Source organism: Panthera pardus, unplaced genomic scaffold (genome assembly GCF_024362965.1).
Source record: "Panthera pardus isolate Hobbes unplaced genomic scaffold, ASM2436296v1 HiC_scaffold_1, whole genome shotgun sequence".
NCBI lineage: Eukaryota > Metazoa > Chordata > Mammalia > Carnivora > Felidae > Panthera > Panthera pardus.
This window is the reverse complement of record NW_026526654.1, coordinates 14673007-14744885: the sequence shown is the minus strand read 5'-3', so window position 1 is coordinate 14744885 and position 71879 is coordinate 14673007. Positions and strand designations below refer to the sequence as shown.

General features: G+C 46.3%; 1 protein-coding gene across 2 annotated transcripts; it reads right to left on the bottom strand.

Annotated features, from left to right (window-relative positions):
- Positions 1-21866: 21866 nt before the first annotated feature.
- Positions 21867-67495, bottom strand: EFNB2 (ephrin B2). 2 transcript variants are annotated; one of them, XM_019443923.2, is made up of 5 exons: positions 66764-67494; positions 44575-44858; positions 27747-27839; positions 26890-27003; positions 21867-25548 (listed from the first exon to the last, which is right to left on the bottom strand). In XM_019443923.2, the coding sequence occupies exons 1-5, from the start codon at positions 66883-66885 to the stop codon at positions 25160-25162; spliced, it is 1002 nt and encodes a 333-aa protein (XP_019299468.1). In that variant the 5' UTR covers positions 66886-67494; the 3' UTR covers positions 21867-25159. The 2 variants fall into 2 exon arrangements, with proteins under 2 accessions (XP_019299468.1, XP_019299469.1); XM_019443924.2 differs by lacking the exon at positions 27747-27839 and having other exon boundaries at positions 66764-67495.
- Between the last annotated feature and the right edge of the window lie 4384 nt (positions 67496-71879).

Genomic DNA, 71879 nt, shown 5'->3' with positions numbered 1-71879 from the left:
ACTGAGGAGGGATCACTTTGATAATAATTACCGATCCCATGTCAGGGCGGAAGCCGGTCCTAGAATAATATACGGAGAAACTCATGTTTTTCTGACTTGGGGCAAACGGGGCTTTTGAAGCCCAGCATTCAGCTCTCAAGGTGATACCTTCTACAGGCTGCCTGCAGAGACAGAGCCCTGGGGAAGGTAGAGGGATCCGTCCCGTGATGGGCCGCCATGAGCGTGAAGAAGACGCTGGGCACGGGGTGGGCCTTGCACGGATCAAAGCCATGCATGAGTATTCAGGTCTTCATTTTGCCAACAGACTGAAGAATTTAAGGGGCACCTGGGTGGCTCAGTCGATTGAGTGTCCCACTTCAGCTCAGGTCATGATCTTGCAGTTTGTGAGTTCGAGCCCCGCGTCAGGTTCCGTGCTTCAGTAAATAAACATTAAAGAAAATTTTAAAAGAACTGAAGAATTCAAAGGTGGAAAGCAGAAAGTTCAAGAGTAGTAGCGCTTAAGTTTAAGACGGGCGAGCGCTCCGCGTATTTGAGTAAAGGCCAGATTTTCCCTCCAGGTTCTACATACAAACACGGATTTCATGTTTTCCTTCAGAAACCCCCAACATGCAGAAAGTAAGTCTCTGTTTGATTGATTGGCTTTGAGGTTTGTTTTTATTCTTTGGAAGAGGACAGTAGCATGAGCCTTGCTGGGGTTTACTGGGCGGTCAGGTGGGGGTGCGGGATAGGTGGGGGGCAGAGGAGCCCAGACAAGCCGGGGAGACAGAACCAGGGCCCCCAGCTGAACGGGGAAAGGCAGGAACAGCTTGCCAAGTTTTTAGGACGTCAGACTTGCTAGAACATAGGAAATATCTGAACAAAGGGAAAAATCAAGGAAGAATGTTTTCACTTATTATATGACATTTCGTACATATGCAAAGGTAGAATAGTGCAAGGAGCCCCCAGAGTCATCAGAGTTCACTAATTATCAAGATTTTGTCATATTTGCTTTGTCTGTACTTTTTTTTTTTCTGTGCTCATGTATTTTATACGAAATCCCGAAGAGCACATTGCCGTACTTTTGAGTCTGACAGGCACGCCGATGCCTTATGGGACAACAATGCCATTATGACACCCCACAAAATAAACAACAGCCTCTTTCGTCATCGACTGCCTCCCTTGTCCATAAACCAGTTTCCCCAACTGTCCCCAAAATGTCCTTTTACAGTGGGGTGGTTCAAATCAAGACCCAAACAAGGTCACTGCATTACATTTGGCTGTTAGGACTCGTCATCATGGGGTTTTTTGTTTGTGTGCCTGCTTTCTTCAAATTCTTGACTCGTGTGGAAATCCCATCACTTTGCCTGTAGAAGGTCCCACATTTCGGACGCATGTTTGCTTCCCGGTGCTGGTTTTTTTATTACAGCTTTGAGCCTGGATGATTATAAGAATTTTAAAACCACGGGCAGAAATAAGGAAATTTCAAGGAGAATGTTGCAGGACAAAACAGAAGTTCTATTTTGTTTTGTGCTTTAGAAATTTTTTTTTTAAGTAGTTTTGGGGCACCTGAGTGGCTCAGTCTGTTAAGCGTGTGACTCTTGATTTCGGCTCAGGTCATGATCTCGTGGTTTGTAGGTTCGAGCCCCGCATCGGGCTGTGTGGCGACAGCGAGGAACCTGCTTGGGAAACTCTTCCTCTCTCTCCGCCCCTCCCCTACTGACGGTGTCTCTGTCTTCCCTCTCTGTCTCTCTCTCTCTCAAAATCAATCAATCAAAATCAATAAATAAATATTTTTTTAAAAAGTAGTTTTAGTTTCAGAGCAAATTTGAGGGCAAGGTGGAGGGACTTCTACAGCCCGGATAACAGTCCATTAGGAGATGTGTCTTTTGCAAAGGTTTGCTCCCAGTCTGTGCCCTGCCTGTTCACGCTCCTGACACTGTCCTTCACATAGCAGAACTTTTCCATTTTAGTGTCATCCCCCTTGTCAGTTCTTTCTGTTATGAATTGTACCCTTGGTTCTGTATCTAAAACATCCTGGACAAACCCAAGGTCGTCCAGGTTTCCTCCTGTTATCTCTTAGCAGTTCATACTTTTGCATTTTACATTGATGTCTGTGACCCATTCCAAGTCATTTTTTTTTTAAAAAGGCGTAAGGTCTGTGTCTAGATTTGTAGTCGTGCATGTGAGTGTCCAGCTGTTCCCGTGTTCTTTGGGGAAAGCCTGTCAATTCTCCACCATATTGTCTTTGCTCTGTCAGCGTGCAGTCGGCTGTACTGTATGGGCTGTGTATTCTGTCCCACTGGCCGTTTTGTCTACTCTTTCCCTGACATTCGAGCCTCGATTACTGTGGCTCATAGGGAGCCCTAAAGCCGGGTAGGCTCAGCCCCCCAACTTTGTTCTTGATTACAGCAATGAACACAGACAAATAAACAATAAGGATCCCGCCGCATCTCACCCTATCTTAACGCTGTTGCTGTTCTCAGATGGCTCAGCCCCATGAATATCAGAAAGCAAGAGCTGAACAGGGCAGGCGCCCCCCCCACCCCGCCCCTTCCAGTTCATTCCCCACTGTTTGTGCCCAACTTCTAAACATTTTATGAATTGTTTTGAGGAAAGTCCAACGAAAACACTCTTGCTTTGAATATATTAACGTGAATTTAACAAGAAATGGTTAACGCATTATCTTCACAAGCCTCCTTTTTGCCCCCTTCCCCAGAGCAAACCTTTTCATTGAAAAATAAAATTTCTCCAATTTCCAGGGATGCCCATAGCCACGCGGTTTCCGCTGTGCCCTGCGTTGTTGCACTCCGTGCCCAAGTGTTTCTGTGCGCTCCCAGGATCCGGGGCCACGCCGGCCCCCTTGGGTCTCTGACATTTACTGGGCATCCTTCCTGAAACTCTCTGTGTCCTAAAGGCCCCTGATGCATGCCGATGTCCTCATTACGAATACTCTGACACGGTTGTTCAGTGCATTTCCGTAGGGCTACCACAGAGGAGTTCAGGAGCACGTGACAACCCCCTTCCTTCCAGTCTTGCTCATGTCAGCTCAGTTACCTGCATACAGACAGAGCAGTAAGACCAGATGGGCCTGTAGCATGTGCTCAGTCCTGTGCCCGGTGCCTCGAGGCGTGGCCTCGAGCTCTCCGCCGAAGTCTCGCAGGGGTCTGCTACGACAAGAGCAGAAACTGAGGCTGGTGGGCGGGGAGGGGCTCACCTCTGGTCACAGGGAGCGGTGGTCGAGCCGGGATCCCCGCAGCCAGTCTGACGGCAAAGCCCCTACGCGTCACCAAACGACGCATCCAGGCCACGCTGTCATATTGCCACCCCGTGACTTTCCTCCTCATAGTTTCTGACTCGGGGACTGGACTGTTGGCCTCTGCTACGTCCATTAGCGGCATCAGTGAAACCTCCCCCCGAAAGCATCATACTACCTTGGGAAAAGCAGGCAAACCCATCGTCTCTCTAGAAGAATGTGTGTCCAGTATTCAGATGACCGTATTTCACGATACTTGGTTTCCCTTGATAACTCAGTTTCAGTATAATTGGTTTGTTTTTTTTTTTTTTTTGGTGTCGGGCGTATTTTATTTTATTTTTAATCGTAAGATATTAACTTATTCTATAATTTTACATCATCCTGTTATTTTCAGGTGTACGTCGTGGTGATTCGATATTTTTGTCCTCCGTGTATTTTATGTCATGGGTTTTAAAATACTGTTGTGGGTCAGGCTCCTCAGGCTTCACCGATTGCTGACGGAGTTCTCGGCTCAAAAATTGCTTAGGAATCCCTCCTTCACTGCCTGTCCTGGGCCCAGAACTCATGCCTCCTGGGCTATGAAGCAATCTTCTTGAACACGGGGAACCTAGCTTCCCCCTCATGAAGGCGAGTGCCTGTCACAGAGATGAGGCATGGCTTTGCGGCTGGCAATCAGTCGGGTGTCACCTGGGAAGGCGCCCCGCCCGGCCTGAGTCACTGCGCCCAAGGCCGTGGGAACTGACCAGGTAGGGGCACCCACATCCTTTTACAAAGCCCAGACTCCTGGTGCACTTCTCATTCTGACTTCCGGTTCCCAGACTCCACTGGACTCCCTGGCCTTTGTCCCCATTTCTTATTCTCGACTTTCCTTCCTGCTTTGACTCCTCTCCTGGAGCCTGACTCCTGGCCACCAGAACTCCTGTTACCTGCTCCTTGATGAAGCCATCTCTCTAGAATGCACCTGTCTGACCAAGCCCACCCAATCTGACAAAGAGGGGCGCTAGAATAAAGGCATCGGCAACCGAAATTTGCATGTGATAATGAGAATGCTTCTATTCACAATGGAAGGAAATGCTAAGTTTCTTTTTTTTTTTTTACTTGACCCCTTTTACCCATTTCTCCCACCCCCACCCACGGCCTCTGGCAACCCACCAATCTACCCTTTGTATCTATGAACTTGTTTTGTTCTTGCTTTATTTCCCATGTAACAGAGATCAGGTGGTATTTGCCTTTCTTTGACTTATTTCAGGAAATGTAAGTTTCAATTAGACGTTAGTGAAAATAAAGATATAGTTTTTGTTTGGTTTTGTTTTCTTTTTAGGCTCAGGGATCCCCAGGTAATATCCATAAAACCACCCATGGGCCCAGGTGTCGAACTCCAGCCGTGGACGATGAGAAAGATAACTCATGTTTCTGGGATCACTAATCTAGGGCAAACAGGTTCCCCGCTCTGCTCACGACTCCGTATTTCTCTAGCATGACTACCTCCCTCTCCAGCTTCTTTAAACCCCCTGAGTGAGTGTAGAAGTTCTCTAGGATGGTGTGATGTGCATTTAACAAATTCCTCCAGACGACCAGGAGATAGTCACCATTCCCTTCCTTTGCTTCAGCCAATTGTAAGACAGGTTCCCGCTGCTGCTGAGTGACCCAGAGTCCAGCGAGGTCCCCGCCTTGTGACTGTCTTCCCAGGGTGGGGCCTCTGTGGCTGCTGTCTGGGGTGGGCCCGCTGGTGCTATTGGCCCCCAGCACGGAAGGTTCTACCGCTGGTCCCGGTGGCCATCACAGCAGGTGCCAAAGCTGGGAGAGCCTCACGTGGGACCTGAATTGGAGTGAGGCCTTGTGCTCTCATCAGGCAACAGAGATTTCGGTAAAATTGCTCTTCTAATTTGTACATTGCTTTGATTTTCGTTCCTTGTCCAGGCAGGACTCTGATGGGAGCATGTGAACGCTAGGCCAGGGGACTCCCTGGGGGCAGAGCGCTCTGGCCTGAATCACCCCTCCCTGGCACCTTGGCACATAGCCTGAATCAAATTGGGGAGCCCTGTGTCTTTCTGGTTTTCCGGAGATCCTTTCCCAGGGACTCCTCAGCTCCTCACAGACGCAAGCCTCGGGCAGGCCAGCGCCCAGGTCCAGCCCCGTTCTGCTCCCGACCTTTCTGTGCTGCCACCTTCCATCGGCAGCCGTGACCGTGCTTGTGTGTTTAGTTCTGTGTCTAAACGGACTGTTGCTGGGGCCTCTGCGTCCCACCTGGTGCCCCCTCTCCTTCTCCCCTGTCCCGGCCACCCATGGAAGCACCGTCTGGAGTGCATCCTGGGGGGTGGAGTCTGGACACAGGCCTACATCCTACCCCACGCAAGAGCGACAAAGAGCCACCCTGAAACTGAGCTTCTAGCTGTCTTCGAGAGAACAGCATTGACTGAGTCTGTGGGGGAGGTCTTCGTAACAGAGGGGGATCTTGCGGTTTCTACAAAATAAACAAAGCCTTGTCGGTGTTCTCTTCATTGGCTTGTTGTGCTAATAATAGATTAGTCGGAAATGGGGTCAGTTGTAAGTAACCAGTAAAGATTATGAAGACAAACCCTGTGGGGGCTGCTAATTTTCTCTTATGCATTATAATTGCAATTTTTAATGGCTGCCCTAAAATGGCTGAGACTTTTAGTCTCATGTACGGTTTTTAAGAAAGTAAATTCTCGTTGAAAAAACTGGTGTGGGGGCGCCTTTGTGGCTCAGTCAGTTAAGGAAGCGTCCGACTTGGGCTCAGGTCATGATCTTACGGTTCGTGGGTTCGAGCCCCCGGTCGGGCTCCGGGCTGACAGCTGGGGGCCTGGAGCCTGCTTTGGATTCTGTGTCTCCCTCTCTCTCTGCCCCTCCCCCACTTGTTCTCTCTCTCTCTCTCTTTCTCTCTGAAAAATAAATAAACTTGAAAAAAACTGTTTTGCAATATGTGCAAATGTGGAATCATGACGTTAGATACCCGAAACTGGTTACATGTTACGTGTCAGTCATACCCCAATTAAAATAAATAAAAACTGTACCTTTACGAACATACAAGCTAACGGTCTTGCCACAGACAGTATTGTTTTATGCGCTTTATTAGCCCTTCGAACCATCACAACGACTCTATGAGATTTTCACTATTAGGTTCCTCGCTTTTACAGATAGGGAAACTGAGGCCAAGACCGTTAGAAAGCTGTACTCATCGCGAGGCAAGATTTAAAGAAGTATCACCACATAGATCCAAGAACATTCTCGCATTGTTAACTGCTTCAAGACCTTAACTTGATGCCCATATGACCTTGAACTCCTTTGGGGAATCATAAACCTCCTCTTTCAGTGACTTTCAGATTGTGGGCTTTGACCCCTAGGAAGTTGGGGGAAAACTGTGAAATAAATGTAATGAGTTAGTTTGTTTCTTTTTTTTTTTTGAAGTATCCAAAATACCAGAAGACATTGCATACCATGGTGGTAAATGTTGTTTCAGGAATCTCTTGTATCAGTCGCATGGTGGGGGGGCGGTGGGGGAGGGTGTGCTAGGTCACAGTGTGGCACAAAACCGGGTTACATTCAAGAGAACTTGACCAACGGCGTCTCCAGGGTTTGAGCTCTTGCTGCCTTACCTGGACCCTGAAAACTCTCAACAACGTCCTCATCCAGGTCTGAGCTAAGGTGTCCTGTCCCCTTGCCTTTGAAGCACGGTGACAGCTACCTTTCGTGGTGAGAACAAAGGACGTATTATCTTCACGGCATGAGTCAAACACAGACCCCAAGACGTGGAGCCGCAGACACCGTGGGATCCACTTAGGAGGATAATCACAGGGCAGCTATGGCAACATGGCCACCTGGCCCTCCTCCCTCGATGGTTCTTCCCAAGCAGATCTGCACGGGCGTTCCGCCCAGAGTAACCTTGACTCTCCTGGCCGTGAGACAGCGGCTGTGTGCGAGCCTCGGTAGGAGTCACTCACCGAGCAACAGCCCTAACAGGGTCCCCACTCTACACCCTGCCTTGGGCACCCAAGCAAGCCCACCAAGAAGTTTGAAAGGCTCTTGGTGATTGGCCGAACCACCTGTATCCTGTATCCCTCCTGCTCCTGTATCCCTCCTGCTCCTGTATCCCTCCTGCTCCTGGCTTAGTCGTCGGCACAGTTGCAGATCATTGCCTGCTTGCTGAATTTGCTTTTGGTGTGTGCAGACCTTTTTTGGAAACCCAATTTGAACAGAATCATTTAAAAAATAAAATTAAGAATTGCTTCCAAGAGATGCATGCAAAGTGTGTAGGTCTTACCCAGCGTGCTTTGGGACTTGATGCGGAGATCCTAGCTGAGAAATACAGAGCGACCCTCAAGAAGACAAAACTTCTGGCCTCATGAGCTCTATTGTTTCAGCCTGATGTGGTAATCTGACCCTCAGGCTCATTCTGGACTCAGCAGTTTCCCCAGCTGTGCTGGGTGTGCAGAAGATGGCCTGTCCCCATACCCAACACTTGGCGACAATGGCTTCATGACGGGGCGTTTTTGTTTCCAAGTTAGCATAAAATTCGCAAGTATGAATCATTGGCAGAAAATCTGCAAGGAAATTCCCGGCTCTTATCAGGTTGGGAGATGTGAAAATGTTGGACCTCTGGCCATGGCATCACTTTTCTGCTCAACAGCCCTCTCTAGACACGAGATGCTGTTACCCAGACACATTCCGGGGGAGGGCAAAGCCTTTCCTCGCTTTGTCACATACGCCCGCAAACTCTGTGTGTCTTCATTCTTGTCTCTGTAATAATGACTGCCTGCATTTACTTAGCTAACGTGTGGGTTAATCATGCCCTTAGAAAGCTGCAAATCTCGGGGTGCCAGGGTGGCTCAGTTGGTTGAGCGACCGACTTCAGCTCAGGTCATGATCTCACGCTCGTGAGTTCAAGCCCCGCGTCGGGCTCTGTGCTGACAGCTCAGAGCCTGGAGCCTGCTTCAGCTTCTGTGTCTCCCTCTCTCTCTCTCTCTCTCTCTGCCCCTCTCCCACTCACCCTGTCTCTCTCTCAAAAATAAATTAAAAAAAAAGAAAGTAAGATGCAAATCTTTCGTTGGCATTTCGTTTGATTCCTCTCACACCTCCTGTGGGTACTACCATCATGCCCATTTTCTGGTGGGGAAACTTAGGACTGCAGAGCTCATGGGACACGCCCGAGGTTGACCAACAGTGAAGGTTTCATCTGTCGTGATGGTGGAGTTCTGTTGAGTTCCAGCCGCTTGTGCTAAGCTCTGCGTCACTTTGGCTGCCCCGTTCCCGCACAGCACCCATCAACCCAAGACAAAGGAACGGTCTGCTCCATCAGAACTGTATTACTCCCTGCCTCATACGCTTGGGCTTCTCCGTGTTTCTGTAGGACAACATCGTCAGTGTCTTAATCTGCCTGGATAACGTAATCCCCTCCCCCAGACTTAAAGCACCATTTTCTCAAAATAGGTTGAATCATGACTCTGATTATATGAAATCGGATGAAAATGGACACGCATTAAAGATTGTACTCAAGGGGCACCGGGGTGGCTCAGTCGGTTAAGCGTCCAACTCTTGATTTCGGCTCAGGTCATGATCTCACGGTTCGTGAATTTGAGCCCTGAGTCGGGCTCTGTGCTGACAACATGGAGCCTGCTTGGGATTCTCAGTCTCTCTCAGTAAATAAATAAATACACTTAAAAAAAAAAAAAAGAGTGTACTTCTCACTAATAAGGGAACTGGTAGGATGCACAAGATCATACAAAGGACAGACACAGTTTTACATCAGGAACATAACACATGTGCCGACTCCGGCAAAGCCAGCCTCTTCCGCAGCCTAGGAGGAAATTGCACTGAGCCCCTACCTCTACCAGGCAGAATTTATTTCCACATCCTCAGACGAGCTTGCAATGGCGTCAGTCGTCTACACCTTACAGAGTTGCACACCAGTCAGAGGCATGGAGAGGCCGGAACGGGCTAAGCTGAACGATGTGCTCTCCTCCAGGATTCTGCAGACCCCAGTCATGCCTGCTTCTGTAAAGTTTACTGGGAGGGAGCCTCTCCCGTTCATTACTTGCGGCCCACAGCCACCTTCATGGTACATCGTGAAGAGAGCAGAGAGCTCATGGCCAACAAAGCCGTCATGTTACCTGTCCGGCCCTTCACGGAACACGGCTGCCAGCCCCTGGCCGACACCGTGCCTGGTTTCCTGCTGAAGCGTCTCCCTCCCTCATACTGGCTGAAGTTCACCGCTTGGGATGTTATAGGAAGCAGGTGACGAGCAGTCTAGGAATGTCTTTCAGACCAATAACTAATGGCAGGAGATATTTGGTGTGTTAGTTGGCGAGTGCTGACGTAACAAAATACCAGAGACGGGGCAGCTAAACAACAGATATGTATTTTCTCACCGTTCCGGAGGCTAGAAGACTGAGGTGAAGGTGTTGGTGAGAGTTGGCTCCTTTCTGAGGACTGAGAGGGAAGGGTTTGTTCTCGGCCTCTGTCCCTGACCTGCAGACGGCTCTCTTTTCTCCGCGTCTTCACGTTGTCTTCCCTGCGTGCACGTCTGTGTCCAGATTCCCTCTTCTTATAAGGACCAGTCGTGTTGGATGCAGGCCCGTGCTAATGGCTCCACTTGAAACCGGTCACCTCTGTGAGGACCCTGACTCCAAGTATGGTCACATTCTGTGGTCCTGGGGGTTAGGACTCAACATCCGAATTTGGGCGGGAACACAATTCAGCTGATAGCGTTTAGTTAGAGGGGAATTTGTGCCCTCAGGAAGTATACCGCGGGGACGGTCAGGTCATCTATCTACCAATGTGCGAGAATCACACTCCTGGGGTTGCGTCCGGAAGCCGTCACCAGCCCACTCATTCTGGGACTCGGTGACTGTTCGTGAACACCTCCCCTCACCCCTCACTCCCTTCTCTGGCTGCCCCTCCAAATGTAGAATACTAGCGTATGAGCGGGAACCTCAGCAATGATACATTCGATGCACACCTTTATATTATTATATTTTGACTTAGTGTACAAACCAAGAAGAACAAGATCTTACTTTTGGGTCCGATTCAGTAGCACCTTAATATGAAGCAGATGTTGGCTTAAATAACAGGCATAACCGTGAGGGGCAAAGAAAGTTTGTTCTTTCTTTACTCTGGAAAAACTTTCTAATGGGTTTCCCTGTGTTTAAGAGACATCTAACGATACTGTATGTATAACGTAACGTTAATATTAACGCTTCACGTGTCCGGTAGGGGGTAAAGATTTTTAAAAAATCAGCAACCCAGAAGGGTGCCTGGGTGGCTCAGTCGGTTAAGCGTCTGACTTCAGCTCAGGTCATGATCTCACGGTTTGTGGGTTCGAGCCCCATGTCGGGCTCTGTGCTGACAGCTCGGAGCCTGGAGCCTGCTTTGGATTCTGTGTGTGTCTCTCTCTCTGCACCCCTCTCTCTCTCTCAAAAATAAATAAACATTAAAAAAATTTTTTTTAAATCAGCACCCCAGGATCAAGCGTGGCCATAGTGAAATGTATCACAAAGCCAAGACTTCAGATCAGCTACTTAAAGTACAAAAGCACCATTCAAAGATCATTATTGAGCGCCTATTATCTTTCAGGACTATTTACGCAGGCTATTTCCACGAAGCTTCACAACAGCTCTTCAAGGTGGGTGTTAATAGACCTCTTTTCATTGATGAAGAAGCAGAGGTTCCAGGAGGTTAATTGGCTTTCTCAAGAACCTGTAGTGAGTAAGCATCAGGAGTGGATTCCCACCACCACCCGTCGCCAACGCAAATGCACAGTGTCCGCTATCTCTCGTGAAAGCCGTGACGTGATAGCACTGCGTTTTTGAAGGACCCCCTTTACGCATCAAACCCTGCGCGCTTTGGATGGAACACGAGGGCCACCGCTTGTAGATTTTGCACAGGGAGCAGGACAGATGTGCTGAGCAACATGGCAGGGAGGTGTGTCCCATTAGATTCCCAACTCAGGGTGGGGATAGCTGGGGCCGGCCAAGCCTGCTCTTCTTGCAATGGGATCTTTCCTAACGTGTTTTGATAATGCTCGGGGGAAACCTTTTGTGGCTCAGATCCGCGGAACACAAGCCCCGTGAGCTATTTCCCTGCATGTGGCAATTGGCCAACAAGAAAGGGAAAGAGCCTAACAGGAAACAAGTGGACTCCATCTTCTCTCTTCATGGTCGTCAACCGTTAGCTGTCGATTGTGTCCTTTTGCTGAAATAATTAAAAGCCTCGTCCAGTTTCTCAGTGCCCGTGAGGCGAAAAAAATGAAAGTATTCACGGCGTGAAAAAGAAGAAGGAAGAAAAGAGAAGCCAATCATGTTTGTCCTTACTGCTCCAGAAAACGACAGCCAAAGCCTGTTCTACATCTGGACAGGGAAGGCATAGGTTGAATGTTACAGAGAAGTTTTTATTGCCAAAAAAAATAGTTTTGCATTGACTTGCTATAAGCTGACATTTTATTGGGGAAAACAAGAAAAATGGGCAGTGTCTTCAGGAGGCACGAGTTAAATAAACCAGATGTTTCCTGAGCAAAGCCCTCTAACCTCTAGAACCTGTTCGTCAGATGAGACCGTTGAAATTTGGGGTCTACTAACCAGGAAGCCTGCAGCGGGTGCAGTTCATGCCAGTGGGATGGGATGTAGGGGACCAGCCGGGAGAATGTAAGCTCGGGGGGACCCGGGACACGTGGCCTGGAGGGCTGGGAGGGAGGAAGAAGCAGAGGTGCCCAAAACCCACTCAAAAAACAGCTTTTCTTAAGGGCTCAGACATTCGCCAGCCCCTCTGTGCAACGCCCCTGATCTGTTGGCTGAATCTCTATTTCTTAACCCTCCGTAATATGTGCGGACAAGTGAGGGTCAGATGGGCATCGTGGAGGCTGAGAGAGCGGGTGTCCATCCATAAATGGAGACTTTCTGAGCCCCATCCAAGACCAGGTGGGAAACCATACGTGCTGCCTGACGTAGGGAGTCCCAGCCCCAAGTTCTAGTCCCGGCTGTCAGTGTTCTAAATACTTGTCCCAGAAAAACAATGTACTAGAGGCATGTTTCCTCATACCCGTTGCTCCCTGTTATCTGATACATGGAATTATGTTTGAGCGTTTACCTCCTTTAACTGAAGAGACTGAGCCCGTAAGAGAGAAGATGTCAAGCTCCTATCAGCCATGTACTTGTCAGCAATCTTGCGTGCGTGCTGGGAAAAAGGGATTCTTGGGTCACTGTCCAGTCCTCATGAGATCTGGACCTCTGGCTTTGGGTACAGGAAGTGTTATTTTAAAATGGAGAATCAGGTGCTTGGGTGGCTCAGTTGGTTAAGCATCCGACTCTTGAGTTCAGTCACATGGTGATCTCACAGTTCATGAGTTTGAGCCCCGTATCGAGCTCTGTGCTGACAGTGTGTAATCTGCTTGGGATTCTCTCTCTCTCTCTCTCTCTCTCTCTCTCTTTCTCTCTCTCTCAATGAATAAATAAACATTAAAATGGAGAATCAACATTTATGGAACGGCTTTAGTAGGCAGTCGTAATTCTTAGAACACTTCTTTACCTTCCCCCCAATTTTGTTTTTCTTAAGAAAACAACATTTATTTTCCTAAAAAGAATATGCTCCTTTGGAAAACTAAGATTAAAGTCCCAGGCTGTGGTTGCTACACCAATAGAAGCTTTTTATCTTTGCTGCTTCTCCTTTTCTCCTTCCAAGCTTCCAGCACATTTTAGGCAAAATGAGGAGTCATTCGAGGGAGTCGGTCCCTCAGTACCCAAAGCCCATCCCTGGCAATTTTTCCATAGAACGATTAACGCCACCTCTGGCTGTTTCCACGTGCACATAGTAAAAACAAAGACAGGTCACAGAGCACACCAAATTCACGAGGGAATTACTGCCCAAATCTTACTAGTTGAAAGTGATATTAGGGGCGCCTGGGTGGCGCAGTCGGTTAAGCGTCCGACTTCAGCCAGGTCACGATCTCGCGGTCCGTGAGTTCGAGCCCCGCGTCGGGCTCTGGGCTGATGGCTCGGAGCCTGGAGCCTGTTTCCGACTCTGTGTCTCCCTCTCTCTCTGCCCCTCCCCCGTTCATGCTCTGTCTCTCTCTGTCCCAAAAATAAATAAAAAACAAAACAAAACAAAAAAGAAAGTGATATTAGATCCTGGATACTCAGTACAGTTTGCAAGATAACTGCTAGCAAGTAGCTTATACCACGGTCTGTTCTCTATTGGAAGCAAAATGTAAGTCTGCATCGTGATCTCAGCTCAAGACCATGAGTCTGAATGCATGCACACCCTGGGCCCCGAATTAGTTTCGAATACACTAATGAGCACTGATGTATATATATACACCATCTCTCCTCCCCTCCCCCTCTCTCTATCTCTATCTCTATCTCTCTTTCTGACATTTTTAATTCCCAAAGCCTGGCACCAAAGCAATATAGTGGCTTAACAATTGTTACTTAAAGAGATGGTATTTTCTTAAAAAAATTTTTTAAAAATATTTATTTATTCTTGAGAGAGAGCAGGGGAGGGGCAGAGAGGGAGAGAGACTAAGAATCTGAAGCAGTCTCCAGACTCTACACTATCAGCACAGAGCCCGACGTGGGGCTCGAACTCATGAACCGCGAGATCATGACCTGAGCCGAAGTCAGACACTCAACCGGAAGAGGTGGTACTAACCTTTTTCATCGCATTTGCCTCTTGTAGGTTTTAAAGGACATCACAGAGTAAAAAACGCAAACAAACTGGAGAAGAGAGGCCGTGGAGTGGAGCGGTTATATATTTAAACCAGACAAAAATTTAAAAAGGGGGAGAGAGAAAATTGGAAGGTAGTCCAGGTGTACCTATCAAAACTCCAGATGTGCAATCTCTTTTATACAGCAGCTCCACCACTAAAAATGTTCCTTTCTGGGGAAAATACCATAAGATGTTAAGCACATATAAAGTAGGGTCGTAGGCACGTGCTGGGGCAACAGACGAGCCTGCAAATCTCCTGTCATAACGTGTGAATTTCCGTTCTCTCGCTAGAGCCCAGAAAGTAGCACAGATCAGTGGGGGCCTCTGCTCCCCTCAGTCATTCTGGACCCAGGCTGACCGAGCTCCCACCGTGTTTGAGCTCTGTCCTCTGGAATTTAACCACAAGTGAGGCTGGGGAAAATAGGAGAGCGCGTAAATTATCTGATGAGCTCCACTGTAAATACTCAAGATGTATTGCGTGTAGGAGCCTAAAAACCAAACTTGGCTAGCGGGTGATGATTTAAATGAACTGTGGTATATTATATGTTTTTTTTTTTTAAAGTAAATTCGAATGTGCCAATGAGGAAAGATTTCCAAGATGTATTATTTATTTTTATTAAAAAAATTTTTTTAATGCTTTTTATTTTTGAGAGAAAGAGAAAGAGAGAGAAAGAGAGTGAGCGGGAAGGGAAAGAGAGAGAAGGAATCACAGAATCCAAAGCAGGCTCCAGGCTCTGAGCTGTCAGCACAGAGCCCGACTCGAACCCACGGACCGCGGGATCACGACCTGAGGTGAAGTTGGATGCTTAACCGACTGAGCCACCCAGGCGCCCCAAAGATGTATTATTTATTTTAAAGGCATGATGGAGACTAATGTGTATAGTGTAATCTCTATAGAGATAATTTTTTAAAAACATGCATTTATATGCAAGTACATGCAAACAATGGTTTTCTGAACAGATAGACAAGATTCTGTTTATGACGGTCACTTTGAGGAGTGGAGAAGGGGCTGGGAAAGGAAATAACCTTTTTCAATTTTTACTTTATTATTTTTTTCTAGGACATATACTTTTTACCAGATGCAAGTACAGTACTGTTTTCATCCAAAATAAAAAAAAGCTAAAAAAGATACAGGTAACAGACTAGCTGATTATATGATGAAATTCTTGTTAATTGCCCCAAGATCGATAATGGCATTATGGTTCCTTGAGGCGGATTCCTTTATCTCAGATGCTAAGATGAGGGAAGGAGGTGTCATGGGGTCTGTGACTCCCTTCAAATGCCTCAGCTAAAGAACCGCGTGTGTCAGGGAGTGTGTGCATGAGTCTATGTGTCCACAGAGCATGCCCGCATGTGCAAAACACTGACCGTCGAAACTCCATGGTAGATAAACGGGAGTTGGCTGTTCCGGTCTGTCAACTTTTCCGTGTAGCTTTTCCCAAGTAAAAAGCGAAGGAAAATAAAATGAAGGAAAGCGATAAAAAACATCCCGCCTAAGAACAGGGAGCTTCACAGATCTCTCGTCTTCCTACCTTAGGGCTGATATAGATGAAGTCCAGAGGTACTCACATTAAAATGTCAGAAATCAGACATCAAAAATCTGAAGTCAAGACACATGACAGAGAACAGCGGTGACAATGGTCTGTCAGAGAACAGGTTCTTGAAAAGGATTTCTGTTCGGGCCTATAAAAAGCTGGGCGACCTTATTAAGCATAACCAGACTCTTTAAACTGCTTAATGACTGTCGTAATCACGGTACCTGCCTGGCTGGCTTAAAAAATTCCGCTGCCACATTTGAAACACTTTTCCAAACTCTGTTCTCCAAGTTAGCATAAGTGAGGCTCTTAAAAACAATGCACAGGGGGATGCAAAGCCATCTGACTTTAATCCATTCTCTTGCGAGCCTGTGAGGTGGTGGTGACTCAGGGAGAAAGTATGTCCCTACAGGTCATTCTTCAGGAGGTGAGGTACGCTGCCATTTCGGTGGACGGCCGCCTCTCCCTGTGTCGTTAATGGTCACCGCACACAGAGGTTTATGAGTCCTGCTCCCTGCATTATACACAGCCTCCGATCCGTTTCCCACGCTCTGGCAACTGTCTGCAACCAGACCCCAGTCCCCACAGGGGGGGTCAGGGCGCTGGAGAGAAAGGGCCCATCGAGGTGTATTTTCCATTGTGGGACCAGGTAGGTCATAGCTTCTTTGGAAACGGGGAAGGGTGCCTCGGCCACGTCCAGGAGATGCCTTTAACAGACCCGTGTCTGTCTGCGACATACACGGCGAACCTCGGACACACACATTCTCGGCGAATGGCGTGTTCTAGTCTTTTCCTGACCCTTAGGCCACAGTGTGGAGGAATGCCTTGGGTGCGGTGAAGGCGAGACTAGCACCGTCCTTATTTTTCTCAGAAATATTGAAGGGAGCCGGCGGGAGCTTATCTGTCCTCTTCCCTTCGCAAGGGGGACCCTTGAAAGGCAGAGACCCGGGTTCCTGTAGGAGCAGCCCCACGTCTGCGTGTCTGAACCGCGTATGTTCCATGTACCTTCTAGGTCACTCTGGCAAACATCCCAGATGCTCAGACTTCATTTTTTCCCCCTGCTGCTTCCGCGCTCCGTGCTAACTACCGTTAGCAGACATAAAGCTCCCTGCGATTCTTTCCTCAGAACGAGCTAGAGGAAAACTACCAATTATAGCCAAGAAGCAGTCCTTCAAACACACGTACACATTGCATTGTGGGCTGGAAACCAATTGGAAATGTTTTGATTTGCCCTTTAAGGCCAGAGGCAGGCACTTAAGGCAAACTCCTGAGATGTTTGGAGGAACAGTTATACTAAATTTAGCATCCTAACCAGCCAGTTGGCATAGATGTAATGAAAGATTTAAAAGGAAAGAAATTTAACCCGCGGGAACATAAAGAAATTTAAGCCGCAGGTGATGAAAATAAGTCTACTAACAGACTAATACTTTTTTTTTTTTTTTTTAAGAAGATGCTCCAGGAATACAACCTCCAGGGGTTGTAACTGTCACTCCTTCCCTTCGGATGGCGTGTGAGATTCCTAATTGTTATTCGCGGAAGATTTGGGTTGCCGACTGGGCTCTGAGCTCCCCATTGGGAGGGATTTTCTCTTTCATGTTGCCCCTCCTTACGTGAAGTGCTATGTAGATGCGTGTGGGATAAGCAAACAAATTGTGTGTGCGTGTCTGTTCACTGGACAGAAGCTTCTAGAGTAGATGAGCGTGAGTCTGCTTGCCCACGTGGGCTCCCGGGTAGTGTCTTGGGCCAGTCTGATGAAAGGTTGGTCCCACTGAGGCTGGTGGCCCCGGTGCTCTTTCTGTCCCTCCGTCATCATTCTCTCCCAACCTGTGGGTGTTCGTTGCTGATGCGCTCCAGGGATACTGTTTCTTGACCTGTTGTGTTTTATAAGCTGCACTCCCAAACCAGGCACGTATAATTGAGCTGAAGCATGGGCAGTCCCCAACGGCATCCAGAGGAACCCACATCCCGACGGTCGTCCTCGGTGGAGGAAAGGCTGTGCCTGGGTTCCCGCAGGGAGTCAGGAGTTCCAGACAGAGGCGTCCCAGCGGACACGGCTTTGGGGTCCCATGGCACTTCAGCCAAAGGGTATAACGCAATCCAAACTGCATTTAAACTACACACGGAAGACACAGAAATCGGGAGTTACGTTTACGGAAACCTGTCGCATCTTCCTTAGCGGCTTGAGTAACACACAGACTCACCAGATGGGGAAGAACCGGGAGACCAGATACTTACCCAAGTGGAGGGCGTGGGAAGCCACGACCAGCTCCTTCTGTAGCGTTTTGTTGGCTTTTGTTTCATTTTAGTTTTCTCCCCTTGGTGGATCTTAGAGCCAGACGTTAATTTCCACCACTCTCTTGGGTCTCCCTTTCAGGCTGCATTATTGACGCCCTTGTATACAAATAAATGATATACCTGAAGGGCAGTCTTGTTGGGTTTTGCTTAAGATTTCAGTTGATTTTGGGGCGCCTGGGTGGCTCAGTCGGTTAAGCATCCGACTTCGGCTCAGGTCATGATCTTGCACTCCGTGAGTTCTAGCCCTGCGTCGGGCTCTGTGCTGACAGCTCAGAGCCTGGAGCCTGCTTCATATTCTGTGTCTCCCTCTCTCTGACCCTCCCCTGTTCATGCTCTGTCTCTCCCTGTCTCCAAAATAAATAAACGTTAAAAAAATTTTTTTTTAAAAAAGATTTCAGTTGATTTCAAGCGATTGTCTTTGATGACATTTATCACCCTCTACTGTCCTTGGACTTTTTAAGATAGAGTCCCCATGGCTCTGAAAACAAAACACACACATAGAAAACTCTTGTCATGTATGAAGTACCAATGGTGCTTGGGAAAGAATGGCTCTATTATCAACTAAAAGATGTTTCTTCAGTCATACAATTCTTTGCCTTAGATAACAGAAGCAGACGTATAAACAATAGAGGAGGTATACCTAACAGGGATGTGTTCCAGATACCAGCATGGAAAGAATCAAATAGCAAGCGAGTGAGTCTGAAGTCTACAAGGAAATGGAGCAAAGCTGGTGGAAGAGACTGCCACCAACACTGCTGCTTGGCCTGAGGTGGGTCCCCACGAAGTATGCACGTATGTACTTGAAAGTTTATTTATTTTGAGAGAGTGTGCGCACATGCGCGTGAGCGGGGGAGGGGCAGAGAGAGAGAGAGGATCCCAAGCAGGCTCCACACTCAGCGCAGAGCCCGATGTGGGTCTCCATCCCGTGAAGCGTGAGATCACGACCGGAGCGGAAATCAAGAGTGGACGCTCAACCGACTGAGCTGCCCAGGCGCCCCTCCCACGAAGTATTTAAATAGAAGCTGGGGGGGCCTGCTTGCAGTGACCTGAAAACGTGTGTAAATGAAGAAAAAGAGATCTAGTTAACAATTATGAATAAAAGGCTGCAAACCCAGGAGCATAGCGCCCAGTGTTTACCAGCGTGCATCCACTGCCAGTTAGTGTCTCTATTTGAATTTTCCTTCCTCGCCAGGAAGGGGCAGGGGACAGCAGGGCCCTGAGCCCCGTGTGGGATCCTGTTGGAGGGGGTGGGAGGATGGTCAAGGGCAGCCCAAAGTGGGTGGGGTGCGACTGTGAACCCCCGTAGTTCTTCAGAGCTTTGCCCCAGGGATGCCGGGAGAAGGAGCAGTTTACATCAAGGCACTTTTGTTCAGCTGAAAGGCGGGCGGCTTTACTGCAAATCGTGCAAAAGTTACAAGTGACCTTCAGTGCGTGGGAGTCCCACCCTCTCCCTTTGCAGGTGAGGCGGCTGCGCACAGAACGTGTTGGGACGCTCTGGAAGACCGAGGAAGCATCAGTGGCAGAAACACAGCCGCAAGCGAGGTCTCCCCTTTCCCGCATTTAATGCATGTATCGACCATCTATGATGATTGCTCATAAACTGTGTTGGTATTATTATTTCCCTCATACTGTGTACGTCTATAGATGGGCATTCTTCTCATGAGGGTGTTGGCTGTTTTTTAAAATGTAATTAATGTCAAGAATTGTTTTGAAGAGATTTTGTTAATGTATCACAGCATAATGAAGCACGCATCCTTTGCTTCTGGGGTGCGGTTTAATCACTCAAAACTTGATTCCTCCTCCTGGTATGCTATGTTTTATTACAAATAAATACAGTATTTCAATATCCTCCCCATCACTGATGAATACTTCTCTACCTAGAAAAATCAGTAGGATAGGCAAGACTCTGCCATTACAATGCTGAAAATTTGCCTTCAAGGGGCGCCTAGGTGGCTCAATCGGTTAAGCATCCAAATTCGGTTCAGGTCATGACCTCGCGGTCTGTGGGTTCGAGCCCCGCGTTGGGCTCTGTGCTGACAGCTCAGAGCCTGGAGGCTGCTTCAGATTCTGTGTCTCCCTCTTTCTCTGCCCCTCCCCCACTCACGCTCCGTCTCTCTCTCAAACATAAAAAAAAATCGCCTTCAAGTACATCTAGAGCATAAATACCACAAACATTATCTGAAACCAACTGGAAACCAAAACCAGCGGAATACACAGGTTAATGTCCTTTGCACAACAGCAGCAATTATGTTTCCTTTTGAGCCATCTGAAGACACATTTGCTACCCAAGGAAAGAGTAGGGTGATCATCCTTTTATTACACACTTTAGAGAAGTGACTTTTACTTCTCTGGGCTGTTTTTTAACTTTCACTGATTCTTCTCTGGGTTAGGATCAGAGACTGACAGCAAGGTGCACAGCAGTTACCTGGCGACTGATAGTTAGATTTTTTTCTGATTTCCACCAGGCACCTTTATCACAGTGTTCGAAGGGGCAACTGCTGTGCCAAAAAGGAACCTGACAATTGAAGAGTGGGATGGAAAAGTGGCGGGTGTGGAGAGCGCAGGGACTTTACAGCAGCCTGCTTACCTTTCAGACAGAACTAAGAGCACCTGACTGTGACAACCTCCGGGAGAAGTTTCTGTAAGTGTCCTTCCCGCCAGTTAGAAAGAATACAAGTGGGTGCATTTCACTTCTTAGTGGAGTTCGGCTTGCCCAATTTGGGACACACAGTTTCGAAAAGAGGGTGGAAACAATGAGGTGGGGTGTTTGGTAATTTAAACTGTAATCCCGCAAAGGCCACGATGTAAGTTGCAAACGCAGTACTTACTTGGCTGTTGTTCTTTCATTTTACCCAGACCGCTCATTAGTGATACTGGTATGTAGGGTGGAACTTTGTGCTTAGTCACTTGGCTGTAAGTTGTGCCCTGGAACTTGGGTTTGCCGTGAAGGGGCAGGTAGGCGCCATGGAGGAAAATGACGGAGTGGATGGAACTATTATTCCAGCGCCACCTGAAATCGTGGGCTCCTGGAGAAGCCCGGGGCGGGGAGGAGGGGGAAGGAAAGCATTTATACCACAAACATTTCTTTAGTACAGGTACGCTAGGAAGATGCTGCTCAGATCGCTGCCTCTAAAACCAGCCTTTCGTGAGGCGTTCTTGGGGGGAGGGTGGGGCTTTTCAAACACTGGAATTCTTCACTTGGCTGGGGCTGTGATCTGTGGCTAGACAGTCTGGAGCATCGGGCTCCTCTGTGCTGGGGCCTTCCCCATCCGGACGCACCCCCCCTCCTAAGGTAAGGAGGGGCCCGAGGTAACGCAGCCAGAAATCTGAGCACTTTCTGGTCACGGGTAGCTGCTTCTGCCCTGACTGCTGCTCTGCCCTCCACACCTCTGGGTGAGGAAGGTCTCCCCGGAGGGTGGGGAGTCTGCAGATCAGTCTTAAGACCCCAAGCCCACCAGCGCAGGGGAAGACATCCCCAACCCCCCGCCATCTTCCGAAGGAAGGCCAGCATTGAAAACGCGGTTAAAGTCACCACTGGCCTCTGGCTTGCTTCAATCTGGTGTCACAAAGCATGATTTCTTTGTACGACGTTAGCGCTGGTGAACATTGGACTCCTTCCTTCCTTCCGGGATCCTGCTGTGAGGAAAAATGAAGGCTTCGACAGCAAACTGCTTTGCTCGAGTGGAAACTAGATTTGGAATTAGGCGTTGAGATAACTAAAGTCCATTTGCCTGCCTCCCTTTCCTCTGGTCACTTACTTAGGTCACTACTCAAGACTGGGGGATCCAGGGAGACTAGGGAGGTTTTCTGTTCAGGACTTTACAAAACTTTATGATCAGATGGTTTGTGAAATATGAGCTCGAGTTTTATGGGGAAACCAATGGGCTCCCTCGTGGCCCTCTGCAAGGTTCGCATTCATGTTATGCGAGTGTCCTGATTGGGAAAAAATGGGCACACAGGTGCCCACGGGCAGAAGGCTCTGGAAAACTGTTAATTATAGAGAAACAGAGCAGAAAGCAAATTAAAATAAGCGAAAAAAAGAAAGAAAAAAGAAAAGAAAAAGGAAGGAAAGGAAAATACTTTGAAGGCGCTTTTTCCATAGGAAAAAAATATTTTATTTTTTTAAGAACAAATTCAGTTTGAAACAGACGTGGAATGGGACCTCACGGATTCCGTTTCTGGGGGCTGACTGCAATGTGGAAGGAGGCTGGAAACCTAGGACAGGCCATTAAAATAAAATGAAGAAAGAACAAAAATATTTATAACTCAAGCATAATACTGTGTTACTTACAAATTGGACAACGAAATCTTAAATAAATATCCATGGTACATAATTACGGCACAAATATGCAGCAATTTGGCAACCTTTTATACCGTTTTTCTTTTCCTCATTACAGTGCAAAGGGGGGAAAGACACTGCCGTTTAACAAGCTGTAGCTAAATACATTGCAAAATTCAGATTTTATACAAAACATCTTGCTTAGACTTTATAAAAAACCAACATTGCTCTATGTACACAATCTGGGTAAGAAAAGCCATTTCTGTCTTGTTTTCATGTGTATTTTTATTAAAAAGGTGAATAAGGCTACTGTAACACCCCGAATCCATATACAGTAAAATCTGAACCCTATTTACAGCATCTTCAGTTAAACGTTATGGTGCAAATTCCAAAGTCAGGTGACTAGGGATGAGAATACAAGCAAGGCATTTACAGTAACTTTCCAAAGCGGCACCAACTTCAAATAAAGGGAGAGTTGGTAGATTGTCATATTCTGCACCAGACACAAAACAGACGCACAGAACACTTTTCCATTGGTTGCAGGTAACTCTTCATCAAATTCATCTGATTTTTCACAGTTTAGCATATATAACCAAAAGGTAGCCAACTGATGAGACACACATTTGATTTCATTAAAATCAGACTATTTCCCATGTTTCCCCTTCTTGCCCCTCTCCCCCATCCTAAAGGTAATTTTTGATGGCTTACAAGAAAATCTTGTACGAATGCACGTAAAGGAGAGGGTGGGGTGATGGAAAGAATTACATATGTACTGTGGCTGGTCACCATGGCAACCCTCCACAGAACTATGATATAGATATATATAATATATATTGTAGATATATATTATACATATATGTACACATGTATACCACTCACCCACTCACACACACACACACGCACTTTGGACCAACATCATTTTCAGGTTCAGGAAATAGAGAAGGAATAATTTCTGTGACAACTCATTTTTGCAGGCATTCACTGGAGGTCTGAGAACCTTAAAATGCTGTTGCTACATTTTTTTTTCCTCCCAATTCAGAAAGCAAAGTGTTACCATAGTAACGGGACTATGTTAAAGATGTCTATTTTGCATAGCACATAAAAAGTAGGTTTCCTGTTTACTCGTTTTGTTTCCCAAAAGGGAGGGGGCGGGGAGGGGGTGGGGGAAGGGGGCCAGAGCTAAACTTTCAGCCCTAAGCCCCCTCTGAGGGGACCCGGTGGATTTTAGCGAACACTTCAGCCATAAGGCAAGGGAATACACAACACAGAAATGAAATGCCGGAACATCTTGCCACTGTTAAATATACGATGCGGTAACATCCATTTCCTGGTATGCAGGGCTTGTATTTCCTAGTCTACGGTTACGTGAGATGCCAGAGGACTGGGTTATTTTTGTATTTACTCCCGTTATTGTTATTTTTGGAGTGATGTTGTTTTTCCCAGATGGAGCTGTCCAATTTTTCTTTTTTTAAGCACTGAGCATTGGGACCACGTAATTGCCACAAGTGAATTTCACGTCTTTCTGGTGTGATGTGTGCAATCTTAAAATATATATTAGTACAAATCTGTCAGTTTCTATCCCTTGTGTTCTATATACCTGTTATAAATATGTGCCATCTTCCTCCCCCCTCGACATCATGATTTATTTCCGTTTTAAGGACTCAAAGAAGTTCGCAGTATGCGTCACCTGGACACAGCGTGCGGGCTGTGGCCTCGCTCAGTACCTCCGCGTCCGCCCTTGCAGCCGGACAGGACAGCACCGCCATAAACCAAAGTGTCGTGAGGCTCAAGTGGGGGTGCGGGGGGAGGGCACTGGGGGGGGGGGGGGTGGGGAATCTGACCTACCTTTCACATAGGAGAATGCCTCAATAACATGGATGATGATGGAATCACAGCCTGTTTGACCTTTGGCTTGTAAACTTCTAGGTCAGATCCGGCTCTCTGCTGTTCTCCTAAATGCTTTCCCTGTGTTTCATAAAATGTGATCAGTATAGCAGCTGAGTCTGCTTCAGACATCATCCAAAGCCGACCGACTCTCCTACAGCGCCGAGGCCATGCGCCTTATTGCCAGTACAACAACAGTCCTGCCCAGATCTGTCGTCGGCGGCCCTCCCGGCCGGCCCCTCTACGACAATGCCCCTTTGTCCTACCCAGTGGAGAGAGACTCTGCTCCTCCTGCGTGTTGCCATTTGATCGGCGGATCCCTTCCAAGGCGCCCCACCCCACCGCGTGCGTGGTGTCTCCTACTTGCCTCTTAAAACCTCAGCCAACCAAAGTGCTGTGCTACCTAATTGGGGTTCCCCCTCGACTTTCTGCTCCCGACACACCAGCAGCAGCATTGAACTGCATTTGCAGACAGCCCTCCCCACCCCCACCCCCCATCCCGGCCCGCCCCCTTCCGTGAGCTCCTGGTCTTTCTGGTCTTCCGCAGCTGAAGGCTCCTTAGTAGCAGACACAATTTCTAGAAGTGTAGGACCCATCGGCTCCAGCTGCCGTGGCGCGGGGGCAGGAGACTCCCAAGGTGAGTGTGCCAGCAGTGATGCGGGGTGTGGAGTGAGGGGCTCACGCTGCGGGGCCCCGGAGGTCGGCAGGGGTGTGTGCAACGGTGAGGACTGGGCGCGGGACCTCTGAAAGCCTCCCCCAGCCAGAGGTCTGTGTGACAAGTCCGGACGCTCCTCGGGAGGGACGCCCAAGGCAGAAGGCGGCGTTTCCAGGCCCCGCGGCCCCCGGGGGACACCTGCCCGGGATGCTCACGGCTCGCCCAGTCCCCCCCACGCCCGCTACCGCTCTGTCGCCCTCGGCTTCCTGCAGGCCCGGGTGACCGCGGCGCATGGCTTGGAGGTGGAGGGGGGAGGCGGGCGCTGCGGTCCCATCGGGCACCTTCCACGCCAGTCTCCCGGCCGGCGGTGGGCGTCTGTCTTCACCGCGGTCCGGGCGCTACAGACTAGGTAAGCTGTCCAACTCAACAGGGCTCTTCCGAGAAGGAGTGCTCCCTCTCCCCCGCCGTGCTCCGGTCCATTCGAGACACGGGGGGTCATCAAACCCTCCTCAGGGCGGTGGCGGGACAGTGGGCTTCCTCTGGGAAAGCGAAGGCACCGCCGCGTCTCAGACCTTGTAGTAAATGTTCGCCGGGCTCTGGGGAGGCATCTCCTGGACTATGTACACCGGGTGCCCGTAGTCCCCGCTGACCTTCTCGTAGTGGGGGCAGAACACACTGTCCGCAGTCCTCAGCGGGATGATAATGTCACTGGGCTCCGAGCCGCTGTTGTTGCCGCTGCGCTTGGGGGTGGCCAGCGTGCTGAGTGACAGCGTGGCCGTGTGCTGCGGCGAGTGCTTCCTGTGTCTCCTCCGGTACTTGAGCAGGAGCACCACCAGCGTGATGATGATGACGATGAAGATGATGCATCCTGAAGCAATCCCTGCGAATAAGGCCACTTCGGAACCGAGGATGTTGTTCCCCGAATGCCCGGCACTGCTGCCGTCTGTGCTGGAACCTGCGGCCGGGGATGGAAAGGAGCAGCCCAGTTACTGCTGTCCCTGCTCGGATGGCAGCCCCCCAGCCTCGGTTCCCAGCCGCGCACACCAGGCAGGACGCGGCAATCGCCCCAAAAGGGGACGTGGACGGGACCCGGGCTCGCCGGCCGCTCTCAACCACAGGTGTCCCCATCCGTCCACCCTTGGGGACAGGAGGGGACAGGCTCCCACGCTTCCGCCCCAGGTCCTAAACCGCCGCCAGCCACAGCAGGTGGACACAAAGGAAGCGGCCACCTCTGGGGCCAGGGCTGACTGCCGTGCACTGCCCCCCTTGCCCTTCTGGGCGCCGGCCTTCCCGAGCATCTCCCGCTGCCTGCTTTCTATAGACAAGCCCTGCCTGCTGCGCGCTGAGGGGACCCTGGGGCCCTGGGAACACATGCCGCTCGTAACTCGCTTGTATTATTTGATTTACACCTAAAATATATTGGGAAGGCAGCAGAAACACTCACGCTGAACACGCTGCCAACCCAAATGGGAAGCACTAAAAACTTGCCTGGCATCATTAGATTATCCATTTATCGGTGTGTCACAAGAATTTGACACATCTTGCCATTGAAAATTAGAAACAACAGCTTCCCTCCACGATGCTTGTAAAGTGGGGGAAGTGGCCTGCAGATGCTGACTGCACATGCCACCAACAGGCACGCTGGTCCCTCACACGAGACTGCTGACGTCGGGGAGCAGCTACCGTACAGAAATGTCATTAGCGTGGAAACAAATACATAGCTATCTGCTCAAGGACCGGTACGAAAATGAAATTCAATGGCGGCCAACTTTATCCTGTATTCTAAACTTCAGCCAGTGATCCGACTGGTATTTTATTTTACGCTGAAAATGTGAAACAAAAATGTCAACGGTAACCACTCGAAGAACACGGCATTATGCGATATTTTAAGATGCCACCACCTAAAATGTAGAGGAGGATCAATCAGGCTCTTTGTGGATCAGACGTAATTAGGCGAGGGATTAGAACATTAATTACATACATGTGAATATCGGTTCTACGCTACTGTTGCAACAGGCACGATTAAGTGTCTCCAATAAAAATAACTTTGGTCTGAGTGAGTAGTGCTCATAATTGGCACTTGCATCTGATAAATTCTACTCTTCTGAATGGGAAACTTCCGTGGGAAGGAGCAATTCTGTTCTTATCGAGCCATTAATAACAAGTACCTGCGAGCAAAGGTTACTGACTTGGGGAACTACAAGTTAATCCCACTAGTATCCAAGGGCTTGGACTCTGTTCTGCCTCTTGCTCACGGGACCCACGGACGCATCCACACACACTCACGCTGCCATACCTGGATTTGGTTTGACAAAGGGACTTGTCGTTGAACTTCTTCCATTTGTACCGGCTTCTAGTTCTGGGCGTCGTGTCGGATCATTATGCCTGGTTGACCCAGCGGAACTCGCATCTATACGAGGAACAAATGATTACTTACAGCCCAGACACCTAATGAGATCTAGCTCTAAGAACTGCCGCGTGTCAATCTCAAGAGGCACAGACAGCAATGAACGTGAGATTCTTTATGCAAAGTGCTGTGACATACAAGAATAGAGTTCTCCTTTTAAAACGGAACGGTGGTACTACTTATGTCAGAGGTTCAGATCGTGAGGCCATCTGTGGAAACTATAGGGATTCTCGCATTTGGCACGCAGAGCATTGCAGATGACATTTCAATTTAAATGAGCAAGTTGACTGACTACTATACCAATTTCTAATTAGAAGAATAAATCTGCACAATAGGTTATCTGTGTGGGAAAAGGCTCAGTGAACTAGTCTTCTGTACTCGAGATGCAGAAATGGGCCAAATGGCAGAAACCTAAGTTTTCACTCCGGGTAGCGTAATTTTTTTGAACCAAAGAGGTGTTTTGCTTTTAATAAGAAAAAAAAAAAAAGTGTGTATAGAGATACACGTACACACACATATGGCAATGGACGTTGTACCTGGCTGACCTTAACTGTGAGAAGAAACTCCAATAAAAGAAGTTTGTTACACTGACTTGAGGAAATCTGTCAGTGGCTCAAGGTGCAGAGAAAGATGTGCTTTCGAAACTAGGCTACGAGTGCGTGAAGGTGGGCGTTCACGGCATTGGTGCCACACTCGTTGGGGACTCAACCAGATTATGGTGGCTTCATGGAGCAGGTGGTCTTTACCTTGTCCAACTTTCATGAGGATCTTCATGGCTCTTGTCTGGCACACCCCTCCCTCCTGGTTATCCAGGCCCTCCAAAGACCCATTTGATGTAGCTGATTAAAAATAAAATGGACAAAACAAAAAAATAAAGAAAAATCAGGAAATCAATAAGCCAAGTTTACATGAACATGAAATGTCTGAAAACAATTTGAAAAATAAGAATTCACTCTTAGTCACAAGTTTTCGGAAAGTATGGAATGCTGAAAGCCAAAAAATAAAAAATAAAGAAAATAAAGAAAAATGGATCCTGTCAACACCGCTGCACGTATGCTATCTGGTTTCAAGTTTACTTAAGCGCTTTCTCCTTCCTTCAGAATCAACTGATTTGGGGTCAGTCCATACATAAAAGGGACAGGACCTTCCAAAAAGCTTACTATTTCAGGGTCGGCCTCAAAACAGCAAAGTAGTTAATACAGTAACTTTAAAATGTGGTAATCATCGCACAACACCTGCTTCCTCTACTACAGATTTCCTGCTTCGAGAACAATTAGCTCGATGCTCCCTGTTTGCCAAGCATCCAAGTTCGGTAAACACTAAAAGAGGAGACTCCCACACCCCCTCCTTTTCTTTCCCCGCCTTATGTGAGATGAAGAAGTATGTTAGGATTCAGGTCTTCCACTTCTGAAGTTTTCTCTCCATCATTTTGCACTGGACTGGAAATAATAAGTGTGTTATCATTACCAAGACCGACCTTAGACAGACTCTTCAACCCAGCTACCTGCTGGAGCACAGCTTGACCGACAGAGGGGACCACGCGCGCCCTCTGCTCTGTCAGGGCCCTGGGGCAACCCTGGGGTATGAGGGGAGATTGTCCAGTACCCACTTGCCTCCTGTTTACCGGCTCGATTCCCTTCCCATTTCAAGAGGGAGGAGGAAGGACAGGACACTTGACCACTGTCAGTACTTTTAAACAAACAGCCTATGCTCCACTGTGTGTAAACACGTTGCTGTTGCGTCTCCTTAGGACGGTGAGTTCTCTGAATAGCGTTGTGACTAAAGTTGTAAAAAGACTGCCAGGTACTTTGCTAAGGAAGAGGACTTAAATTGCAGGTCAAGTTCCAGAAGAAAAAGAAGGTGGAGGGTGCTAGACGTTTCCATTCTTCCAAAGTTCAAGGGGCAAGGAACAGAAGTGTTTCATATACATTTCTGTGCGGTAAATCATTCTCTACTTTGATTATCAAAGGCTGGTCTACTAACACTGTACTTTTCAAGGCACGGAAACAGGGACAGAATTTCTGGTAAAAATACATCCAAAGGCACTGTTTCAATGGGTTGTTTGTTTTCCAAATGGTGGACCGGCCAGCAAGGTCTACATGCACACATAGAAATACGTGGGCTACAGAGAACGCTCTTGAGTTACAACTTTTACTTTCACTGCTTTGAAAAACAATGGCTGCTTCTTGTGTGTATAAATATCCCTGTGCTTATCTGAGTGTTTCCTTAAAGTTTACAGTCTTACGATCAGACCTCACTCCTCCGCTGACACTGGTGCCGAGTTTCTCCTGGGAAAATGGGCAAAATGGCCATAATCATTCTGGGGGTAAAAAGTAGACAGTCTCCTCTTGTAGATTGTTGAGAAAATGTTTGGCAGAGAAGTTAAAACAAATACCTAAAAACTTTATATGTCTCTGTGAATCTAATAAAAAAAAATCGTTTTTTTCCTTCCCAATTCTCTACCCGCTTTCTCTTTTCCCTCCTCCAGACAGTTGCCTAAATTTCAAAGTGTCCTTTCCTCCCAAAGCCATGAAACAGTGTGGCTGTCTACATGCAGGCACTGTTTGAGGTCAGGTGCAGAACAATGCTATCATCTCTATTTAATCTTTCTCAAAAATTAGATATGTTTTCATGGAGAAAACCCTGGAAAGCTGAGGTCTAGCCAATGGCTTCAGAAGTTTACTTAATTCAAATGGAATCTCAATGTTTTCTATGCTGTAGGCACGTAAATGCACTTTCATGCAAAAGTGCACCCCAATGCACAGCGAAATGACCTCTTTCTGACTAACGGCTTCACAAATATGTTAAAAATACGATCTGAAGGGTGGTGCACAGAAAAGGCGGGCGGGGGGAGGGTAGAGCTTTGTTTGTTTGAACCTGGAGTTCATAAGGTCAAAGATTCAGATCTGAAGGAGAAAAAACAATGAATACCAGAATGGGGAAGACAAGACGTGGTAGAGAAGAGTCACCGTGGAACAGAATTCAAACCTGTGTCCTCAAAGATAAAAGCTTCTGACTGCTTCTACCAAGTCCATTTGGAAGCAGGAGGGCTGCACCTCATTTCGGTGATTTTTTCTTTTGATTTTAATCTGTAGGTCACTGCCCTTTCTGAATACCAATGCTTCCATGCAGAGTGCTTGTGGGTGTGCCCTGAATGCTGTCCAAGTGACCCCCAAATGTAGAGAGCTCCAAGAATTCGAATTAAACTGCAATCTGTAATTTAGCATCCACAGACTATAAGACAGTAGGAGGAAAACTGTGTAGCCGGAGAATGAATCTGCTCTCCATTTTTAACAGTTGAAACTTTTTTTTAATTCCTTGAGGGAGGAAGAGCCTTCAAGCCCTGAGCTGCACAGAGGGAAATGGGAGCTTGTTTGTGCCTTTGCCTGGTTCTTGGAGATCAGAGGCCGATGCTGGTTTGGGGGGGGGGGGGGGGGGCGGTGGGGGTGAAGGGGGAGGATGGGCCAAGAGGCAGAACACTGTGATGTGCATTCCAGACGCTTGCTTTGTTCCCCTTTAAGTCAACTTGCAAGTTGCAAAGGTGACTGGAAGATATTGGAAAATTCATTACTAACGTTAACACAGAATCCCAGATACCTGGTTGTTTAAAAAGGGAATGAACTATAAAATACAGCTGGATGTTTGCTGTGAAGGAGTTTTGCCCTGCCGTATGGTAGCCATGACCCGAGCGGTCCCAGAAAGCCTGGTTGGAAGATGTCAGCAACCAACTGAAGCTTCAGAAGGTTAACTTTCTAGCAAGCATAGAATAATTTAGAGTGACTTGAACTTACTTTATATTTGATTCTGTAATGAAAATTACCCTCACTCTTCCCTATGACCTCCTCAGCAGGAAGTGTAGGGAGCATCGCTCTCATTCTAGAGGTCCTCCTGTCCCTTGCCTTGAGCAAGGACACTGACAAGTGTCCTGTCCTGATAGCACCTCCTTATGGCAGTCAGCTCTGAAATAAAGCCACAAGATTAATCCTCTGAAGGCATAGTAGTGGCTCACTCTGAAAGACAAGAAAGTGCTAATGCTTGGGGAGAAAATCTAATTCCATTTCAGGAGACAATTTGGCAATATTTTTTATTGTTGATCTGAATATATTAGGAATTTTTGACTTAGAGAGAGGGTAAAAATAAATTGCTACCTCATTATCCTTCGCTTTTCTTTGTATCTACCAACATTATCTAATGCTGCCACAATTATAGTATTCCTAAATAGATGAAATTGCATTTAATCATTTGGAGACAGAAAAAATAACCCTGTTATACCTAAGCTTTTAGTGCCCATTTTTTTTTTCTTGGTCTAGAGAAAATATAGACTTTATAAAATTAAAAATTACTAAGCAAAGTTTCTCCATCCAGTTAGAAAATGGGCTTAATAAAGATACATGGGCATTTTATAGCCTGCTTTTAAAGGCTTCTGCTTCAGGGATCTAATTGCATGTAGTAAGTATACTGAAATTACCAGATTGTTCCCCTGGGGCCTGATTTCCAGTGGGTGGAGATCATTACTCAGCAAAAAAGTACCCCGAGTTCTCACTGCCTAAAAGTTCTTCACATCTGAAAACTGCACTGCCCCACATCTGTGGCTTCCCATGAATTTGCACACGGACCTATATCTGCAGCTCCTACTCCCTGGCAATGGTACACTGGTTATCCCGGGAGAAAAAAGAGAACCGGTGAATAAAACAGACTAAAGGGGCAAGAATCTTTCTGGCCGTGTTTTCTAGACTGTGCCCACAGAGAGGAAGTAAGAGTGCATTTTAACATGTCTTCATCTGATGGCCACTGCCCCACGCCCCGGGAGGCTCCACTCTGTGGCACTGGCTTTGGGCGGTTTTCAGTCTATCACTTCGGTAACCCTGTGCTAATCAGATGGAGGAGTCACTGCTGGGTTGGTACCGTTATATGGGTCTCATTCACAAGGAGGTCAGGAAGGAGGGCAGCACAAAAAAAGTCTGCAGGATAATGTAACATCACTAGGAAGGAATTCTTGGCTATTCTGGAAAGGATGAAAAAACACACTCGTACTATGCAGGTGATTTCAAACTATTCTCAAATGTAGCTTCCTGGGATGGGGCAGGGAATGGACACTCAAAAGCAAACCTTTTTATCCACTTTATCAAAGCAGTCTACCAAAGGAGAGACAGATAATAAGCACAGAGGATCAGGAAAGCCACAGAGATCAGTTTCCTAATAAGAATAGAAACTATAATGTATATAAAGCTGCACATATTTGCTCTTACTTGATGATGAAACAAATAGCACTTTGTGACAATTCTCTATCAACATCATCCTCTTTGCACGACTCTCTTCCATGCATGTCATGATACGCTGGCCCTGGTAATTCTGATTTCTTAGGGCCGGTCTTCCTGCACGTGGGTCTTTCTCCTTAAGCTCAACACAGACTCAGAAGAACCAGAAGCCTATCACCTGACAATCTGAGGAACCCAAAGCAGCAGAATCAAGTAGGAAACAGAGAAAGCCATGAACTTCAAATAAACATGACACACAAACAAGCTTACTGTCTTCTACCAGGGCTCGCAATTCTTGGAATGTCTAAAGGCTAAAAAAGCTGGAGTGAGATGTGTCGGTTGAAAACTAAGGAACCCGATAAAAATGTAATTGATAACTGTGAACATATAAACCCGGGAAATTTAGAGCATTGTCCTTAACACCCTGACAGCAATTCAAAGTCAAAATGTCTAGCATCAAAACAGCGATTTAATTTCTAGATCTCAAGGTAGTTCGATGCCTTGGATATCACAAGGGTCCTTTCAGATACTGAGGAGAAAGATTCTAAACATGGACATGATAGAGTTCAGTGAGTGCCAAAAATAAATGCCTTTTTCTGTAATTAATAAAAACTTCTGAAACAGAAACAACTGTATAATATGCCAAAAGGAAGGAGAAAACGTCCCTTTTTCTAGCTTCTTTTCACGTGTTTCTCTTTGTGGATTTATAGTGTAAGAAATGAGGAATGTGTCATCATCAGTTTCCAAGGGCTTCGTTACTTCTCCTTGCCAGAACGTTCAGGAAAATTCAGCATGATTTCAAGGCAAATGGCATTTCATCCCATAATACCAAATTTGCCTATCTTTGCTATATAAATAAATGCTTCTTAAAATTGCCTCAATGTGAAGAAAAAAAAATACAGAGGAAGACATTTTCAAAGTGAAATATACATCCACAAAAAAGGTTGCTTTTTTTTTTTTTTTAATCTCTACTTGATGTGACAGCTCTCACGGGCATTTGATTAGCTGATTTTTAGTGTGTGGGGAACAGTTCACAGTTCAAACACTGTATAAGCTACTAGTGAGGTAGGATGTGTGTGTTTCTCCCCCAAGGAAACATTGTTCCAATATGATAAGAAGAATCACTTGAATTAAAACCACATCACTGTGGTTGTGTTTTGAAATTTTAAGGCAGTAAATCATGCATTAAGAATTAATAACTGGCTTAGCCCCAGTGACTTCTACCCAACACAATTAATTAGTTTCTCTGCTAGACAGAACGATTTGGAAAAATGAATTTAAAAAGGGAGTCACAACTTAGACCCTCCCTCTTGTATTCTAGCATTAAAATAGGAGTGAAGATACCAAGTATCAAATTTAAATGGGTGCTCTTGAATAAAACAGTATAATTTTATTTCCTTAGTTTCAAATGTTCATCATGAACAATGATAGGATATTCTATTGACAGCTCAGGAAAAAGAGGCGGTTTTAAAAATGTGTTAACAACCTTGAAACAGTTTAGTAAACTTTGTGCGTTTACTAGAAGATTTAATGACCGATATTGCCACTTTATATTAATTTGGGGGGAAGAGGGGAGGTAAGAGGTTACTACGTAAACTGAGTATGAAGGTGCCAGTGTATTTATCATATCTCGTATCTCATATACCGCATGAGACTTGGACACTGAGGGAGGTCAACCTATTGAGAGAATCGTAACAGCATAGAGTCATCTTATCTAGAACATAAGAAATCCTATCACAGCTTACTCAGAAAATCTTTTAACCATCAAGAACTGTATACAAAGATCAAGTTAGTGGCAATCATGAAAGATGCTAAGAGCCAGTTAGTTACCTTTGAGAACACAGTCCCGAAGAGTCATTGATTACATATGACCAGACTGAAAAGGAGAAGCAGCGACCATGTGTGAGTGTGCGTGTGTGTGCGTGCATGTGTGTGCGAGTGCATACATAAGGGGTATATGTTAGTGAAAGGAATACCCTCCGGGTTCCAGCAGTGTACTGACGTTTTTCTGACAAAGATCAAACAGTCCTAGCAATAAATTAAGTGTCCGTATTTTTACTAAAGGCCCACTAACCACATGAGACTGATTATGGGGTTGTTTACTCTGTTTCCCCTTAAAAATACTGCCTCCAACACCTTAGTGCCTTGATTTTTAATGGAGAATTCTGTGGAGAGAAAACACCCCTTTCTAAGTCTAGGATTTTATGGCTAAAAGCTAGGATGATTTATGTATGGAATCTTTCATTAGGTAAAAAAAAAGTTTCAGTAAGATCTCAGAAAACAAGTTTTCATCTAGGTATGCTTTAAGGGGATTTATCTTATTGTCACAACAATTGAGACAAAGTTAACATTCTAAGGATGTGTCAGTCAACAGTAAAATTACCTTTATACACGAGAGTCAACCTGAATATGGGCCAAAACCCACTAAAAGGAATTATGTCTTATTTATTTTTTAAAAGTTTGATTTATTTGAGGGGGGAAGGGCACTGAGAGAGAGAGAAAGAGAGAGAGAGAATCCCAAGAAGGCTCTGCACTGTCAGCACAGAGCCTGACACATGGCTTGGAACTCACAAACTGTGAGATCATGACCTACGCGAAATCAAGAGTTGGATGCTCAAATGACTGAGGCACCCAAGCACCCTAGGAATTGTTTTAAAAATAGGTGGCCAGGGGGCACCTGGGTGGCTCAGTTGGTTGAGGGTCTGACTCTTGATTTCGGCTCAGGTCATGACCTCACGGTTTGATAGTTTGAGCCCCACATCAGACTCTATGCTGAAAGTGTGGAGCTGTTTGGGATTCTCTCTTCCTCTCTTTGCCCCTCCCCTACTCACTCTCTCTCTCTCTTTCAAAATACATAAAATAAACTTAAAAAAAAAAAAAAAGTGGCCAGATACCCATTTCAATAGACTGACCAAAACTCAAGTTAAAAAAAAAATGGCAAGAATGATATAAGAGTTCAAAAGATAAAACATTATTCCCGGTTGCCTACATTGCCTTACTTAAGCACTCGGATTTGTAAAACTGAGAACTCCCGGTCAAGACACTGTGATATCATCTCATCCAAACATTCTGAACCGTGGAGACGCATGTGTTTGAGTGAATTATTTCTAGCCCACAATCCGCTGCCCACTCCTGGGTTTTTGACAGTCTTAATCATTAAGGTATCTGTGTGGAGATATGGAAATGTCTAGATCGCAAAGGGTCGGAGTACAGAGTTCATGGTGGGGAGGGCGCACCTCCCCCCAACTTCTTGCTCATTCTACTGTCACTAATCGGATGCAATGATATTAATGGCCCAGTAATTGGGAGTCTGCAGCACTGAAGTGGAAAACATCCATCTGAGGCAGAGTTCATCTCTGGGTGGTAAGACTTCACTAGTGACTGAATTAATGTTTGCTGACAGTTTAGAATATAGCCCTGCGGATGAGAGAATGTGCCCCTCTCCATGGCACACGCGTTGAGATGGACGTGACGTTATTTGCTTTGACCATCTAGAGACCGCTGGTAACCCCAATAAAGTGCCCTGTCTGAATCTGCCCTACACCTGAACCTTATTCCATTCAGGGGACACGTTCTATACTCTGGGAATCCAGAGCAATTTTCCACATGTTTGCTTCAATAAAAGAATACCTTCGTCTCTTGGTTCAACATCAGGAACAATGAGACTAGGCTACTTCACTGATGCAAAAAGCTGTTTTCGAAGCAGAGCTGTTGTTAGTAACACACAGCCTGGCTCCCTCCGTAATGTAATCAATTATGTTTCTTCCAGAGGTGCTGTACACCCACCCATCCACCCACCCTCCATCCATCTGTCTGTCCGTCCGTCCATCCGTCCATCCATCCACACTGCAGCATTTGTACTTGGCTAAGGAAATTTAAAGTCTCATTGCCTCTATTTGTATATTTGAGAAATTAAAAAATTTTGTAATTTTACTATTTAGCAACTTTCCATTGAGGGGCACAGCGGCACAGTCTGATTTGATTAACAAACGGAACTGACGGGGCGCCTGGGTGGCTCAGTCGGTTAAGCGTCCCCCTCTTGATTTTGGCTCAGGTCATGGTCTCACGGTCTGTGGGATCGAGCCCCGTGTCGGGCTCTGTGCTGACAGCGCAGAACCTGCTCGGGGCTCTCTCTCTCCCCCTCTCTGACCCTACCGTACTCAACGTGCATGCACTTGTGCTCTCAAAAGAAATAAACTTCTTAAAGAAAAGGAATGGAGTTGATTAAAAGATCTACAAACAAAGAGGCCACGTGGAAGAATTGACACTCTGTTATTGCAGCCGCCTTTTCTCATTGGCCCTTTTTCCTTTCCTACTGCTCATGGGATGGTCTTTGTTCGACTCTGGGGCCTATGATGGAAGTTAGTTCTAGTCACGCCACAGACCACAAGGCACAGGCTCTACACGTTTCAACCAGCACAGAGATCGTTCGGTATCTGGATCGTGTGAGCTTCTTGGTACCGCTATGTGCCGTGTGCACACATGCCCTCTCTCTACTGTCCCTGTGTATGTGGCGTGCACACAGGCATAGCTCTTTACAGTGTGTGTGATGGCACGCATACGTGTAAGACCTTTCCTCTCACTAGGCGAGAGACCCAGGAGCACCGTCACGGACCAATGACGCTGGTCTAAGGCCCCCCAGCCCTGGTCTGAGTTTGGACTCTGGCATTTCATGGCCTTGGGAACTGCCCACACCGTTGAGGAAGTACTCATACTTTCCAACCTCTGGTTTTCTCATGGCGATAAACATTTCTCTGCCGCGTTGTTTCTGAGACTGCAAAGTGACAGAGTATGTGAAGCCACAACGCTTTCCTTTATGCGACCAAACACCTGGCCAGGGATCTCAGAATTCGGGGAACAATTGCACGACTCATAAGAACTGCACAGGTTTTCTCAAAGTGATTTTTTTTTTTTTTTAATGCCTGTCTATGCCTCTTGGCTATTTTTAAAAGTGCTTTAGTTTGCTTTAAATTTTGATCTTCAAGGTGAATATTTAAAGGCTACTAAGAAACTCGTTCTCTCTCATGCTTGTATTAGGTCTCCAGTATTACTCAGTTATTTATAAGGCTAAGTGAACTTTCAAAAAGCTATAAATACAGGTGTTAGATATTAACATGCATTTTATGAAACTGTAAAGGCAGTTTTATTCTGAGCGATTCCTAAAGAATTCCACTTTTCACATGGAATCTTCTCATCTGCTCTTGTTCTGCTTATTTTGCACATGAGGTTTCTCAGCGTCTACCACCCCCCCAACCCCCACCCCCTTCAACGCCTTCCCATTGCTTTAAGACTCGGTTGTCTTTTTCTTTCCTTAGTGGTTTTTGGGGGTAAGGAATAGTGTTCACAGGACTCTCTCTGTCTAGCTTAAATGAGATAACCTGTCACGCCTGCCCAGGTGACACCATTGGATGTGAATGGAGTCCCATTCCATGCTAGCCCTGTCCTTCTGCACCCTGGGGGATCCATCGGGATAATTATCCCAACGGCCATGACTCCATCAGGCCCATGAGCCCAAAGTTTCTCAGCACAATGTCCAGTTAAGCAGAAGCTGAGATTTTATTCCTCAAGTGCAAAGAATGTGAGCTTTGTTCGTCTGAAATCCAATAAGGAGTCTTACTGATACATTCTGGAAGAGCCTTCGGTACAGTCAGAAGACGATTTCACATTATGTTAAAAAATAACAGAAACAACACTTCTAATTATCAGGCTAATGAAATACCTTTCCCAGCCTGTCTCAGTGACAAGGCAGCCCTGACACCCTTCTCTCTAGGAGGATATTTATAACACGTTAGAATGTTGCCGAAATTACCAATAAAAACACAGCGTTTCCTTTGTGTGGCAGGGAACTGAGACAAAGCCCTGGCAAGGTTGGGGAAATGCAAGTAGAGAAACGATTCCATGGACAGAACAGTCCTCCCGCTCTGTCTCTTCTGGGTCTTACAGAGGATCTGCTAACAAGCTCAGGCAATTCCACCAACAGAAAGATACAGAAATGCATGTTTCTTCAGAAAGGAAGCCCAGAGACAAAAGAACTTTTATGACACTCCAACAAGACGAAGAGAAGAGATCTTATAATTAAGTTACGCAGCATTCCTGAAACTTGTAAACTCTCTGGAGTTTCATTTTATGGATGGTTTGCAAATAACTTATACTTTGCTAGCACATCTTCCCCGCCCGCTAGCTTGCAGGAAAGCCTGGCTTCGCCCTTGGGCTCCTGCCTCACACACTCTGCTCCAAGGGGACCCCATGGGTTGTACTTACTGGGAGCCAACCTTGGAAATGAGCACTTTATATAGATCATGCATTTCAATTCCTGTGACCCTGCGCAGGCAGATACAGTCAGCATCCCCAGTGCACAGATGAAGAGATTGGGGCAGAGGCTGGTTAAGTTACCCGCTGAAGGGCATTCAAGAACCCACATCTGTCTGACTCCAGACGCACACCCACCAAGCTGATCTGTCGCTCTACGTGGCATGTGTAGATAATCCTCCAGACACCCAAGGGTCTGATGGACAGTCTATTACAAAGATGACAGTTGTAGGGGCGCTTGGGTGGCTCAGTCGGTTGGCCGTCCAACTTCGGCTCAGGTCATGATCTCACAGTTCGTGGGTTCGAGCCCCGCGTCGGGCTCTGTGCTGACGGCTCAGAGCGTGGAGCCTACTTCGGATTCTGTGTCTCCCCCTCTCTCTGCCCGTCCCCTGCTCATGCTCTGTGTCTCTCTCTCAATAATAAATAAACATTTAAAAAAAATTAAAAAAAACAAAAACAAAAAACAAAGATGACAGTTGTAGGTTAGAAATAAACGTGTTTAAATGCTGGAATTTGGCAATTATATACAAGGTATAAAGATAAATCCTCACCCCAAAGTCAGGGGCTTGAGTGACAGGCTGATACGATCATGTCACTAAACTTGATGGAAGCATAGCTTTTGCTACGTTTATCATATAAAATAATTCGTGAAAGAAAACCCATAATCATTTTACACAGACCACACATTCTCACAGAGCTGAAAAGAAATCTACATGTACAAGGATATTCGAAAGTTCCCACAACTTTTGTGCTGGCGAAAGGTTACGACACACCCAGTATATTTTAGTGTCAGCTGCGAGACCTACTATTCCCCGAAATAAAGAAGTATGTCGAAAACCCAAAGGGAAAACAAACCCAAAAGGAAGACAAATATAATGAATATAAATACAAATGTAGTAAATGCAGGAAATGGAATCTGCTGTTCCCCTGCTTTGATTTCTTTAAGGATAGTATTCTGTTATATTTGTATGTAAGCATTTTGATTTATTTTGCAATTTTGCTCAGAAGTGAAGTCTATGCCTAAAAAATAGCAAGCAAAGCTGACTGTGGAGCCTTCCAATTTTATATGCTCTGATTAAAAAAAAAAAAAAAATTGCTGCTTTAGAGAACTAAACCAATGGCCTAGGAAATGGTGCCTCCTTCAGACTTGTCTACTGCTCCCTAAGGAAGACCTTCCCAAGGCAAAGAAAGGGAGAGGCAGCTTTGGGAAGGACGGCTGTGAGTGCGGCAGGGTGGACGTTAAAGAACAACCTTTGATCAAACCATCGTTGGAAATGACGACTTTCAGACTATTCCACAAGTCCAAATCTTGGCTACGGATGTGAAGTAAAACATCGTGAAAGTTACATAAGGCTAAACTGGGGCAGGGGTGGGGGTGGGGGGGCTCGCACACGTGGTCTTTGTCACACGGCTCTGCTGCGGCCACTGTTCACTTAAAAAGTATTAACACAGCGGCACTCACTCGTCATTCATGTCTGACTCACATAATTTTGGAGGTGGGGTGAGAACCTCTTTGTAGGTATTTTGCAAGGTCCTGTGCTGAGCCTGGATAACCAACCTGCGGAACCTTCGTGAAGTCGGATGTGGCCTAGGGCCAGAAAACTGCTGACTCATTCGGCTCTGGGTTGTCGTCTCTAAAAAGAAATTGGAAGCCAAGCACAGGGAGTATCTACAAGAAAAGTCTAGAACACAAATATGGATGAAGGCTGAGAATACAGTTAGGGAGGTTTTCCTTCTGCATTAATTGGACTGTTTACCAACAAGATAGAGCTTCCCTTAAAAATGCACACTTGAGAACAGATGGTTATTTCACAAACTTTAAAAAATTTTAAAGGCAAAATAAAAGTAACTATAGGTTACACAAAATAATGCGTACTATGCTTTTAAGGCAATTGAGACTCGGAATGTAATTGGGGTGCCTGGGGGGTTTGGTCGGTGACGGGGGTCCAACTTCAGCTCAGGCCATGATCTCTCAGTTTTTGAGTTTGAGCCCTATGTCAGGATCTGTGCTGACGGTTTCGAGCCTGGAGCCTGCTTCGGATTCTGTGTCTCCCTTTCTCCCCTCCTCCATTTGTGGTCCCTCTCTCTCTCAAATTGAATAAAACATCAAAAAAAAAAAAATATGAATGTGATAAAGAATAGGGGGCTTTTTCAGACCAAGTGGCAATAACACCCCCCTTTTGAGTCATTTAAGATTAGGAGATTTTTTGATGCAAATTAGGCCCAAGGCTAATTACTGAAATAGGTCACTTGAAAAAGTCAATTCTAAACATTTAGAAAACCCACATATATCATTTTGCCACATGTCAAAGCAAATAATCATCTATGAGAAGAACTAATGAGGAAGCGTATCATTTTGTCACTTCCTAAGGGAATTTAGTGGATACTTGGTAGGTTTAAAAATACACATCCAATTAAGAATTAATATTTACTTCTAAAACTCCAAAGGGTGGTGACTACGTTCTATATCCGGTAACACTGTAAATCAAATTAAGTGTCTTTAAAGAATTCATAGCAGATCCCATCCATTTCCGTTGGAGGAAAGACACGTGGACAAGAGACCCTACCCTGGATGTGCGTTTCCAGCCCTAAGATGGTTTGGAACTGCAGCCCTCCATCGTGGGCCATAACAACAACAATAAAGGAACATTCTAGAAAACAAATCAAAATTCAAAGAAATAAAGGGACTTTCTCCTTAAGTACAGGCGGCAGGCAGGACTGGAACCCAGGTCTCTGGGCTGCTGGTCCAGTGCTCCTGGAATCAGTTTACCTAGGGAATTAGCCAACACCTCAGGACCCCACGGGCAATCTGGACCCGTCCCCTCTGCGGTAACTCGACTCCCAACTATCCCTTTCCTTTTTCCTTCCCCTGAAAAGGAACCACACACAACGGTGATGGTGTTAACACTACTACTCTTACTTATGAAGGTTCTGAGACGCTAAGATTTGGAGCTGAACACACTGTCCACATGACAGCATCCTCCACGCCAACATTATTCACTGTCTCAAAGTGAACCGATGACCTGAAGTGTCAAAAATACATTTGTAAAGCTGAGTACTTTCCAGCCTGCTATCTTGACTGGTGCTATTTTAAGTCGAGTGGGACTCCTGGGTGTGTGTGAGTGATCGTTGGAGGTGGAAATCAGTGACTTCTAAAAATCCTGAAATTCTTGAAGAAGCCATGGAAAGTCAGCACGAACTTTTTAAACTATTTTAAAATGTGTGCCTCTCGTCTCTCACCTTCTTTCCTGGGAAAGCTGTCTATCCATGACCTCTGCTGTGGGGGTGGGATAAGAAATGAGCTTCTGGCTTTTCCCAAGTCTCTGCAGTGCCTTTCTGTGTGTGCGACTCGACAGGAGTCCCTCAGCTGCCTAGTGAGGGACAGTCCCCCAGGTTGGCCTCTCAGCCCCGGGCCCTTTCCCCAGGACCCCCCACAACCACCCAGTGCCAGTGCTCAAACAGCCTCTCACCAGTTCCCACTGGAAACCCTTCACTCTATTTTAAGAAAGATTCTTTTATCCCAGGCTACCACGTGGTTTTATACAGCGAAACTTAACTCTGAGGCGAGTCCTGGAGGCCAGCGTAGCTCGGCTACCTGTTACTGAAGTTAATGATGAATTTTTATCAAAAGAAAAACATGATACCATGGTTGCACAGATTAATAGTATAATTTTAAATTAAACTGTGCTTCTAATGTTTGTTTTTGAGAGAGAGAGAGAGACAGAGAGAGAGAAAGAGAGAGAGAGAGTAAGCAAACATGAGCAGGGAAGGGTCAGAGACAGAGGGAGACACAGAATCCGAAGCAAGCTCCAGGCTCTGAATGGTCAGCACAGAGCCCAACGCAGGGCTTCAACTCACAAACTGTGAGATCATGACCTGAGCCCCCAGGAGCCCCTAGACTGCTTCTAAATACACACCTGTCATGTGCTGATGCCAATACCAAGCACACAGTGTTTGTGTTCCCGCCTCGGACCTCAGACTGAAGGCTAAATCCCACCATGTGTGCTGAAATCCCACCTGTGCTCAGGGGGGGACGCAGAATGTACACAGCCATCTTTATGAAGTCATCATTGAAAATAAGGGGGCAAAATCTGGGTCTGTTGGCTTATCTCCATGGAAGAGCCAGCTCATGGACTTGGGCCGCACACATAGTTCTAGTAACAACACAGGAGCAGTGGGCACTCGATGGTGCCCCCTCTCAGGCACTGCACCTGCCCTCTCCCACCTCCTCTGGGCACCAGCCTTCTGTGTGAATTCATCTGAGGTCAGTTTCGGTTCCCTGCACTAAAACATTAGGGTCCTTGGTAAACAGTCTTTAAAAGTATTTTTTTTTTAAATTTTTGAAAGCTTATTTATGTATTAGTTTGAGAGAGAGAGAGAGAGTGCAAGTGGGGAGGGGCAGAGAGAGAGAGAGAGAGAGAGAGAGAGAGAGAGAAAATCTCAAGCAGGCTCCATGCTGTCAGCACAGAGCCTGATGCAGGACTTGAACTCATGAACTGTGAGATCATGACCTGAGCTGAAGTTGGACGCCTAACCAACTGAGCCACCCAGGTGCCCCGTGAAAAAGTCTTTAAAATAAATAAATAAATAAATACGTAAACTGCTAGACTTCCAATAGCTCCATTTATGTTACCTAATAACTTTTATATTTTCAAAGATTTCTCTATTGTTTTGTATCATTTACCACCCCACCTGCTTGTTTCTTCCATCGGAATGCTTTTATTTTCATTTTATGGTAATCATTCTTTGAAATCTATAATTTACCCCCTTTCCTTTCTTCATGGTACTTACTCTTGCTAAGCTACTCTCTGGGTGTCACATTGGCTTAAAGATAGGTTTTTAGTCTCTAGTGTTTCAGGTTTGCACAAAGGACAGGATAATTAGACGGCTATGACCATCTTCATTTTAATAACTAACGTGGTAAAAACTAGTGTACTCTTGAGTACCAAGTAAGTCAGGGAGTTACTGATTTTGCACACTAAAGAGTGGACGGCAGGTTGAGAAAGCCAGTTTCAATGGGATCGAGAGAAGACGGTGGGCGTGCCCAGCGGAGAGCAGTTCTGCATTCCCTGGCGGACTGAAGCTGTGGTAACAAGCGAGCAGACGTGGGACCCAGCTCTGAGCAGAGCTTTAAACCAAAGAAATGAAGAAAAACATATTTCATTGCTTGAGTGATGTAACCAGCTAACCTCAGTCACCCAGATTGCACTCTTGACAAAATCCTGGGCCAGGAACAATCCTGCCTTTGTGCCAACATGCAATCTGCCCCTAGGGGGCATGTGTTTGGATGTGTGCCTCCTCGGCCTTCACAGCTTCATGAAGGGAATGCTAGTTCAGATGCGACCCAAAGGATACACAGTATGTTTCCTGAAACAATGTGTCATTTTACTATGTAGATAGAAAAAACCAAACCAAAACAAAACTAATTCATTGAAGAAACCCAAGTTTTTGTCTTATTCTTCTAATTGTGGTTTGCCTAAAACACCCTTCCTTCGAATCTGGGAGTCCCATGCGGAAAGGGTACCATCATCCCACCTTGTTTATTGTTGAATCCCTAGTGCTATGCAGTTTCTGGTGCAGAGTAAATACTAAATGCATGAATGAACAGATGAATGGATGGTTGGATGGATGGATGGATGGATGGATGGATGGATGGATGGATGGATGGGTGGATGAAGAGAAAAGTCATTGCACAAGATTTACCTATCAGATCTCACCAATGGTCCTTAAAAATGTTTTTGTCAGTAGAGATGCTGAGAATATTCATATATATCCATTTATTTCAATACTCTAAAAAGGCTAGGAGGTTTTTTCCTCTTTGGGTATTTATATTATCGAGTACTATGAGTATAGGGTCCCTCATTCAATTAAGGTTTCTTTAAAAATGGACAATTTTCAGCAAAGATTCTCACCAAATTATTTGCCATAATAACACTTAAAAAAATTGATACAAACCTATTTAGCTTATCCTATATTCTGTAAAATAAATGAATACAATTATACTTACATATAATGTAATAATCTCTGTTCTTCTGAAATTCTAGACCCCAGAGGTTAGGGCTGAACTCTTGAAACTTGATGGTGAATTTTACATCTTGGTCTGGTCTGGCACAGTTGAGAAGAGGGGTATTTTCCTTCTTAATAGTACATCGATCTGCTTGCTCTTTATCAACCATATAAACTTTATAATATTCATACTGGCCAACAGTTTTAGAGTCCACTTTGGGGCAAATAATATCCAATTTGTCTCCTATCTGTGGGTATAGTACCAGTCCTTGTCCAGGTAGAAATCTAAAAGCATTAAAAAGAAAAAAAAAAGCCACTGAGTTGATAAACATGAACAGTATTCACAATAATTACAATACAGCCACGCAAGGCCAGTAATTCCAAAGCATACTTTTATAAATCCACATTTATATTCATCCAAAGTATCTTAGTGCAGATCATCACGGGATGAATGTATTTAGGAACCAAGCTTTAAAGAAAAACAGTCAAAAAGAAACCACTCTCCTTACTCCCGAGTAGGATCAGTCAACCTCCTGACACTTCTTTTTACCACCTCCTCACTTGTAATATTTCAGGACTCCTTTGTATAACTTCACAATAACTTTTCCTCGGTGGTGAGTCACACCTTCACACCTGTTTGTTATTTTTTAAACCATCGGCAGCTTTAGTTTATTGGGCATGCCACAGAAAGATGGCAGGGATTCCAGGGAACAGTGGGTGCACTCACACTCTGTTGTCCTGTTAGTTTCCATTTGCTGTTGATGTTAATTAACAGACAAGTTTCATCAAGAATGTTTCAAATTACTTATCGTAATTAGTGAGCCACTGATCAAACAATGGGGTTTTTATTACACCGAACAAAAGAACTGTCTTACAAACCCATAAAAGATAACCAGAAGTAATTCCCTCGAGTATTGATTCAGCTGCAAGATGAAGAGTCCCCAAATTACAAGGACAGCCACTACGGTCCCTGCTTCACAGACCTTTTTTTCTGCCTTGAGATGTATTTGCTCCAATTAATTCTTAGAAGCAAATCTTCAGAACTAAGATGACTGAGACAATATCCCCCTGGTGCTTACAGCTGAAAGCTTGCAGCTTCTCTCCTCTTTTCTCCCTCTTGCTTGCCATGCTGCTGAAAGATCTTTCTTAATGGGGAGTTTCTCTGAGAAGCGGACACAAGAGCTTTCTAACGAACATCCACCTACAAGTGCTAACACTAACAACACACTTAGAAACCCCATCTCGTTCCTCCCTCCAAGCAGCCAAGCCTGTAGGCTCATTAAAATACTCAAGCCCAAGAACAAAGCATCACGTCTGAATCCTTCCAATCCAACCCTTTATTTAACCAGGGAAGCCCACCAGCCATGACAATGAGTGGGTCATAATTCACAGAAAGAGAGAGCGAGCGAGCGCATGCATACCTGGATGATGAGGCACCCCAATTTCAAATACACAGTGAGGATACAGGTTAGGATTTATGCTAATGAATGGTATTAATTTTTCTGAAAAGCACATGAGGTTGTTATGAAGCATCAAAGAACATAAAGAAATTGTGGTACAGATTTATATTAAAAACCAATACTCTTTATGGCAGGAAAAACGCACGCTGCACACAGTTTATCACCTTCCTCGGGAATGTGGTATTTACAATCCCGAAGAGAGTGTGTGTGGTTCCTCCTCCCTTTCTTTCCCCCAGACTCCTTTAGCAAGGACATGGCATTCATAGAAAGAGAGAAAGAAAGAGAATCTAACAAAATCTTTCTCAAAATGAGTATTTTTTAGAACAATGACAAACTTCAAACAACCATGTGTGCACATTGAAGAATTTCTACAACTTCTGACAAATGAGGGTCACCACTAGTCAAGAGCCTCTCTGTGACTTTTTTTTGGCCATTTGTACGGTTTTCTGGGAAGATGCTTTGAAAATTCAAGTCCCAGGCTATTGCCCCCGCCTCCTAAGTGCCAGTGTGCTCTCTTCTCGGCAATTCTGTCTTTCTTGTGGGTAAAACACAACTCTGGGTTCTGGGGGGCGGACTGAAGGGCTGAACCAGAATTTACTCCTGCCCCTCACAGCGATTCTCATGTGTTCTTGTGGTCACGCAGTGGGGGCAGGATGCCTGGCAGTCGGTATGAACGAAATGTGCTCGCCTTCCTGACACATCCTTTTCCTCCTCTTTTATTCCTTGACCTTCTTAGGAAATATTCTCTGCGTCCAAGAACCAGGGGCCAATTCCTGCCTGGGGGTGCCCACCACACTCCAAACTTTTTCTGTCCTAGGTCTGCTCCTCGGGGAGCTGGCAGAGAGAGAGAGCAGCACATGTTAGCTGTGTTAGAAGTATTCCTAAACCACAGCTAAGGCCTGCAGCCTGCAGGCCTGGGTCTGCCTCCTCTCAAAGCACTGGTCTTCACCATCAGCTGTGACCTGGGACCATCTCCCCAGGGACTCACCCGGGCTTTAGAGACCAGGATCCTTCTCGGCCAGATGGACCCACCTTCTTGTGCATCCAGTCAATTACCTCAAGGAAATGTGTTGGCTCTGCCCCCTCCCCCCCAGCCTCGGATCACGGCCACTTATCAGAACTTGCCCGCATCACACCCCGTATGTCACTAAGCTCTCTCTTCATTCAAAATGCTCCCTAGATTGTGTATCCTTCATGAGAGGGCTTTTTTTTTTTTTTTTTTTTTTTTTTTCCTGGCTTCACTAAAGAATCACTGCAGATTTCCTCCCCACCATGTAAGTAACTGCTTATGATGGTCTCTTCACACTCCCCAAACGCGAGTTCCAGCTTGGGCTGTGGCTGACGGGCCGAGGCCACGAACCTACGACACACAGGCCCGTCTGGCTGTGAGGACCAGCATGTTTTAGACTGTATTCTCAGAAGGCACAAATCACCTAGAAACTGGAAACTGTCAGTGATGAGGGAGTGACGTACGGGGAGGGTTAAGCCATGGGATGGCCTGGCAAAATGAAAGAGAAGGGCAGAAATCTCGAATTTCAATAAGCCTATCTGATATGCTCATAAAAACTAAATCCCGATGAAGCACCCTATTGCAAACACTTTGCAAAGTGTCTGTTTGCTTTTCAGAACACACTGTGGCAAAAAGTAAGGCGACGATTTGATCCTTTTCCCTTTCAAGAATCCCTTAAACGAAAAAAAAAAAAAAAAAGAATCCCTTAAAGAAAAAAAAAAAAAAAGAATCCTTTAAAGGCCCAGCACTTCAGTGTTTTAAAGGTATACTTATTATACACACACACACACACACACACACACATAATATATATTTGCACGTAAACTGGTTTATATAACATGATTTATATATAATATAGTGTATGTAACATAAAAATATATAATGTATATAAATACACGCATACATATAAACTGGTTAGCACACCAGTCATCCAACTGATGAGACTATGGTTTCTCAGCGGAAACTGAGAGCCTGAATCATACATTTCTTGCCTACATTACCCACTGCGCACCGTCAAACCTCAGAAGCTCCTTTGCTTCCCAGGAACCCTCAGTTTCTAAGGCAACACGAGAGCAAAAAGAGAGTCAAGTGAGTGTAACAACTAAAGCAACCTATTTTGTGCCAGATGCGCCGAGCGACAAAAGTGTAAGGCTCTCCTCACCAGCAGGGCACAGTCTAGCTCCCTGAGGGCAGGCAGGTCCCGTGTGTCTGAATACTGAATGCCCGAGGGCCACATATGGTAAATGCTCAATAAATTATGTATTCATTGACAAAATACGTAAGAACTAGTGGAAGCTAAGAAAATGCACAAAGAAGTTCAAGTCCAATTACGTGCCATTGTCTATTTGTGGATCACAGGCATGGAAGAATTCTGTAGACAGGACCCCCGGGTGTTGGGACAGGGATGGACTGATATGAGAGCAGGGATGGGATTTCCAAGACCTCATTCCAGGCCTGGCAGTCTTTCTGGAGAGCACGGAACAGTGCAGACTGAGCTTGTGATCCATTCTTTCTGGGAGGATCTGTCAGCATGGCAGTCTTGTACAATCCCTTCCCATCTAAAATGCAGGGCACTTAGCCCCTCCAGAGTCACTAACAACAAAAACACCGCTGCTTTGGAGAACTTATTCTCGGCTACGCACCGATCAAAGCCCTTTACATCACATTATCTTCATTTAGTCACTGCACACGTACATGACATGCCAAACAGATGAAGACTTGCTGTGCCAAACACGCGACACGACAGGAAAAGCCCCCTTCCTTTGCACACTTTTCAGTTCTCGCTGCATCACATTACAGCATAAATCTGGTTTTGCGAGCCGCAAGTTTTTCTAAATTGAGGTTTGCATAGATAAGCCACGAGGCTAAGCAAAATGAAGAGAGAGTCAACGGGACACACAGGCTTGCAAGTGCCACGTGGGGCCTAACTCCATGCCAGGCATGTGCCTGAAGCCTGTTCCAGATGTGGTCAGCTGAGACCACGGCTCACAAAGGCGGCCATCTGGTAACCCTACCTGGCCCAGGAGGCTGTGAGCAAACAGGTGGGGAAGAAACCGACCAACTCTATGAAATTTGTGTTTTGATTAGAATGCCACGGACGGTCTCCTGACAATTCATGAGAATCCAAAATGTAAATGAAAACAAAATGGGGTGAATTTCTTAATACCACTTTTGAGTGGAAAACAATGCGTCCCATGTGTTAACATCAAGTCGGTAACCGTAGAGTTCTGCTTTTGAAGCTGGGTCATTTATATTTGGATTTTACTACCTCAAGATTGCTGAGAGACCTTAATAATAAGTCAGACTACACAGCATAAACAATGCCCTGAATATTTCATAATATTTAGTAATACATTTCTCCTATTTTGACTTAGGAAGTGTTCAAAAAAACCCACAGAATGATGGGGTGGCAATGGGCTAATTTCAAATCACTAACCTGGCTCTCCACAGTGGGGATCAGATACAGATTTCTTTTTGTGTGATGAAATAACCTTTACCTTCTAACCAAAAGGAGCACAGAGGAAAAGCCCCAGAGGTACAAGCCATACCACGCAGGGGAGGCGGTTTTTATTAAACTATATGCAAACAAAAGTAGGTATAGGTGTCACTTAATAAAGTCTGCCGATTTCTAATCCCAAACAGAAAACAAAGACCTACAGGGCTTCGTGTCCTAGATAGGACAGAGACGGCTCTCTCTCTGAGCCAGGCTACTCTTCTTGTTGGGAAGGAGAAGTCACATCTCCTGTCCATCAAGAGACCTGGGGCTCAGGGCTGCTTCCTGGAGTGGCGCAGGCTGGGCGTGTCAGTGGAGGGTTCCCCAGAAGGCTCTAAGAGGGGAAGGCTGGGCATAAACAGGCAGCTTCCATGGTTTTCCCCAGTGAGTCATTTCCAAGCAAGACAATAGACGTGATGGCTTTGAATCAAATATAGAGACAATAACGGAATAAAACAGAAACCCTACATAGGGTTTCCAAAGTTAAGCTGCATGAAATGAAAAGGTCTGATAGCAGAATGTTTTTTATCTTCTGATTACCTATCAAATGTAATCCAAGTTTTTTTTTTGTTTTTTTTTTAAAGTTATTCAGCAAACCAGACTCTAGTATTTCCCATAGGGAATACTTTGAATCAATCTAATAACTGAAATTAGACATTAATATTTAGTAATCTAAATTAGATCTCTAATAATCTAAATTAGACATTTCAAGTTCATATTCATTATTGTAGAAACTATTTATAATACAGCTCTCATGTGACATGATATTCCTTAATGTATTAATAATCCACACTGGGGGCACCTGGGTGGCTCAGTCAGTTGAGCGTCTGACTTCAGTTCAGGTCATGATCTCACGGTTTGTGAGTTCAAGCCCCATGTCAGGCTCTGTGCTAACAGCTCAGAGCCTGAAGCCTGCTTCAAATTCTGTGCCTCCCTCTCTCTCTCTCAAAAATAAATAAAATGCAAGAAAAAAAATGTATTAATCCCACACTAGGTATCCATGCTTAAAAAACCAGAACAACAAACAAAACAACAAACAAAAACCCCAAGCATAATACATTTGAAGTATAAACCAGCTATTTCAGAGTTCAAGGGTCACAACATGCAATTTTCTCTGACAGACCAGAACATCACACGTGTGACCTCAAGTCTGGATTCTTCTGTTGACTCCTGTTATGTTACCAGGACTCAGAGGTGCCTGGGAAATAATCGGATGGAGGCAGGGGGCGCCCCATCAACTTCAAACCCTGGCCAGATGGAATGCAAGGATCCATGGGAAGCCAGGAGCGGAGATCCTTAGGGATAGCTGTGTCGGGGAACCACAACTGCACCCCTAACCCCACGACAAATGCCCCATTTCCTCCCCTATCTGGTCCCGTATTTGTCCCTGACCATGACACCCACACCTCAGGACAAACATTCAATGACTTCCTACACTTTTCTTTGGAGTTGCTCACCCAAAATGAACCTAGAAGAACGGCCAAATTGTGGGATGGCCCCTTGATGCTGCTACAAGTCTGTGAGAATCTACATGAAAATCAGAAGGCCTGGTTCTCCTGGGGGAAGCAATCCTGGGAAGGTCGACTGAAGACTATGCCAAACTGCCGTATAAACAAGGGCTACTCAGTACATGGGAGCCGAATGCAAAAGTATCACGCTGACACTGAATAACAGAGATCAGAATAAGATGTAGACAGGACTGACCAGTTTCTGTGTCCAAATAACTGGGTCGGGCAAACCCCCTCCAGCCAGACACGATGACAGCGCTTCTAATGTAAAAAAGTCTCAGTCCGGGTCCAGAGCCATTTGTATTTGCTACTATGTACCTAAGAATCTATTTAAACATCTGATCTTTGTGCATAAGTAGGGCAGGTATCATCCACCTGAGAACAGGAACCCTGTCAAATCCTGCCAATGGGCAAACTGGGGAGACTGGGGACCCACCCATGATGTGCTTGCTACCTAAGGAGCACGCGACTGAGCGAAATAAGATTCATAAATGAACAGAGGTTACTTTTTTTCACGGAGGACTGATCTTTCCTTTCGTTTCAAAGTTACATCAGAGTATATGGTCGCGGCCAATTTCAGCTGCAAACATGCACGCTTACACAACGTGCCTTACGCCATTCTGCTTACTCTGCTGACGACACAGAAAACATACACCGATGATCCAACTGAGGGCCTTTACCTGAGACTGCTTTGAGCTACCGGGTGGTAGATTTAGGGTGACTTTCAGCTTTCTGCAGTTTTCACAATTTTCTGCAGTAAACATTAAGTGCTTTTGTGATCAGACCTGGGACATCACATTCAGTGTACAGAGAACAAACTGTAGCCTGTTCCCGATCAGTCTTTCCAAATGCTGGTTTTAAAAATAAGCACTTAAAATATTTAAAGCCTGCAGACGTTTTAACCTTTTTGGTGCACTTCCTTAGAAAGTAACTAAATAAAGTTATTATGGGGGGAAGTGTCTATTTAAGAAGTCAGTTCCTGAGTCCACAAAAGCTTAGTAATTAGTGCACAACCAGTGTATTCACATGAATGAAAAATACGGGATGGGTATGGTTTATGCTGAATCATTGCACTGCAGAACTCTGTCAGTTGGCTAACATTTGAGGGAATCTGAGTTCCAGCTTCAGAAGCAGGTTTAGCCCAGGAGCTGGCACCAAAAATCACATCCGATCGCAGAATGGGTTTATTTGCACGCCGGAGTTCTTGATTAAGTACGCTTTGCATTTACTACATTTTGGAAAACGTGCCCTTTTCCCAGAAGATGCTCCTATTTTTAATTAAACGTCAAAGGCTGCAGAGAAAAGGAGCGGGTCTGTTTGTAAATTAGTCCCTTTTGAAATCTGAATGAGAAGGAGCCCTCTGTAGCTTGGCTGGCCCCTGGTGGGGCTTTCTGGTCACCCCTGACAAACGGCTCTGGGTTAGCCCAGGCCCACGCGTGACCTGGAACGTCACTGTGCCCTGGGGGCCTCCCACGTCCACATGGGCTATTAGAGCATGGACACAGCAGCCCGAGAAGATCCCGTTCAGAAACACTCTGCACCAGAAAATAGAAATCCTGCAGAAGCAGGACTTCAGTTCGTATGTGGATTTCATCAGCGAGCAGAATATACTCCTGTTGTATCACTTTGTTTAACGCTAGATTGCTGCCACGGTTTAATAAGACCAGCTCTCTGAGTGCCCCGCACACAAGTGTTTCTTACAAAGGGAATAGATAAAAGCAGGGCCCATGGCAGACAGAGGCAACATGGACCCGGAGAGATACTTGGAAAAAGTTTCCTTTTTGTGGATAGCCCTTTACTGCCCCCTTTAGCACTTTCACATCAGAACAAGATTCTGCACAAACTTTCTCCGAAACCAGAGAGAGTGGGGTGTAGCTGTGGGGTGTCAGCTTTATCCAGAATTAGGTCACCAGATACCACGGCTTGGAGTAGCAGGTTAAAGGGCGAGTGCACCACGATCGTGTCAGTGGCTCTAAACCTCCAAGAAATAAGGCAGTCATTGGAGGTCTTAATTGACATTTTCTGCTTTAATTCGAAAGTGTATGGGTGCTGGGACAATGGCTTGTTTTCACAGGTGCCCCTTCTTTCACACTTTTCTCACACAAATATCATCTGCAACATGAACCTGATTTATTCAAGGAAAAGAAAAGGGGAATAAAAGCAGGCTGTACAATCTGGGACCATTAAAGTGTTATAAATCTAAGAGCTGAGTTGGGGGAGGGGTGAGGGGAGGGGTGCCTTTCAAGCTTCACACCAATGACAAGCACAATCTTTTCCAGAAAAAGAAAGATGAGAAGCAGAGAAATCGCAATGCGCTGTGAGCCGGTGGATGAGCAAACCAGTTTACCAACTTTTCAAGGTGAGGAGTGTGCCTCTTTGTCTCTGTACACGCTGGAGAAAAAGCATTCAACTAGAGTCTAAAGGAGAAGTTTTCTTTCTAAAATCCTAATATGCAAAGCCAGAGGCCTCACTCTGGCCAATGACCTCAACTGGTGCTGCTGAGTACTTTTATTTCAACTTAATCCACTTTCCTGTCGTCCTACAATTACTGTACGAGTCAAAATAATATTAAGTTTCACAGCCTGCAATGCTGCACAATTGAATGAAAACGGACTCCTTTTGATGTTAATCTTGTTTTTTATTTGTGACATAATGCTCAGACATTGGTGGCTAAAATGAATTTTATTTTAGAATGTTCAAATATTCTCATGGTTTAGGTTTCCATTCAGGAAAATAGCGCAAGTTATTTATTTAAGTTTTATCTGTCCCACTGTAATAAAAACTTCCAAGTCAGAGGCCAGTCTACAGCAAGCTGGGGTTGAAAAAGTTATCTTCGCACACTTATGATGAGCAGCGAGTACTACAGACAACTGTTGAATCACTCTGTTATACACCTGACACTAACGTAACACCATGTTAACTATACTGGAATTAAAATAAAAAACTCTATAAAAAAAGAGAAAAAGATAGCTTTGTCTCTGTAAGTCAGACACTGAGCGTGTCACTGTTTTCTTTTCCCAGGTTCACAGAGAGGAGCTGATCTCTGCAATGGAATCAAAAACAAAGATTGGCCACTTACAACAATAGCAACAAAACAATAGAGGTTTTTATTTATGGAACTGATCTAAGCTCCCCCCTTCTCTCAAAACTTTCAGAAAAGCCACCCCATGAAGTCTGTAGCTCGAGAAGGCAAAACTGGGGTGGCTGGGAGGCGCAGTGGGAAAGCAAGAGGGAAGTGAGTCAGCCAGGCCAACTCTGTCCTGCTGGCTCATCCACGCTGGTCCCATTGGCGAAACAGGTATTTCAGAACCCTCAGAGGCAAGAGACGCTGCGAGCGTCTTTCCCAACTGGGATCTGTTTGCACCTGTAAGGTCTTGTTCCAAACGTGCTATTAGCAAGAGTCTATAAAGGAAGGTGGGACTCCTGCTATTTATAGGTGAGGCACCAGAAAGAAAAGTGGCTTTCACATCCATACAGAAAGAAATTCAAGGGGCATTTCCAGATGGTTCTCTGTTGTTTTAGAGAGAAGTGTGTGCATCCCCTTGCTCATCTACTTGAGTGGGAACATCACAGACATGAAAGGCACATGTAAATCACAGAAGGGAGTGGTTTGGCATTTTAAAAACTGGAAGGAATGGGATTAAGATCTCCACGCACAGCAACATCACAGTCTAGAGTGTGGGCGTCTCTTCCTTCCATCTCTTTCTTCCCCATCATCACAGTTTTTTTTTTTTTTTTTTTTTTTAAATCCCAAAGAATCTTGCCTTTTTAGAAAAGCAATTCACCCATGTTTCAAGGGTGAATGAAAAACCTCTCCCGTTTGGTGGGGAAACGGCACTAAAAGAAAGAGGCACACCAAGAGGGTCCAATTCCTGCTCTTCAGGCTGGGGTGTGACCCTGAGAGTGAGCCTGTTGTGTTTACTGAGGAATGCCCGGCCCTCCACCCCACGGCCTTGCACAGAGTGGGCTGCTCAGAATGAACAGTTGGATAAGTAAGGTTTAAGAAGAGACAAAACTCACTTCTCTCCTGATGGAAGCCTGCCAACACAGTTTACAAGGCTGTGTGCCATCGCTTTACAACCAACCACCTAAACGCCTGCCTCCTGTGCCCTTCCTTCTTCCCAGGCTCCGGAGGAGGGTCAGGGACAGGTGTGCTGGGGGCACTGGGCCGGACACAGCCCAGAGTGGGGAAGGGGGGAGGGAAGGAGGAAAGCAGGTCCCACGGCGGGCAGGTGGGTCCTGCTGACATCACACAGGAGTCAAACCTGACCGGCTGGAGACTTGCACGCAGATCCCCCCGAACGGTATTTTATGAAAATGTCCACGGCGCCCTGCTCTAACTGTGCGCAATACATTTCCTGCTCTGTCGCCACAAGCAGCTCGGATGCGGCTTCACCAAAACACAAAAGTGCACAGGAATTCAATACTCTTAAGCTATTCAAGCAGGCTGCGTGATGGAGTTAAACCGAAGGACCCGGGACACGGACAAACGAGGAGGATGCCCTGGGCCCTGAACTCTGGCCTGGCTGAGACCTGTAGCCGGCTGCGGGGTCCGCAGGTGAGCAGACGCCGAGGTCAGGTCCTGGGGAAGTTGAGGAGCCTCCTTCTGGAGGCAGGAGAGGCCCAGGCTGCCTGGCTTCCTAAAACAAACTGCTCCGAACTTGCAGAACATCAAAAGCCAGATGGGATATACTGAATGGATCCACAGGCAAGAAGCCAGAATCCCAGTTTGCTGTAGAAATAGGCCTGGACTTGATTTGAGTCTTCTCAGCTCTGACAAGCTGGAAGCTGGCCCGGGTCCCAAAATCCAAAATAAAATGGCATTTAATTGTGACTAGACTCTAAAAAAGATGTCATCCTATCTCCTTAGCCTGACACACACCCGCGGCACCTTACCAAACGCAGCCCTCCTCGGGAAGCCGACCTCTTCTCCCAGCAAAGAAATGATCAAATATTTAAAATTTTTAAAAGGAAATGTTAAATAGTCAAAGGAATAGTACTCGATAAATGCATTAATATTACATACTTTCATAACGGTCTAGTTTCCATTGGGTAGGACTTTGTTATCAAAGATTCAAAGGATCCATTTAGAATTGTAATAGCCATCATGGGAAAGGTTATAAATCAAGATCGACATGGAAAGGATTATACCTCAAACTTTTTTTTTTTTTTAAACCCACCATGCATGCACTGTTTTTGGTAAACGTAGGCTTAATTTAGTTACACGATTTCTAATTACTCCATGCCATCACATGAGAGAGAGAGAGAGAGAGAGAGAGGCAGAGAATTAAGAGAAAGGGTCCCGGAACCAGAGGAATCAGGTTCAAACGCAGACAGTACCACTTATTAGCCATATGACTTTGGGTGAGTTAATTAATGTGCCTTGGTTTCCCCACCGATATCACAGGAGTCATCAAAGCACCTCCCTCAGACAGCTACTGTGAAGGTTTAATGAGTCAGTATTTGTCAGCTGTTGGAGTAGCATCTGGCACATGGAAGGAGCTCTGTACCACTGTGGTTAACAACTGTGTCCACCAGGTGAGTAGGTTTCTAAAGAAGTAACATGTAACATTAATGCAAAAAATGCTACTCTTCTGCCCATCCCTACAGGTTGCATTCACGTATGTGTTCAACAACACGATCTCTTACTCCATCCTGTACTAGGATCCACAAAGCGGATTCAGCCCAGGCTCTGCTCAGTCCATGGTGGAGAAACTGATTTCTTCAGTGTTATAAATGTTACAACAAAGCATCAGGGGTCGGGTCGGGGAAGAGAGGAGAGAGCGCCTACTTTATGGTAGAGAGGAAATAACGTGCTTCATGTAACAAAAAAGTCTTAAAGAGTGAGTAGAAGTCTGGCAGGTGAACCCAATACAACACAACAAACCTTGAAAGGTGAACATGGCATTTTGTAATCTTTATTCACATGTCATTTTTACGTACTCTGCATTTGTATATGGTAGGCAAAGTAAACCATAGCCAGGCACACAGATATTCAATTAGTTTTATTAACAATAGTTGACATTTATGGCTTCATTGTGCCAAGCACAGAGCTAAGCTCTTTTAATCCTGACCACAATTTTATTACTCTTTTTATTCCACACTATTAGATTACCGCCTCCATTTTAGAGACGGGACACGGAGGTTACTCCCCTAGTTACACAGTAAAAAAACAGCTGCACTGGGACCGGCCCCAAACAGCCAGATTCTGAAGCATGTACTCTTAGCTCTTAACTCGGTGAAAACAGCACTTGCCTGGTTGTCTTTGCTAAATCAAATCGCCCGACCTTTCCGTTACCATCACATGCGTCTTGAACCAAGAGGCACTGCTAATTGTCCTATTAGGAAAGGTAGCTGAAATCACTGTTGGCATCCCCCCATTTGCCTCATTTGTAGGGTCTGTCTTTGAGCTATGCTCACATGTATGAAGTGCTGTGGATGCTCATGGATGTACCCTTCACAGACACACACACACTCTGAGCTGTGGTGTTACTGCTCTGACTTGCTTCCTGCGTATTTCAGAGACCTCCTGGGATGACACCTCCACCACGGCTTCCCTCTCCTTGCCTCAGAATTTAAGTCTCTTGAGGGTAGAGACAGTCCTTTCTCTCATCAGTAACGGGGCCTCAGAGTTAACAAATGCCTGTTGACCACATCAATGCTTTATCCACTGGGGATGACCAAGATGATCCCTATGGCCTCCAGCAAGGCAAGGACCACAGGTTTCTTCGAAGATTCCAAAACAACCTTAGAAAATGATGAGCTAATGTTGAGCTGTTTCCAAAAAAAAAAAAAAAAAAAAAAAAAAGGTGATTGAGGGCAGTGGTTCTCAAGGTGTGGTCTCAGTGGCATCAGCATCAGCTGAGAGCTGGTAAGAAATGTAAATTTCAAGCCCTGCCCAGACCTTGGGAAGGTAGAACTCCCGGGGGTGGGGTCCAGCAAAACCCTGTTTTAACAAGCCCTCCAGGTGACTGTGTGCCCTCAAGTTCTAGGGCCGCTGCTCTGGAGGGTAGATCTCTAGTAATAGGTGCCATTTCAACACAACACGAGCAGCCATAAACACACATCTGGGTTGTGTCTGGCCATCGGACTAATTCTTATTGGATGTCACCGCTAGCTAGTAGTAGGTGGGGGGGGACTGCCAAAATGAAACAGCTCTTGTCCCCACCTCTTAGGGATAGAGAGGGCCCAAACGGGGATTAAGGCTTGCAGTATGAATCATGACAGCACAGTGTATAAGGTTTTCTATACCCTAGTTATTTAACTAAAGTGCTGTGGGATTATGGAGAGAAGATTTAAAGAAATTATGTCTGATCTGTCATAAAGAGGGCACTCATCTAGGGGAATCTGTAAGCTCTATTAGACAGTCCATTATAACAAAGATCCATCTATAGGAAGGAAGATCCTTCCTATAGACAAGGGGAATTCAGGGCTAACAAGAGCTTGTTTTTATCTAAGATGTACCCCCAATTTAGTTCTGGTAGTTAGATAAAAACTGGCATTTTCTAACTTCTTTGGCAGGGAAGTTACATTCTGAGCTGGCCCTGAACACGACCGGCCTGGGCCCACTCATTCGTAAGACAGTTGTGACTCAAGGCAAATGTTTCAGGCCACTGTGAGCCAGCTCAACTAGTGGAAAGAGCAAAGGACCATGATTCAGAGGCATTTCATCAGGTGGTGGAACCACGCTGTGCCTCAGGTCACCCGTGGAACCATACAGACTGCAGAGGAGCTGGAAACTCTGATACGCCAGAGGTGAGGCGTCCTGAAGGGAGTGTGGCTGGGGAGTAATAGAGTGGGCAGACAGCAGGGTGTTGCACCTGACACACACACACACACACACACACGGGCATTGTATTACAAGCACACACCCCATAAGTACCACCCAAGCCAAAGGCCCATCCGCCATCACTTTCCTCCAATACAAACACGTTGCCTCTACTGGTGTCAACAATGAAGAGTGGCACTCATTATTCTGGGGTGACATGGGAGGAATCCGTACACTCTCAGCAAGTACTGGAAGACCTCTACAAGGACTGGAATTAAAACTGGACGTAAATGAGCTTACATTGGGAAAATAAACTGGACCATTGCATGGTTTCACACAGAAAGCACGAAGCCTCAATAGCACTGGAGAAACCAGAGCTTTCAAAGCAAAGCACGTCACCCGTGGTTCATTCCGAGCGTCCTGAATGTCTGCCCGCCACTGAGCTCTTGGAACCTTTACCTATCCGTGCTTTTAGAGAAAGAACATAGTAAACTATTAATACTTCACTGCAGCCATTTCCCCCTTCATATTCTGGGTAGAGAATTACTAAGGGCTTGTTTTTCCTTAATGGAGTGTTCTCCTACCAGTTTTTTTTTTCCTTTTTTAATTCAGCAGGCACGCACTCACCAGCCACAAAATGCTTTGAACTAGAATTACACGTTTGAGTTTATACAGGAAAAAGGAAAATAAAGAGGCCCTGCCAATTCTCTGCAGGAGCAGCAGGAAGAGGTTCACCTGGCACTCAGCGTGCGTGGAAAACGTGTCATAACTGATCACCTCCTTTTTTTCACCGGCACACCAGATCCAACCATCCTTATCTCTAGGATTGCTGAAATACGCTCATGCAGGTAGAAGGAGCGGCCTGAACGCACCACATGTCGGTCAGCGGACAGAGGCAGGGCTCCCCGGTTCCATGTAATCACTTTAACCCCCTTCCTAGCAGAAAGCCCGAGGCCAGGGCAATTCAGCTTCTCCTTTTGTCATTTGCCTGCCATAAATATGCACCAGTCTGCATATGAAAAGCTGAAGGAGGCCGCAAGCTTGCTGGACATTTATCATGCTCTGTTCCCTGTTAACAAGCAAATACTTTAGCTGAATGGGCCATTAGCAATCATTGTCAAACGTAGAATGCAAGGTGCTTGGATGTGACCAGCTTGTAAATTAGGGGGTGTCCCTTCTCTTTGGTGAATCTAGACAAGTGCAAAGGATCTTTTGATATAGATTACTGAATTAGACTGGAAAGGAAGGTAAAGTCCGCAGGCACTGGACCTGGGTGAGTGCAGGTGCAATAATTTTTAAATTGTTTGTGACCTATGAAAGCTACATAGTAATGACCAAAACAAACAGGCGACAAATCCCAGCGCCAAGCAGAGGGTCGCGTCGGCTGAGCATTAGGAACCAAATCAACCCAATGGGTCTGGAATAGAGTATTTAAGATTTGATGCAGATCTCAGACGCTCACAGGAGGAGTTAGTCTAGAAGGACCCCATGTTGCTGTTAAAGGGAACAGCATGGAACCCTCTTCATCCACTCCATCAAGAAAGGCACTGGGGGTGTTTGTAGCTTTGGGGATTGTCAACGTCTTAAGGGTTCAGACTCTCCTAAAGAAATGCTGAGACTCTTCTAAAACGCCAAACAGGAGGCAATAAAGCAAATATTTCCTCTCTGGCCCGACCCGACTGGCAGATGTCACTCCGCTTGTAACCCAATCATGGTTTTGTGTTTTGTTTAAGGACTAAAATGGAAAGTGTGGAAGGCAAAAACAAAAGTCCAGTTTACTCCCAAGATTGTTCAAGACAGAAGGCAGTAAGACCCTACAGCACAGCGGTTCTTTTTGCATTTGTTTTTAACTTTCAAGCGGAGCAGCGCTAACACTTTACAATCCTATCCTTAGGTGAAGGGCAACCATCCCATTCAACTCTAAGGTGAAAACTCACATCCACGAGTAAAACATCCTCTAGATAGAGCCCATTGGTTTGGTCCTATTGGATTACTGCTGATTTGAATGAAAACGGCCCCCACCCTGGTACTTATTGTATTACATATTCTTTTCCAGGGTGGGAAGGACCAACCTTGGAGGAGAGCTCTCTGGCTGAGGGAGAGGGACAATATGGAAAGTTTACCTTTGCTTCTCCCATGCAGGGGGATGTGGCACCGGGTCTGAAACATGGCTACAATCCAAAGGTCTCCCTTTCTTTGCGGGTAGCGCCAGCCTTACCTTCCCCTCTGGTTTCTGAGCCTTCCCAGCATGGCCCTGCCTCAAGCCCAAACAGATGTAGGCAAGGACCGCCAAGGGCAGTTAATCCTACAGAATGGCCGCCGCTGTCAGGCCAGGAGTTAAAAGGGAAAATCTTGCAGGCTTTCACCGCGGCGCTGATCTGAAGTTTTAATCAGCCCCATATCTCAACCGCTAGGAAAAAGGGCGGCCAATGAAATCTACCTTGGCCATATTATCCACCATCAATGAGCAAGAACTGAGCAGCTTTTCTTTGCTGCTTGAACCATCCCGGGCCACAAGTAGGGCTTTCATACTTTCTAATCCGAGTTTCCAAGTCTGTGTGGTTCTCACATAATAGCCAACAGCCTGGAGCAAGGGCCTGCGCTTCGACACCCTTTTCAGGGACGTGTCATTTCCAACATCAAGCTAATCTATATGTTGCCATGGCTTCACCCTTTATCTGCCTTTACATCTTATGAACTGCATGGATTTACCACATTATTTTTATCTGAAAGACAGAAAATGGTGGTTTTATTGCCATACAATCAGATTACTGCCGCTGGTTTCTCTATGCCTTTTTACCATACTTCAATCAAAAGGGATCAGTTTCTTTATACTCTGCCCTTGATTTACATTACATCTGTAAAGACCTAGTCTGGGTTGTAATCCCCTTATTAACTATGACCAGGGTTGATTTGCCTAAAAATAAAAGCAAATTGTGTCAGACCCTTTCACTTTGTTTTTGATTCGGAACTACAAAATGGATTACTGAAGAAATCTTCAGAGTTCACACGGCTAGCATAGCACTGAATTTAAAACAAGAATTAAACAAGTTAAACAGGGGGCCGTGTCAACGGTTTACATTTTCCATCATGGGAGAAGGACTGAGTTCCTTATGTCTTTGTATTCTCTGGCTTTACAGAGACAATGAAGCCACAGGAGTTTTCCCAAGCTGTTCGGAACACTGTCCCCTTCGCCATCCTTCTCTTCGCTTTTCTTCTATCCCTCTCCCAGCCCCATTCTAATCCCATCCCTAAAAAAAAAAAAAAAAAAAAAAAAAAAAGGTTGGGGAGGGGGGAGCTCTTCCCTGAAAGAGCTAATTCCTGCCTAGAAGCTTATAGCTCTATGGGTTCTGCATATTTTAATCAAAATATTTTAAACAGTTGAACACTCCTATTTAAGGCTCTCCTCCACTGCACAAAGGCTGAGCTCATAAGCAAATCTATGTAGATGTATGATAAGTGACCTGAAAAACAGGCCCTTTATGTCAGCAGCCAACGAAAGCAGAGATTAGACAGACAGAAGTGCCATTTTCATCACTATTTTTCTTACAAGAGCCCTGCTTTTTGTCTACTTTGTGAAGGAACGGTTTAAGAATAAAGTTCTCATAAGACGGTAAAGAAATATCCTTCCTACAACAACAACAACAACAACAAAAATATCCTTTTTTGCCGAGGGTCCACAGTCTGTATTTCCTTTCCCTGCCACTCCCATTCCTATGACGCATGGCTGCAGTCACGCTGGGATCTCAGATCGTCCCCATTAGGCAGACGCTCTGGGAAACATCACACTAAGGTAGATGTCACCCTCAGCCTCCTGCGAGCCACCCAAAGCGTTTCAGGGGAAGGCAAGGTGGCAGGGATTGACTTGCACCCGCTGCTGCAGTGTCCCTCTGAGGATAATTACTGTACTGATCCACCAAGCAAAGGATTTCTCTCAGGAAATTTACAGACAAGAGGTTTTACAATAAGTAATCGAAATGCACCGATGACTCTTCAGCCAACTCCACATGGAGAAACCATGCCCATCTATAGTTTTCAGCTGGTCCGGGGCATGGTGGCTAATCCACCTGTCCTCCTTCTGCCCAGGACTCAGAAACGTTCGGGAAATTTGCAGTCATTTGCATTTCTTTACATCCATAGGACAAGTGTCAACAGCTACGCTTTGTGAAAGATTTAGAACCGAGTGCTTAACAAATCATCTTAACCTCCAGCTCCCGTTTCTGAGGCTTGAAGCTGTAATTGGCGAGGTTAAAAAGTGCAGTCCCTAGACACACGATTCCCAAATAAATTCTCTTCTCGCCTGAAAAGGAGGCGACCAGGCATGTGGTGAGATATCGCTTTAGCTCCGTCTTTGTGCTCACCCTGGCTCAGTTGTCCTGTGGAACAACGACAGTCCATTACCTATAGTTTATCATCCTGACAAAACGTGAGGAATGTGGATGGTAAAGCACTAACAATTTCACCCCTGGTGTTTTGTGCTTTTTTCTCTCTCTATATTAAAACCGACAAGATTAACCCAAACGCAAACTGTGGAGCATAGTTCAAGGGGCTATTCAATCCGTGTTGAATGTGCATTTGTTTATCTACAAAAATAAGAATTTCAGACACAATGGAAGGCAGGCTGGCTTATATATGGTATTGAATGGACTGTTTAAACAGCACTATCCTTTGTAGTTTATTTTATCAATCTCTGACAGGTCCGTATTTATTCAGAGCCTGACTGTGGTGGGGCCCACGTATCATAGGTTATCTGGATATTATCCAGCCATTCTTTTGTATCAAGTCAATCAATACCAGGAATTCAGCATTCTGCAGGGAAAAATGACATGGGAAAAGAAAAATGCTTTGCTAACTAACCAGTATATGGTGCACAGGGAACAGTCCCCCTAGCCAAAAGAAATTAACGCTCGGCTGAAATCTTCAACAAAGTCAGTGCAATTCACTGTAGAATACCACACCAATACAGCCTTGCCTCTGACGTGGGCATCCTTTTAGAAGAGGCAACTATTTGATTCTGGCAAAAACATCACGCTCCTTAAAGCTGTTCTGCTGAAATGTTAATTGGGAATGAAAGCTAGGCTTTGCTATTCTCTGCCGAGTTGGGGTGGGGGGTGGGGGTGGCGGAGAGGCTGAAACAACCTGATGGGCAAAAACTGAGGCAAGCCGACCAGCGCCTGTGCATGAGATGTGGGTGACCCACCTCGCAGGGCCGCCGCTAATGTTTCAGCATACAGAACTTCTTTTGATTGCTGTATAAACTCTCGGGGATGGGAGCAGCAGACAGTGTGATTCAAGGAGTTATGGAGAGAGTGAACTTACAAAGGATCTTCTGGACCCTGCATCCAAACAGCTGCTCACGCTCCCTATGTCGACCACCTGCTAAAAAAGCTGACCTCCGAATGAAACAAATCTAATTACTGATGGCTGCTTCATTACAAATGAATTGTTCCACAGTTCATACGAACTGATGTGAAACTTCCATGCATTTGATTACCTTCCTGCCACATTGCATCTACTGACTGAAACTTTTCCCTGGAAATAAATACGCAACTTCCCCAAATAAAGCAACCCCTTGGCACGAGGGGTTTTTATTCATTCTCCAACTGAGAAAAGGCTCTTTCATATCATTCCTCCAGGAAGAAATCTTTCTGACCTCTCGAGCTAGCATTCACAGTTGCATACTTTCTTAAGTAGACCTTTTCCAGGGACAAATTATCCAGTCCTCCAGGCAAGGCATTATCATGACAATTTTAAAAGAAATTCTACTCTTAAGGACCGGAGCCGTCATAGCCAACAGAAACCTCATCAGGGCAGGGAGGCAGGCTTCTCCAAAATGCAGGCCTCCAGCAGGTCTCCACATCTGCGGCCAAAGCACAGAAAAACAGTAATCCTTATCATCCGGATGGTGAGTAAAATACCAGTCGCCTGCCCCCACCCCAAATACAGCAGGAAAAGAAGATATTGATGTCCATGGTGGGAATAATCATGGTTCTACATTTTTTTCCAAGAAGGTTATTTCTAATCTTCCTCCGGGATACACACCAAGGAGTAAACACGGAGACACATAGATACTGAGCTGAGCAATGGACGGCTTAATGGGAGTTTCTTCCGACGAGATTTAAATGTAAATATTAAATCCTGGTGGAGGGGAGCGGGGGAGGGGAAGCAGCCTCCCCAAACAATCCGTCAGTGAAAGTGCAAAGTGGAGGGGAGCAGACAGCCCGGGGGAAGAGGTGAGGGCTGGCGCCGGCAGCATTGCGCGTGGAAGAGTGACCTCTGTAGGCGCAAAGCGAACACTGTCTGGCCTCTTCCCTGCTCGCCCAGCCCAGGCTCCCGGACCGCCTGGCCCGGACGCCGGCTGCTGCACGCGGGGCTGAGCCCGGCGCCTCCCCGCACCACCCGCTGCCTCACCACTCCGGATCTGCGCTAAGATGTCACCGCGACTACTTTCTCAACAAATACAAATCTTATGTTAAGGGAAAACAGCAGTCCCTACAAGACCAGGCGGATGGGAGGGGACCGCACGGAGTAACTTTTAACGGGGAGCAGTGTTGCAAAGTGCCATCTAGCATCATGCAAGAATGTGTTTAATCCGATTTATCGCTGTGACGTTTCTTGCCTTTGTAATGGGGAACTCTTGGTAAACATGTTGGCAGATTTGAAATTTATCACTTTTAAAAGAGTGGATGCAATTCTTTAATTAAAATGTGGTTTGTAAATCAATCCCTCTTCTCTTTACTCCTAAACCCATGGCCAACTTGCCTGTCTTCAATTAGGCCATTGGTTTTCCTTCTGATCTCAAAGGCTTACTCCAGGAACCGGCCAATGTTTCCACACTTTCCCCAAATTTCCCAAGGCTAAAATCCCATGATTCTGTAAGACATTTCTGGATCTGATTCGAAATGTATCCCAAGGAGGAGTTAATACGCAGAATTGAATGTACAGGTAACTAATTAGGAGTCACCGCCGGGTATATTTAGGGAAGAATCGCCTTTTCTAAATTCTAAATGTGTCGTATGCTGGTAGCTCCCACTGAAAGTTAATCTTCACGAGGCCTAGCTTTCTCCTAGCTACACTGCTTGATAAAACCAAGTCGGATCCAAGGACCCCATTTCTACACAGGCTTCCCAAGCGCCAAGGCTTCAGGGGCCGTGTCGACTGGGCAGGGCCTTAAGCTTTTGCAGAAAGCGCCCTTAAAATCAAGTCAACTAACAGGACCGCGCAGAGTTCGGGGCCACTGGTTTAGCAACGGAGGGAGAAGCCGACGTGCAGAGAGCTCTCCGGGAGAAGCCTAAGGCCCGTCTCCCCGGCGGGGAGGAGAGGGCTTGCCGCCCGATTTCTCCGGTAGAGCTGGCGAGCTCCCCGCGCACCCTCGGGCAGGCGGCGGGGGGCCGAGGCGCGCGGGCTCCGGGGCGCAGAGGGCGGCGGGGGACCGCAGGCTCCGTCCCCGGGGGCGCGCTCCTCTGGCCTGGGCTCATCGCCGCCGCCCGCCTGCGGGGATCTGACCGCGCTCCGGCGCTCCTGGAGAGCGCAGCATCCCCTCCTCTCCCCGCAGCCCGCCAGCGCCTGCGCGCCGGCCAGCCCGGTTTGTGGCCATGTTCTCCGTCCTCGAAAAGAAGTGAGGGTCAGGTACCGCCATCGGATACTTTCCCGGACGTGACAGCCTAGCCGCCGAGGGCTTTTTAGCACCCCCCCACCCCGGGAGCTCATGGGGGAAGGAAGGCGGGGAGGGCGCCCCTTAGAACCAGAGCTCCGGCTGGAAAGCCGAATGAAGAGTTCCACCAAGTAAAATGTGGCGAGGGTGGGGGCCAGGGAACTTGGGGTGCGGGGAACCGGGGTTCCAGACACAGGCTCCGAGGCTCCCCGGCTCAGCCCTTCCTCCCGCCCGGAACGGCGCAACGCGGCGAACCCCCAGGCGGGGACCGAGGGGGGAATCGCGGACGCCACTTACTTGGAGTTCGAGGAATTCCAATAGATGGGCTCTAAAACTATCGACCTGGAAATGGCAGTTCTGCATAAAACCATCAAAACTCCCCAGCAGTACTTCCACACGGAGTCCCTCCTCGCGGCCATGGCCAAGCCGCTCCCAGCTCCGCGCACTCCGGACGACGGAGGGAATGGGCGCAGGCCGGAGCCCCAATCCTCGGGGCACACAAGGGGGAGACGGCAGGCAGCTCCGGGGCGCGCCGAGCAGCTCCAGGCGTCGCCGAGGTCGGGGGGCGCTCCGCTCGGGGCCCTCAGGGCGCGGGGCGGGAGCGCACGCGCGGGGCGCGGCGGCGCGGCGGGCTCGGGGCTCCGGGGCGCCGCGCCGGACGCAGCTCGGACGGCAGGCTCCCGTGTGGCTCCAGGGTGCCGGGCGCGGGGCGGCAGGGAGGGCGCGCGGCCGGGACACAAAGGCGGAGAGACGACTCGCGCTGGCGGCGGACGCTGCGCTCCGAGCGGGCCGCCTCGCACTATAGATCCAGGGGGGTGGGCAGCGGCCCGAGCGCGCGGGCGCCGCGTCGGCGCGGTTCCATGTCCCGGAGCGCGGAGCGGCGAGAGGCGCCTGCGGGCGCGCGGGAGCCTCCTCGGTCTTCGCGGCTCCGGCCCGCGGAGCAAGCAGGAGGGCCTCGGTCCCCGCCGCGGGCGCCGGACGCGCGCGGGCCTTTGTGTGCGGGGAGGGCGCCGGGACCGCTGTGCGCGCGGCTCCTAGCTCCCGCCGGCGCCGCCGTCCCCGCCGAGGAGAGTCAGCACGGCCGGCGCGCTGTCAGAGCACTATAAACGCGGGGCCCCGCCCCACGCCGCGCAGCCCATTGGCCTGCGGCCCGGCAGCCGCGCGCCGGTTGGGCGGCCGACCCGTCCGTCATCCACCCCCGCCCGACATTGGGCGCCGCGAGGCGGGGCGCCGGCTGACAGGTGAGCCCCGCCTCCGGCTCCGGGCGGTGGCGCAAGAGGAGCGCAGCCGGGCCCGCCAAAGACCCGGCCCTGACGCTTGCACCGGCGCCCCTCAAGCGGCGGGGTGGGGACGCTGTTCGGGACGGTAGAGAGGGGAGAGGGGACAGCACGGGGCCACCTGTCCCCGCGCCCAGCACGCGCCTTCATTTGCCGGGCAAGCATTCTAACTTCAACAGAGAGACAACGTCGAGGGCGAAACTTTCCCTGCGGAATGGAAGGCTTTTCCCGCGGGTCTCCGTGTTTTACACGGAGTGTGCCCTCTGCGGGACCGGCTCACACCCTGTACGCGCATCCCTTCGCTGCCCCCAGCAGCCGTCCGAGCGTTGTGTTTCACACCTGACTTCGGTACCTAACGTCAGCTCAGGCCCGACCAAAGTCAACGGGGGCCAGGGATGCAAACGACTCCTGGGGACGTGGCGCCAGCGGGGCGGCCGACAATGGGTCCTGGCCCCGCACCCTCCGCACCTCGCTCCGGGCGTTCCCTGCAAGTGTCGCTGGCCCGGCCGCGGGACCTTCTCCTTAACTAGTCTCTGGGACACACTCACGCCTCCCCAAGGTGACCGAGAATTTAGGGTGACGGTGACAAATAACGCCCAAATGGAGAGGTGGCAGGAATTCTTCACTTTGGTTCTCGGCAAGTGCTTTCCCAAAGAACGCCTTGGATGCGCGCCACCGCGCCGACGGCTTCCACGGACCCACAGCGCCCACTAGCGACCGGCCTGACTTCCCTGCGGGCGAGAGCGCGACGGCCCGCCCACCCGGAACCAGACCGCCGGGACCCAACCGCGCACCGAGTCCGCGCCGACAGCTCCTGAGATGACGGACAGCAGGGAGGACTCGGCAGAAAGAAGGCATAGTACCCACGTACAATTCAGTTTGAATAAGAGGAAGATACGCCGTATGCCCCCAACATGCTTTAAAAATTTTTCTGTGTACTCCAGGATTTCTTTAATGTTTCAGACGCAACGAACCAGACGGTATTCCTGCAAGATCTGTTTCTTTAGCTAAATTATCTACACTACATTAAAAAATATACATGATAAAACATCTTGTTTGGATATTTACCAGTATTTCCTTCACTCTTCCTTATAACCACGTTTGAGAATGTTTACGCTTTAGTAAGTATTCCTTTTTGGCAATACTAAACAAAAGTTGATGTATGTTTCTACTGGGAATGTATAAGTTTTGTTAAGACTAGTTTGTTAAGATCGAAAACACTATGGCACGCGAGGTACCGAATACATTCATTCATATTATTCCGGGTAAATCTTTGAGACGAAAACTATTTTATTTTCTCTAATTGCAAGTTTTAAAATAAGCCTCCAATTTGAGGATTTTTTTTTTTTTTTTTTTTAATGCTCAAATACTGCACACCGATTTGAAGTCACGGACTGATTCCCTTGAAGACTAAAAAACCAGGAAGGGGCAGATAGTATTATTCATAACTTTATCACAAGGGTTAAAAAAGGAGTGGTTTTAACAAATGTCCTAAAACATTTAAGGAATTCGTTTGAAATTTAATGTAAAGCTAGTGATTTTCTAAAAGAACTAAAACCGAAACAGTACCATCCGTTTCATATTTAGCAAAGTTATTTTGTGAAATTTAAATGGTGACCTCTTCGCTCCCACATCCTCTCTCCAAGTAAACTAGAGGAAATAAAGGAAATTTGCATGGTCTGAAAATAACCCTGGCTTCCATTTTTAGTAAATCAGATATTCACACGTCCAAAGCATTTTACCTTGGGTAAAATGTAATGTAAAACTTGTTTTTAAACAAAGTGTGTATTTGATCAAAAAAATAAAATCCTACACAAAGATTACCACTGTGTAACTAGGGTGTGAATATTTATCGATTTATTTTCAGTAAACACGGATTATCTGTAGAGACTAGGTGAAAAACATCAACAGTAACAATTTCAAGGTGAAAATGTTCCTCTGCTGTTTACCATAATTTCAGTTCCATTAACCTGTGAAGGAGGAGAGGGTCGGGAGCCCCTGCCCCCCCCCCCCCAATCAAAAATCCTTGTGTAACTTTGGACTTCCCAAAAACTTAACTACCAATAGTCTTGTTACAGAACCCTTACCAATAACATGAAATCAGTCACCACGTATTTTGTTGTTATATGTATATTCTGTATTCTTATAGCAAGCTAATGTTAAGACAAATCTAAGGAAAACACATTGAGACCACTGTATTTATTGAAAAAAATCCCTGTAAATGGAACCACGATTTCAAACCCAAGTTGTCCAAGGGGCAACTGTAATTAAAAGCATCATCTCAAGCCATTTGTGTCCATATCTGTACATATATGCCAGGCAGAAACTGTTACATCAGCATGTTACAAGACAAAGTTCAAACTTTAATGGATGCCAAACCAAAAAGAACCTAATCACATCAATTTGATACATGTTTGTATTTGGATTTCACTTTATGATTAAAATTGTAGGAAGAAACAGTTATTCCTGAAAATCCATAATTTTACCAGCACATATTTAACCCCACCAAAAAAAAAAAAAAAAAAAAAAAAAAGGAAGTTTTATTTCAGCTGAGGAAGTAACTTCAACTACTTCCAAAGTTAAAGAAATTTCTAAAAGTCAGGTTAAAACTTGGGGCATTTCAGATAGTCAATTATAAAAGTCAATAGAAATATAAATTTGAATATATAACGAGGTAGCAAGTGTAAATTTCAGTTTAGAAGATTAAGTTGGCAATCAAGTTTGCTCAAGTAAATGCACCTTGGTAAAGTCATGTTCCTAACCCCTTGAATTCCTAAACACGCTTTGGTCTTTAGACCTTATGGATGTTTCTTATATATTCCTTGTATAGTAATCCATCAATTCTCAGATGTACTTCAAAAGACATCTTTAACATAACTTCTATAAAAACAAAGAACAAAAGCCTTATCTAAATGTAACATTACAGAGAAATTACTGAAATTTGATATACATGTTGATTAAACATCGTCCAAGCCATGAACTTCCCGTGTAGCTGTGAGCCTCTACTACTGTTTCTTGGCATTGCATGCGGTTTATTTCATAAAGGTCACTGAAATTTTTAGGACTCTTCTGCAAATGATACAGCTCAAATTACTCAAAGGGAAGACCTTTCAAAACAAGAGTAAAATAAAAGTCTTTTCTTAGTAAACTTTGCCATACACTCCTGTGTCATCTTTCTGCTTCTAAAATTCAGTTTACATGCATCGAAGCATCTTAAATTAGCATCTACTTATGAGTTTGGTAGGCAAAAGTATTAATTATTACACTGGGCTCTTGGGCCCAAAGAACATTTTTCCCAAGTTTAGTGACAACTGACCTTACAGACTAGAACAATATATTCCTTATGGAACTGAAATACTTCTTTCTCGACTACAGTAGTCATTTCAATTTCTAGTTTATAATCTATCACTGGTTTCATGTTATTAATGCAAAAGCAGCTTATGTGGAAAGAGTACCATTATGGCTCCAACTAACTTGGGCACTTGGCATGAAATCTCATTTCCTTATTTGCAAACCAACAGGTTTAGAAAACCAGCCAAACTCCTGTCAACCTTCCAAGTTGGTTTAGGAGTTTGGTGGAGACAGATAGGTAGCAGCTGTGCTGTTTTGGTTTTACCACTCACAAACACTAATACTTTAACCTCTCCAAAGAGGATTCCCACTTCATGGACTGATACAGATGTACTGTATATTACAACAAGTTAAATTCTGCTCTAAACACAGAAGCAATCATAAGGAGATTAACACCTACTGTGGCTCCATAAGATCATTTTTGCTCCCTCCCTAACCCACTTTACAGTAAGATGTTCAACAGCACTTAGAAGAGGCTGCATTATATATTCCTTTGTTAATTCCTTGCTACTTGCTTTTCAACCCATAGTGCAGTTCCAGAAGCCTGGAAAATGAGGAAGGAAACAATCATTATCCAAATGTGTATAAAACCACAAACCTATTTTATTCTAACGCTCAAGGACCAGGTTTAGTAATCAATTGTTGTACAGACCCTCTTACACACACCCACAGTCGCACCCCTTAGGAATTCCTGAGTGACAGTGAAAACTGCTGACCACTGAAAATTTTACTCCTTAACTTACTGGTTTCACATTAATACATCTGAAGAAAATATATGTGAAAAA

Excerpts from the sequence above, each read along its gene's own strand:
- EFNB2 (XM_019443923.2), bottom strand. The coding sequence starts at position 66,885 with ATGGCCGCGAGGAGGGACTCCGTGTGGAAGTACTGCTGGGGAGTTTTG. Across the intron at positions 44,859-66,763 it reads TGGAATTCCTCGAACTCCAA|ATTTCTACCTGGACAAGGAC; the intron begins GTAAGTGGCGTC and ends TAATGCTTTTAG. Across the intron at positions 27,840-44,574 it reads CAGAGATTATTACATTATAT|CTACATCAAATGGGTCTTTG; the intron begins GTAAGTATAATT and ends ATTTTTAATCAG.